The 70,418-nt window shown below is 54.8% G+C and overlaps 1 protein-coding gene and 1 long non-coding RNA gene across 2 annotated transcripts; one reads left to right on the top strand and one right to left on the bottom strand.

Moving 5' to 3' along the window:
- Positions 1-51,110: 51,110 nt before the first annotated feature.
- Positions 51,111-52,784, bottom strand: LOC137228686 (uncharacterized). The gene is made up of 3 exons (XR_010945336.1): positions 52,666-52,784; positions 51,662-51,775; positions 51,111-51,388 (listed from the first exon to the last, which is right to left on the bottom strand). It is a non-coding gene; the product is annotated as an uncharacterized lncRNA (long non-coding RNA).
- Positions 52,785-59,870: 7,086 nt separating this feature from the next.
- SHH (sonic hedgehog signaling molecule) lies at positions 59,871-69,380 on the top strand. Its single transcript, XM_067747578.1, has 3 exons — positions 59,871-60,478; positions 65,648-65,909; positions 68,566-69,380. Exons 1-3 carry the CDS (start codon positions 60,170-60,172, stop codon positions 69,378-69,380), a joined length of 1,386 nt encoding a protein of 461 aa, XP_067603679.1. The 5' UTR covers positions 59,871-60,169.
- The last annotated feature ends 1,038 nt before the right edge of the window (positions 69,381-70,418 follow it).

Here is a 70,418-nt window from a genome sequence, read left to right as displayed (position 1 = left end):
CCAGCCACACAGGTGCCCTCCCTCCAACAGCACCCCACCACTGTGTGACCCACCAATCCATCATGAGCAGCAAGGTGGTTTTGGGGGCCTCTGGTCCGTGGCCCGGCTGCCTGCCTGAGTGATGGCACGCTCGTGGCCCCCTCCATTCAGAGCCACGGAGGCTCCTTCACGGCCCCTGCCCCCCGCCAGCCCCAGGGGTGCCCTGGGATTCTAGCTGCTTTGGTGACGCCTACCCCACTCCCCCATCCCACGTCCTGCCGCCTGCTTGCTTTTCCTCCACAGCAGGCATCACCACGAATAGGCCACGCGTTCTCATTTACATGGGAAAGGATTTTTATCTACTCTGTTCACTTCCTGCACCTCCGTTACCTCCCGCCATGCCTGGAACACAGATGCCCATAAATATTTCAGGCATGAATGAATGAGCCAATGGACCAATCAAAGACCCTTCACAGCCCCTTCCGCCTCACTGCTTGGAGCACGAGGGTTTTGGAGCGACCCCGGGGGCCCGGCTGAAGCAGTCACCTTCCTTCCTCACCTGCTACCTGCCGGCTCACCCCGGCCCAGCCAGACTCTGGTCTGCTCTGAAGAGGGTGCAACCAGTTATGGGTCTCCCAGCTGGTCCTGTCCCAGCCACTGCCGGTCGGTCACGAGCATCAGTCTGGCCACATCAGCCTTCAGGTTCCCCCCAGCCTGCCCGGTGCCCACTTCCCAGAGCGCTCAGTGCTTCCTCCAGGGCCTGTGAGCAGGCGCCCTCAGCACAGCGCCCCCCGCAGGAGCCCTGGACTGAGCCTTGGGGCTGCTGGGGCTTCGCCCAGCCCTGCCACTAACGAGCTGCCTAGAAAGTTCCATCCTCTGGGCTCCCCTCTGGGTGGCCAGCAGGGCGATGCTGAGGGAGCAGGCGAGGTCACCGCCACTCCAGTTGGCTGACCTGTCCTACCAGCACCTCATTGCCACAGAGCGGCCACCGAGGCGACTTAGGAGTGAAGCCCGCCCTTCCTGGGCTCGCTCAGGGGGCAGCAGGAGAGGCAGCTGGGAAGATACCTGGGAAGGAGAGACAGCCATTCTTCTGGAGGGAGCAGAGCCCTTGCTGTCGCCCTGCTCCCCACGTCCCGGCCGCCGCCGTCCTCTAGGAGGCCAGCTGCTCTGCCTCCGCCCCACAAGGCCCCGTCTGTGTGTGTCTGGGAGCCAGGACCTGCCGCATTCTTCTCTACCGCGTGACATTCCAGCTGTCCCTCTGCGTGTCATGTCGCATGGGGGTGAGACTTTACGCACTGCCTTGCCGTTTATCCACTGCAGCCAGGAGAGGTCAGACAGGCCAGATCTAAGACCCACTGGGGCTTCCAGAAACTGGGGGGAGAGCCACCGGGGGGGGGGGCCTCGCTGTCCTCCACACTCTCCGACGCGTCCAGGGGGAGCCGGAGGGCGGCCCTACAGGGTCAGCAGAGCCGGAGCTCGGCCGCCAGCCCAGGCCCCACCGTGAGCCGTGGTTTGAAGGCCTGCTTGTTGCCATGCCGTCTATTTCAGACGCCTACAGGTTTTGAATGGGACAGATGGCAAAGCCGGGAACTGAGAATAGCTGGCATTCGGGGTTCCATTGTCCCGGGAGAAAGTGGGCTCCCATGCCTGGACTCCCAAGTGGTCCTCTCCTGAAGGTCACCGACAACGTGACCGCGCCGGGCGGCCATGGGGTGAGCAATTCTCGGCAAAATGAAAATCCTTTTGTTGTCCGGCCTGGAAGGTCACATGTTGCCCTTTGAGACCGCCTCAACAGCAGGAAGTCCTCCCCCGTAAAGGTGACAGCCTCGGGGGCAGAAGTCAGCCTCGGGCATCCACCAGCAACGCCACGCGGCGCAAAGGCCCGTTATCCCATCACAAGCAAATGCCACCGTGGCCCGGGAACGGTGGCAATAAAGAGGTGCTTGTTTGAAAGGCCACCGACTTGGCTGGGCCTGGGAGGAGAGGTGGCCGCAGGCGGGTGCCAGGCGAGGGGCTTCAGGGGAGCCTACAAGGCCACCTGGCACCTGCACGGGGCACAACCTAGCCAGCTCTCCTATCGCGGCAGCTGTGTCCTAGACAGTCACCACAAACACTGAATTGTGGGAACTGGACCATGGCTCCCAAGGAAACGCAGGGCTGGGCTCCTGAGAGCCTCAGGCTACACGTTTTCGTCAACGGATCAGCACGTGCCCTTGTTCCGTGTGCTTCTGTTTCAGACACCACGCTGAGTACATACTGTCGGTTCATGCACAGTGAGCCCCAGCCAACAGCCCCGTAACTCGCGCCTGCGTGAACTTGACTCAGCAAGGTGCCCTCCCCGTGGTCAGTGCTGCGTCCTGCGCCCGGGAGCTCTGACCCGCACTTCACTAGGTCTAGCAGCCGTTGCAAACAAGGAAACACCAGCAAAACATGCAGAGACGTGGAGAAAGGGCACTGGACAGACCACGAGAAGGACACGTGTTTGCAGAACGGGCAGAAACAAGGGAAGCACCAACCAACGTCACCCCAGCCGTGACGTGCGTGTCAGGCACCCTCACAGGACGGTGGAAGCTCAGGAATGCTGACTTGCGGTGACGCAGAAATGTTGCGAGTAGGCGAGCCACAAACACCGGACGTGGATGGCAAGCGTCGATCATATAAAAGACCTTTGCTCAACCTGAACCTCGGTCCTCAGGGCCAGTCACCCCAACTCGCCACCGCTCAGCAAGAAGGCAAAGCTTACGAGCAGCCTCTCCTGCCCTAACATGTCTTGGGACGGTCCTGTCCGCCGACAGCCACCGCCTGAGAGCAGGCTGCCCTGCTGCCCATCCCCGGCTCTGCTCGGGGCTGCAGCGCTGGCATCCCGGTGGCGACCGGACAAGAGCAAGCCCAGGAAGACAGCTCCCTGGAATCTCAAACAGGGGGGCCTCACTGGCGAAACAGTATTGTTTTTCTTGTAAATGTTTCAAGGTGCATATCCTTGGTGGTGTCATCCTCTTTCTGTGACCTATTGACGTCTCAGCGTGACCTCTGCGGTCCACCTCCTGCCGACTGCCAGGACCCTGTCACCTGATTCCACAAGAAAGTCTCAACTCTGGCCTCATCCCTTTTCTTCTATCCTTATATTCCTTTTCTCCCTAATTCTCATTATATATATATTCATTGTAGCCTCCTACTTTTGGGGGACGAAGTGGAGGAGAGAGAGGCCAAAAGTTAGAGCAGCCGGTGGCTTCTCAGACACACTGGCTCCCCCTCTAGCTCTCAGAAGGTGGAGGCCTGGTCAGTGCCCTACACTGGGGCAGGGAGTTGGGGAAGCTCTTCCACAGGCTGCCTAAAGAAGGAAAACGCTGGAAGCCAAGTGCGTTACCTGCTACTTTATCTTCACGGTCCATTAACACCTTTGCAGGCAACAGCGAAGACGAGACAAGGGCAAGACCCCAAGAGGCAAGGGACTCGGCAGTGGTGCTGGGTGTCGGGAAGCAGGCTGGGTTCAGCAGGGAAGACAGAAATTGGCCAAAGACATGTTTTACCAGCTGCACACGGTTCTTAGGACAGACCAAGGTGCCCAGCATTTCAGCAGAGTTTTGTGCACCATGGGCGGTCAACATCACCTGGAGAGTCCACTTAGAGAGGCGTCGGAAGTCACAAAACCCTAGACCCGCCCCATATGGGCAATATCTGTGCTGTTTGCCAATGAGTTTGAGGTTGATTCTCTCTGCCAACCCCAAGTATGGTTGAACTTCCTTCCTTTCTGGAGGGAAATGTGGTAGTCGTCCCAACAGAAACTCAACTCAACTGCCACCCGCCGAGAATCACGACAGTCCCTGGGTGGCAGGAACCTGCTCTTCCTCTCAGGTCTGGTAGAAGCAAAAACTCTACAAGCGCTGTTAAGGAGAAAAGGAGAAAAGCAGCTATCATCACTGACCCTCCGTGTTTTCTGGCATTTTGACAAAATGTCGGTGCCCAAACTGAGATCCTCTCAGGAACTGAGATTCTCAACTGTTCCCGGCATGGAGGGCAGAGGGCGCTGCTAAACACATCTGTTTTGGGGGCCTCTCGGGAGAAAGCTGCAGGCCTGGGGGGAGGATAAACAACCCCTAACGTTCCCCTTGGCGGCACAGGTGGCCTCTTTGCCTGTAGATGCCTCCTCAGGGAAGGGTCTGGATCAGCTCTTTTGAAGGAACCTTCTAGAAGAACCCTGCGATGTGTCTGGCCACGGGACGCCACTCAGGCCTTGTGGGCCCTGGGCAACTCTGTCTCAAGAAGTTGGTATCAGAACACACCAAAAAGCCCTATCTGGAGAGCCACCCTTTTCCAGGGGCGCTCGGGGGACCATCGGCTCCTGTACCAGCCTCTGAGCTCCCTCAGATTCTTGTACTTGTGCTCTGTGTTTGCGTCTCCTCGAGGCCTCTCTCCCTCCCCCGTCAGCTTTGTCTTAAGGGTCCTTATGAGGTCAACTTCCCACCAGCCTGCCCGCTCCCTCCGCCCCTCCCGTGGTTGTTACAGAAAACAGGCGGAAGGTAAAAGGGAAACGTCCGTTTACAGAGAAGCAAATGTTGGTAAAGCAGCACTTCCACGTTAAACAGCTCCCGGAGCAAATACCACGAGGGTTTCTCCACCCAAACGCAGCTAGATGAGCAGACTCTCGGGTAGAGATGCCCTGAGGAGGGACCTCATGAGAAGGGGGGTCGAGGTGACTGAGGTCCCAGCTGGGATGCCCGTGTTTCCTGCTGCGCAGGTCCCTCTGTCTCAGGGGCTCCACACGGCCACGTTATTGCGGGGCAGCGCTGTAGGAAAGCTGGGAAAATGCTCCTCGGCCCCCAAAATCAGCCAGTAGTGAGCGGCCAGGCTGCAGAAATTTTTTAGGGCATAGATTTATTTCTCTTTTTTGTCCAAAGAGGGAGGGGAGGGCGCGGGTGTGCGCAGGCAGACAGGCGCTGTGCCCCTCAGGCCCGCAGGACGAAAACCAAGAGCAGAGAACGTTAGGCCAGGAAACGTCTGTCTACCCTCTGCTGGTTCAGCTGCCCGACGCTGGGCGATAGGTGCTGATACCGTGTGGCCAAGGGGGATGCTGCGGTCCCTCCGGTCCCCCGAGGGAGAGGCCAGCCCTGGGCCAGCCCCACCTTATGCCCCCAGGGTCCAGACGAGTGTTGGAATTCGTGAAGGCATCGGGTCCACTCAGACCCGCTCCTGGGAAAGGGGCTAACCAGGCTGAGTGGCACGGGATGTCTGGTGAAGGTGGCGGGCTCTTTCCTTCCACCCTCTTCCCCATCACCCTTGCTGGGCTCAGGGCAAGAGTGAGTCTTTGGGTGCTATCACCTGCCTCTGCCCTCACACGGGGAGCACAGGGCACGCACACACGGTGTGGCCAGGACTCGCTAGCATGCATTTAAGGCGGGCTCAGGGTCCCACCTGGACTTAGTCAGACCATTGATTCTGCACCTGGAGTCCTCTTCTGTTAAACGGAAAGGGCACTACCGACCTCTCCTAGGATGAAAAACGTGATGACAGTTTACAAAAAGCGGTCAGCACAGAGCGGCCTCAAGGACAGAGGCTGTGTCATGAGTAGGCTTCAAGCTCAGGGATTCAAGTTCAAGCCCCAGCCTGGCCTTTCATGGTCTGTGTCTGGTCATCCCTGGGTGGAAGGGTTTCCCTAGATACAGGACTTTCAGTGCTAAAACTGGGAACATTGGGTAAACTGGGACTAGTTTGTCACCCCAATTAACTTCCCAGCGTCCATTTCATCCCTGTAGAGTGGAGGTGATGCCACCTGGTTCAGAGCATCAAACCTCTTTCTTGTCCACCAAGAGCTTCCCTGATGAAGAGGCATGTTGCCCTTCTCCTGTGTGGTAAACGGGGCCTCCAGAGAATGAGGCCCGCTGGCTGCCAGTGCCTTCCGCTCTGAGGCCCTGGGGGCAAGCAGGGCCCCACCATCACTTTTATGTGAACTTCATTCCTCCATGATCTGCTAGGAAAAGTCACCCCGATGCTGGCACTGTGGGGGCCCCAAATAGAAGAGTGACAGGATATGAGTTTGTGGGTGGTAACAAATAAGAACCAATCACCAAAAATGCAACATCGCTGATACGACGTACATGGAAATACAGTTTCACATATTTTAAAAGTTGTCCTCCGAGAAAAGCAAAATGAGCGAGCTTTATGACAATCTCCGGCAAAAGGAGAGTTCTTACACTGCCAGCTTCACTCAGTTAAGTGAATAGCAGAGCTGACTTCAAAGCAAAACTCCGCACTCCTAAGGTTGGGACACAGACCTGACCGATGGGGCCCAACTGAGGTGAGGAAGACCCGAAGTGGGGTGCACGGCCACCGGTCTGCACCCCGAACACCGTCAGGGTGTGGGAGACACACCCAGGGCTGACATCTCCTGGGCATGGGTCACAAACTCCAGTGCATCTCCGGGACTCACAGGCAGACCCAGACACAGGGCCCTGCGGAGAAGGCAGACGCCCACCTTCCCCCAGGTGCTTGCATCTAACAGGTGAGACAGGTCCACCTGGGCGCTGTGCCTGTCACACCTGCCTCCCCTCCTGGCTTTCCCAGGCCAGCGCCTGGCTCAGCCCCACCACCTCTCAGCTGTAGCCCCCCTGACTCCCGCTACCACGGGGCCCCTCAGTCTTCTTCTACACGCTTCCTTCTCGCTGCTGCTGGATCCATCAGTCATCAGACTCTGCCCCATCCCCCCGCTAAACCCCTCAGTGGCCGGCAGAGTCCAGAAACCTTCGTGGTGACGGGGGGCCTCTCTGAGCTGAACCCGCCTGGGTGTGATGAGCCCAGCCTGGGCTCACGTGTGGTCACAGTCTAGACATGCTATTTACTAGCTACGGGACCTTAAGAGGGTCACTCAATCTGCCCAGAGTCTGGAGACCCTCAGCCCAATCTCCTATCCCGGCCCCCTCTGCCCTTCCAGCTCCTCGTGACAGCCCTGAACAGTGGGAACTGGTGGTTTTCATGCTGCACAAACATTCGACAACTGTATTATTATTAGACTTGCAGACAAAGGGCGACACACATTAGGCACAGTGAGCTCTATTCATCGTCAGCAGAGGGAGACCAGACCCCCATCACTCGGTGTATCAGCGATGCACACGGATTTCTGGGGACGAGGAGGGGCACAGGCTCATGACACCTGAGGAAGGCTGCACAGAGGTGGTGGCCCATGAGCTAGAACTTGGGGACACAGACGGACAGAAGAGAGTGGGCAGACAGTGCTGGCAGAGGGGGAAGGACAAGAACACGGCCCCAACCCATCACGGTCTCCAGCAGGTCAGCTGAGAGCCTAAAAGAGCCTCACTTCAAATACGTAATAATCAGAACATGCAGCCTCTGGACAGTGATTAGTTGGGTACGGGGCAGGCCAGTAGATAGTGCATGCTTTTAGGATATAAGCTTTAGGGCAGCAAACAAAAATTAGCAATTCCTTCTTCTCTCAAGTCGAAGTGGCGTGTAAAGAGTTGCTTCCAAAGACCCCAAAGAGCACAGCGCTGAGTGTCACGTTGTGAATTTCTAGTATTTTCCTTCTGAGAATGTGCTGTTGGTGCTGCAGAGACGGGCCAGGTTCTCTGAGGTCACTGGCAGGTGGAGCTGCCTCCAGGCAGGTGAGGCCCTGGGAGACCCAGGCAGTTGGCACAGGGGACTATGGCCACCCTCCAGGAGCAAAGACTTCTAGTCGACCTTCAGTTTGGGGGTGGGGGTGAGCAGAGGGGGCACCAAAGAGCGAGAGCACAAGGATATACGTACAGATCGAAGGAATAGAATTGACAGCCCAGAAATAAACCCTCACATCTGTGGTCAATTGATTTCGACAAGGGTAGCAAGACAATTTGATGGGGAAAGAAGAACAGAGTTTTCAACAAATGGTGCTGGGAAAACGGGATATCCACAAGCAAAAAAATGAATTTGGACCCCCTTCCTCACACCATGTGTAAAAATTAACTCAAAATGTAAGAACTAAAACTATAAACCTCTTGGAACACTTAAGTATAAACCTTCATGACCCCTGAACAGACAACAGTTTCTTAGATATGACACCAACAGCACCAGGAACCAAAGAAAGGACAGACTCATTGGGGTTCATCCGAATTAAAAACGTTGGTGTTCAAAGAACACTGAAGACAGTAGAAAGAGACTGAACTTGGGGACACAGAGGGACAGAAGAGAGTGAGCAGACAGTGCTGGCAGAGAAAGAGAGCCCACTTTCCTTCGGGTGGAAGTGGGAGAATGAAAGAAAATATTCACCAACCACATATCTAATAAGGGTCTAGTATCCAGAATTTATACAGAATTCCTGACTCCTTCCTTCCTTCCTCCAAGAATTCGATGTCTGGGATTGATATATATATACTAATATGTATAAAATAGATAACGAATAAGAACATGCTGTATAAAAAATAATTTAATTTAATTTTTTAAAAAAAAGAATGCGATGTCACTCCATGCACACTACTATGTATAAACTAGATCATCATCAAGGACCTACTGTACAGCACAGGGAACTGGAACGCTACTCAACATTCTGTGATAACTTATATGAGAAAAGAATCTAAAAGAAGAATGAATATATGTGTCTGTATAACTGAATCGCTGTGCTATACACCTGAAACTAACACAACATTGTAAGTCAACTATACTCCAATAAAATTAAAATAAAATAAAAGAGAATTCGATGTTACTCCTCCTCAGGGAGTCTTCGCTGCAAAACAAGATTCTTGGCACCTAAGCAGGGGGAGGAAGTTTAGCGGCCCCTCAATCTAGCCTCCTCCCCATGATCCAAAGCCCCTCACCAGTCATCCAGTTCCCACCCTAACCAGTGGCGCACCCACTCCACTTCCTCTTGGGGCCCTGCCCAGCAGGGAGCAGGGTCTGGTCGCTGACCTGAGCACCCACCTTCCTAGTTTCCACCTCTCCCACCCCGTGTGCCCTCGCCGGCCCCACTTTTTCTCTTTGGGTTCAGGGTACTTTTTCAGGGGTGTTCATAAGACAAGTCTCCCTCCTCACCTGCTTAGTCACCTCCCCCAACACCAAAGAGAAGGAAGAGTGGGGAAGAGAAAAAAAAGAAGGGGGAATAGGGGAGGGGAGGGGAGGGGACGGGAGGGGAGGGGAGGGGAGGGGACAGGAGGGGAGGGGACAGGAGGGGAGGGGAGGGGAGGGAAGTCACAAGGGAAACTCACAACCCAGAGTCCCCGAAGACGGACCCAGGGGGAGGCGGGGGGGGGGGGGGAATGAGCTCAGAGCTTCCGGAAGGGGAGGGCAGGGCCGTGCGGTCAGCAGTGACTCAGGCCTCTTTGTCCCCCGTCCACAGTGTGGGACAGAGAATGGGCTCCATGCAGAACAAAGAGATTCTGTGGAGCAGTACCAAACAGAGGGCAGAGCTGGGGAGGGAACACTCAGGAAAGAAAGAAAACCCACGAAGCGTGGGCCGGCACCACCCGGAAGTGCAGACTCATCTAAGGTCTCCCAAAAGGCAAGTGCGAGGCGCAGCAGACAGGGCGCAAATGAGGAGAACAGCCCTGCACCGGGGAGGGCGGGCGCTGAGCGGTGGGCCAGGTGGGAGAGCACCCGACGCCAGGCTCCCCCTAATCCTGTGGTCAAGACTCCAGCGGAGCCTGGGCTCCGCGTCCATCCCGGCTCCCCTTTCTCTCCCAGAGCCTCGGGCGCTGCCCCCAGAACTGCCGGGCATCTCGCTAGGTTGGCACCCCCGTCTCTGGGATCACTCAGGACTCGTAGAGGGGGGCAGCCTCTGACAGCTGCCCCCCCACAAGCTCAGGGAGGGCAGATGCCCATCCTGCCTCCCGGATGGTGGGTGGGCACTGGTGCCAGCCCTGCATCTACGCCACCGCAGGACACTGCAACGTCCAGCCAGGCTCCTGCACCATGACGTTTGCCCCCCCCAAGAGCCAGGGTCTGACCCAGCTTCTTAAGCCCAGGTAGTTAGTGCAGGACTGAATCCATCCCAAGAGAATTCTGCCTGCTGCCAGGACCGCACCCCGGGGCCCTCTGAGCGGCCCGCTGCCCTCCCACCCGTGGCCGCCACTCAGCCCGGCGGCCTCAACTCACTCCAGCCATGAGCGCTCGGCACCATGAAGTGTCACTGCGTCAGGACATCTCTGTGTGAGGGTCGATTCTCTAAGTGGAAGATTCTTTAAGGTCATTTAGAGCCCTCTCCAAACAAGCGGCATGTTTGCTACACCGTGTTGCTCTACCATAAGAAGAAGGGAGAGACTTTAAACCCAGTTTTCCTGGGACAATTTTGTTACTAATTAGGAAACTTGGGACCCAAGAGCGCTGAGCATCTTCAGCTGGAGCCCTGGAGCAGGTGAGGGCTGCGCTGGGGCTCCTCTGCCCTCCATGTGGCCCAAAGGTTGCCCGTCTTGAACATGATACCAGCGGGATGCCACTGCTGGCTCTTCCGAATGTTGTTTCGTTTGCTCAACGGAATGTTTTCAAGAATAATCTGTGTTGTTGTATGTAGTTCTAGTGTGTTCATTCTCGCTGCCAGAATGTTCTGTGGCAATAAGAAGGTGTACACTGTTGAAGGTGCCGAGCCAGGTGAGCAGGAAGGAAGGGAGCCTCTGGGGAGATAGCTGTGTTCTGCTTCTTGTGTTTACTGGGGGTCGTACTGTTATTTACAATTATTTGTTACCCTGTCCGTTAATGACTGTGCACCTCTGCGTGTCTTACATTTCACAATAAAAGGTTTTCATGAAAGGGGGAGGCACCGTGAATAATGCGTTTGGGACCATTATACGCAAAGTGAGGTCACGTGGGCCACTTTCCGCTCTCTCTGATGGGTGGCCAGCACCCATGACGCAACTGGAAATGGTATCCGTCCCTTCTCCAGGATTCTGGGAGGAAAACCTTGTGATAATGACAATGCTGATTTCTTAATGTAATTGGATCTGACTTCGTATGAATCTGTAATTCCATAAGGATGCTTTCTCGAAAGGGGAGGAGCAAGTTGTCTGCCAAGAAGAGGATTTGCAGATGCCAGCACACAGCGTGCAGGGGTGTGTGGGTTTGGGGGCCCCCATAGTGCCTTGCTGCCCCTGTAGACTTGAGCGGCACGTGGGATATTTTAAGAGAGGTCTGTCTCTTAAAATGCTCCCTGTCCTGCAGCTGAGGAGACAATGGCTCAGGTGGCCTGGAAGAGACCCACTGTCTTCCACATGTTCTGGTGGTGGGAGGTGCTCAGCCCACAGCCCAGGGGGGCCGCACTCCCGTCTAAGTGCTTGGTCGCGAAGACCTGGTGCAAAGCGTGGGTTGAGCTGAGAATTCTCCTAGTGACCCGATCGTACCCAGAGTCCACGGAAGACATTCCTTCCCACCTGGACTCCCTTCCCACACACTGTCTCCAAGGGGCGGAAGTCAACACACCTTCCAACGAGAGAGCAGACACACCCCCTGACATGCGTGCGATTGTCGCTCATTCCCTGGGTGTCACTGATACCATCGCCCCCAGCTGGATGTGACCCAGGCAGGATCACCGTCCAGATCGGGGAGCTCTGAGACGCTGTAGGCAAGTGGGGTCCTAGGAAGAACCGTGTGAAGTCACATTCTAAGGAGACCCGGCTCCTACAAAAGCCAAAGCTTAGCCCTTCAAACTGCTCTGATCTCAGACTAACTGAGCTTCTGGGGTCAGGAAGACAGCACGGGGCTCGTGGACACCAGCGTTTAACTGAGCACTTAAAACGCAATCCGCATGAGCAGGGCACTCTTCAGATATTCCCAATGTATAATCTTTGTCAACAGATAAACTTAAATGCATGTGAGTCTTCCCTACAAAATTATGGGGATGGTTTTGGGTGGCTTTAGAACCCACCTTGTTGTTTCGCAGTCATGCTACAGGCATACGATTACAGGACATGCAACTTTCAGGTAAAGTGTGCAGGTCAATTGTGGGAAGATCCAGGCTCTCTGCGAAGCAGCCCAGGCTTACTTAGAGGTTGACTGTTGTCTTTACAACCCAACGGATGTCTGTGGCGAGCTTGCAGAGGATGGAAAGCACCCACAGAATGGTGAGCAAATTGCTGTAGCCACAGAAACTCCCAGAGTGGTGAGTAGACGCCCTTGAGAAGCCCATAAGCAGACCTTGGTCCAGGAGGAAGCGCCCTTGGTCCAGGTAGCTGCAGCCACAAACTCACTCCCCAGGTTATATTACACCCTTTCTTCATCCTACTGTTATCAGAAGCTGAGAAATCTCGCTGAAACGAGTCGGTGTGGTGGATTGCTTTCAATAGCACAATTTCCAGGGTATCCACAGATGCGGCCGCCTCTCGCGATATTCCAGGAGAGAAGATCGGGCTGAGCAGCGGCGAGGGGCCCGTTTCCCGAGGAGGGAGACTCCGCGGCTCCCAGCTCCCCACCTCAGAGATGGGCTCCTGCACATCTTATGCACAGAGAGATGTCAACCTGCTCAGAAAATCTGAGACTGTTACAAACCTTAAGACGCAGCTAATATTCAAATGACCGGACCAAACATTTTTTTAAAGAGTCTAGACATACAGACTTATATAACTTATATAAACTAAGATGGAATTTATCCAACATGAATACAAAATCCTAAACTCAAGGTAAGCACGTGGTGTAAGCTGGGGAAGACATAACTTAGTACGTGTCAAAAAGACCCAGTGGATGTTAGAGCCAATGTGACAGGTCTGAAAAATACAATAAAATAGAAATAACACACGTTTGGACTGCTCGGTAGGATTTAATATTCACACTCTAGGTGGAACCAAATTCAGCCCATTGAGTCCAGACCTGGACACTTTGGAGACCAACCCTGAAGCAAGCTAGACTATGTCCCGAGGAGAGTGCATGGAACAGACCAGAGAAGGTGGGCTTTGTGGGCCACTCCCGAATCTACCATTTGTTAGCTGTGTTACTTTGGACTGCTGTGTCACCTTTCTGAACCTCTGTTTGCTCATACGAGAAATAAGAATAATTAGACACTTTCTCTAACTGAGATAATCATGTCAATCATAATGCCCATCTCAGAGTAAGCACTCAGCAAATTCGTTAAATGATTGTTACTATCATCATTGTGCTGAAAAAGATATTCCGGCAAAATGAACATGATAGCTCCCTTCAGATACGTATCGTATGAGAGATGGGATAGGACCACTGAGCTATAGGCAGAGCTGAGGCTGGTGGTGGGAGATGAAGGGAAGGGGGCCGGGCATAAGGATGGGCACCGCTAAAGAAGAGACACCCCCGCCTCCAGTTTGATTCTGATGCAGAATTTCTGGATCCCATATTGAGAAACACTGCTTTAAAAGTGTGAAACTTCTGTTCAAAGCATACGACTGTGGAGCAAAACATTCAAGGTGTTACAGAGCAAATACCTGCACTGAAGGGAATTCAGCTCCAACCTCTCCCGACTCCAAGATCCCTGCGGATCTATCTCACGCTTTCTGCAGCTAAATGACATAATAGGATCCCACGCCTTCCCGATACCCAAATATCCTCTAGGAAGCCTCTTGCCCTCTGGGGGAGCTAGCTAGCTCACCTGAGCCCAGGACCAGTCCACAACTAAGGCTGGGGACATGAGGAGGGGAAGGGAGCCCCCTCCCAAACCCCACACACCCCAGAAGCCCCTCTCCCACCAGGGGGCCAGCGTTCAGTATCCCCAACACGCAACGTGAGTCAGCAGAACAGAACATCCCCTCTCCAAGGACTCCCAACGGTGATGCCGAGAACACACCTGCAAACTGCTTCTCCAGTCAGGAGGTGTGTGCTATAGGCCCAAATAACTGAACTCATGTCAGGTGCCAGGTGCCCTCTCATAGAATGTCCTTCCTCCCCTTCAGTCTGCAGAGCCCTTCTTTCAGCCTCATGATACTCCATTTTTTCCTCTGATTATAAAAGTAACACATGCTCATTGTACAAACTATGGAAGATACAGAAAGGTAGCTTTTCATCTCCCTTAATTCCACCAACTAGAGCCAAACAATGGCTATTTTAAGTACTTAATATATACAAAACATTTATTTTACAATATTGGACTTGCAGGATTTCTTACAAGTAGCATCCTTTCTGTCACTTTTTATTATATGATGCAAATTTTCCAACTCATTAGGTATTCTCCAGATTTATGTCCATTCAGGTTTATGTCCACGGTATTGCACTACACAGGTAAGGCTTGCTGTATTGGACAACTCCCCATTTTAGCTATTTATGTTGTCTCCAATCTTTTGGTATAATTTACAACATTGAAATAAAAATTATCGTATGCAGCTTTTAAACATTTTTTTTAGGATAAATTCCTAGGAGGGGTTTATTGCTGGGTCCAATGGTTTAAGCATTAAGAATCTTGAAAAAAAGTCGTAAAAGTACCTCCAGAAAATCGTACCCATTTACTCCTACGTGGATATGAGAGTTTTTGTATCACTCAGCCTTCTGCCAGTCCTGGGCTGGTTGTTATCTCGATATTTTATCTCTGCCAACTTGATCATTAAAAGCTACTAATTTAATTGCACTATGAATTGTTTGATTCCTAGTGGGGCTGAACACTTTTCTTGCTCTCATCGGCCGTTTGTCTTGCTTTGCTGAATTGTCTGTTGATGCCATTTGCTTATTTTTCTCCTTGGATGTTCAACTTTTCCTTACAGATCCTTAGAAGCATTTTTATAGTTAAGAATTTTACCTCTTTGTCTGTCATATGTGAATTTTTCCCAGAATATTTTGTTTGCATTTTAACTTGAAATACGATTTTTAATTTGCAAATATTTAAAATTTAATATCGGCAAAACATAGCAGTCTTTGCCTTTATAGGGTCCTGTCCTCTCTAAAATCAGATAAATGCTGCTCTGTTTTTTTCCCCTGATCCTCTTTTTCTCACATGGAATTATTTAATCCATGTGAGAAATTATTTGATGCCTGATGGGAAGTAGAACCCGAACTCTTCTCCAAATACCGACATAGTGTCCCAGCACCCTTCAGTGCATAACCCATGCTTTTCCCACTAATGTGAAATGTACCTTTTATTACATACTAGATTATTTTAAAATATTACATCTGTTTCTGTTTTCTTTTTTTTTTTCTTGTTGACCTACTATTTTCCCATTGAGTTAATATTTCTTCACAATACCTTTAATCTAGGACAGCAAATATACCATGAATGTTCTTTTCTAATAATGTTTGTCTATTTCCACTTATTTGTTATTTCTTTAATTTAGAATCACTTGGTCAAGTTCCAAAAATATCCTTACATGATTTTGGTTGCGATTACATTATATTTTTTTATTGAAGTATGGTTGATTTATAGTATTGTGTTGTCTCAGGTGTACAGCAAAAAGTGATTCCGTTTTATACATACATATTTTTCAGATTCTTTTCCATTATAGGTTATTATAAGACACTGAATATAGTTCCCTGTGCTGTACAGTAAATCTCTGTTGTTTATCTGTTCTACGCGTAGTAGTTTGTTGATTCCATACTCCTAATCTGTCCCTCCCCCCTTCCTTTCCTCTCTGGGAACCATAAGTCTGTTCTCTATGTCTGTGGGTCTATTTCTGTTGGAGTTACATTATATTTTAATTAGTTAATTACGGGAAAGCTATATCTTTATAATAATGGGTCTTTACATTTGGGAACGTGGCGTATCTCTCCATTTTGTCAAATGAAAAAATGTTGGCTTTTCGTTACAGGAGTTCTGCACGTTTCTTAAATTTATTCCCAGTCGCCTTCTATACTATAATGAATATAATCTTTTCTCCTTTAAAATTTTCCAACTAGTTGTTGCAAACAGGTAGAACACCTATTGGTTAGTGTTTCTGCACTGTAACTAGCCAATTTAGTACAAACTATCTAACTAGTTCCAAGAGCATTTTCAGTTTATTCTCTTGAGTTTTTTTAGGTGGACAATCAAATCATCTACAAATTGTAACAATTTTTTTCTTTATATTTTGGAGATGTATATTGTTTCTCATGTTTTTCTCATCTTATCGTAGTGTCTAAAGCTTGTAGATCAGTGTTAAAGTGGGAAATGAGCTCCCTTGCCTCGTTCTTAAGTTTAATAGAGATATATTAATTGTTTTACTCTGATATCTGATGTTAGGTTTTAGTTTAAAAGACAGAATACTTACCAAGTTAAGGAAGAATCATTCTATTCCTAATCTGCTAAAACTTTTTTAAAATCATGAATAGAGTCTCTTAGAAATTTATCAAGATAAACTTCTCTTTCTATCCTTAAGCCTATTGATGCCAAAAATTATACAAACAGTATCCTGTATGAAGCCATCCCCTCATTCCTGAAATCAAGGTGTATTATTCTTTCAACATTCTGCTGGATTTGATTAGGTAGTATTTTCTTTACAATTTAGTGCATCTGTATGCATAAGTGAGACTGGTCTGTAATTTTTCACGCTATTTTGGTCAAGATTTATATAAGAATTATGATAACTTAGTAAAATTAATTGGGGAGGTTTTTATTTTGCATGTGGGTGAACAGACATGAAACAACATGAAAACTATCTATTCCAAAGCAATAGTGAGATACCACTTCACACTTATTAGAATGGCCAAAGTCCAGAACATGGACAACACAAGTGCGGGCAAGGAGTGGATCAAAGGAAATTCTCATTCATTGCTGATGGAAATGCAGGATGGTACAACCACTTTATTTGTTTGTTTGTTTGTTTGTTTCTTTTGCTGTGTCTTTAGTATTTATTTATTTTATTTTTATTTTTGGCTGCATTGGGTCTTAGTTGCAGCACACAGGATTTTCACTGAGGCATGCGGGATCTTTCGTTGTGGCACGTGGGTTCTTCATTGTGGTCCGCAGGCTTCTCTCTAGTTGTGGCATGCGGGTTTTCTCTCTCTAGTTGTGGCGCAAGGGCTCCAGGGCACATGGGCTCTGTAGTTGTGGTGCGCAGGTTCCAGAGGGCGTGGGCTCTATAGTCTGCAGGCTCTAGTTGAGGTGCAGGAGCTCAGTAGTTGTGGCACGAGGGCTTAGCTGTCCTGCGGCACATGGGATCTTAGTTCCCTGCCCAGGGATCGAACCCGAGTCCCCTGCATTGTAAGGAGGATTCTTTATACTGGACTACCAGGGAAGTCCCAATACAACCATATTAGAAGACGATTTGGAAGTTACTTACAAAACTAAACATACCCTTAGCATACAATCCAGCAATCATGTTCCTTGTTATTTACCCAAAAGAGTTGAAAACATACGTCCACACAGAAACTTGCATGTGAATGTTTATAGCATCTTTATTCTCAATTGCCGAAACCTGGACACAACCAAGAGGTCCTTCAGTAAGTGAGTGGATGAATAAACCGTGGTGCATCTAGGCAATGGACTGTTCCTCAGCATTAAAAAAAAATGAGCTATCAAGCCATAAAAAGACATGGAGGAACCTTAAATGTGTACAACTAAGTGACAGAAGCCGATCTGGAAAGGCTACACGCTGTATGATTCCACCTATATGACATTCTGGAAAAGGGAAAACTATGGAGACAGCAAAGAGATCAGTGGTTACCAGGGGTTGGGGGGGTGGAATAAATAGATGAGGCACAGAGGATTTTTAGGGCAGTGAAACTACTCCATACAATGCCATAATGTAGACATGTCCAGACCCACGGAGTGTGCGACACCAAGAGTGAACCGCGACATAAACTATAGACTTTGGGTGATAATGATGTGTCAAGGTAGATTCATCCTTGGTCAAAAAAGAAAACAGAAAAAGAAGTATCATTCTGATTCTGCTGGGGAATGTTGATAATGGGGAAGGTTACACATGAGTGGGGCAGCGGGTATGTTGGAAAGCCCTGCATCTTCCCTTCAATTTTGCTGTGAGCTAAAACTGCTCTAAAAAATAAAGTCTATTAAAAAAGTATCCCTTCCCTGAAAGTTTAAAAGAATGTGCCCTTAAAACTCCTGTGTCCTGGACTTATGTTTCTGGTTTTGAAGTAATTCTTTGGCAACGTGAACAATTTATTCCAAGGACATCAATCCATCCATGCTTTAAACATCTATTGAGCCTGTTCTGCCAATCTGTACTTTCCCAGAAAATAATCCAATGTAAGAACATCTACAAATTTACAAGCAGAGTGTTACCTTACCACCATATTCCTTCTTCTGTTTACTCCTAATAAATTCAGCTCCATGCTCAAACCTCCTTTTCCATTTCTAATATTATCGATTTGTATTTTCTCTTTTTTATTTGCCTTTTTAGATATCTTTATCATTTCTTCCCAAACAACCGGTTTATGGAGTTACGATCCCTTTGGCTAGTCCTCTATTTGCTAACGCGCTAATTCTTGCGTGCCGTTTGTGTTCCCTGCTTTTCTCTCTTTGTATTTGTGCTTATGGTCTTTGCCCCTTTCTTAACTTCTTGAGTATCTAGCACATTTATTTACATTTTTTTCCTGTATGGAATGAACTGAGCACTGTACAGTTTCATGACCACCGCCCTGGCTACCCCCATAGGCTTAATAAGCAGGGCCCCATCCATAGTAAGTGCCATTTTTATTGCCTCTTTACGGCGACTTATTTTATTAAGTGACTCTTAACTTTCAGAAGGTTTAGGGCTGGGGCTAGAACTTTTGGTCAAGTTAGAGGCAGCATTTCATCCCGATCTTAATGGATGAGGAAGGAGGGGAGGGCCGAGAGCACAGCACGAATGAAAAGACAGACATGAGCACGGTCAGGACAGACACACAGCCCAGGGAGCCTTAGTCTCGGCCCCCAAGGATGGAGGGCCCCATGGGGGGGTCTTGCCTCCCAGGCCAGTCCTTACCAGCATTCATGGAGAACTCTGATTAAAACCAGGTGGGTCTCCCTCCCTCTCTCTCTCTCTCTCTCATTCCCTCTCTCCCTCTCCCTGTCTCCCTCACTATATAGATCTATTGCTTCTGAAAAAAAGAAAAGAAAAAGTTTCTTTAAAAATGAAAAAAGCACGGTTTTAAAAATCTCAAAGCAAAGCTCTCGAATCATGGAGATTCCACATAAGAATCTCATCGCCCTCCACACACACACGTACTTGAGGGTCTCAGAATCGTTTTCTCCCCCCAGACAGAGACAGAGAGCACAGACTCGGTGATGGAGGGCCAGAGCTCATGGACGGCCAGGGCCTCCACGCTGCCAGCAGCTGTCCCCACGTGCCTGCCACCACTCACGGCTGCCATGGCGGCACCGTGCACAAAAGTCATACTAGGAAGTAAAGCCCCTTTGAAACAAAGTAAGTCTCGAAGTCTTTCTTTGGACTGCTTCTCACTCCAAATGAGCTTCCGCTGTTGACTGTGGCTTTGTGTGGCCCGGCTCTGACGTGGCAAACTCCTAGCTCGAAGGAGAGGAAGAGGGGCATTAAAGGCATCGCCCACGAAGCAAGCACTTCCCGCATAGCTGAAGGGGAAGACGCCCCCGCACCCATGACCGTGACCCACACCAGCTCTGCGGCTGGGCTCCGAGGCTGACACTTGGGTGCCCCATGACATTATGCACCCCACGTAACACCAGCCACCGATGTCCTACCCTGGGCGGTTTAATCATTTCTTGCAAACAATGCAAATGGAAAACAAAGTTATTTTGACCAGCTCAGCGGCTGAAAGGCCTTGGCTGCTTCGTGGCAGACAATAGAAGAAAGACTGCAAACAGAGGGGAAAGAAAACATGATTAAATCACAGAGGTGACATTAAATCAATAGAAGCGGTGTGAGATCGATACTCCTTCGCTCCAGGGAACAGCAGTGGGCTCGTGCATATTTTCAGATTTTTCCAAGATTGCTTCCTATTTGAACTGTACAAAGGGAGACTTTGGCGGGCTGGGGATGTGGGAGAAGATGGGGGAACTGCTCTCTTCCTAAATGTCTGATTAGGTTCTTCAAGTATGGTTCTACGTTTCTCACTTGATCCAGCAGTTCAGCCCATCAGTTCCAGCCCTGTGCACATATGAGACGCCAATACCAATAATAGCACGGGCAGCTGGGCAATTACCAGATAAAAGTTACTCTGGGTGAACCAATCGGAAAATGAAGGCGCTGCTATTCACCACTGTGATGACCAGGCTGACGGAAATCCAGGTCATGCAAACAGTTCCCTTTCGACACACGAGCTCCGCATCACTTAGCATCATGGGTGGACCAGGGCTCACAGAACAGACTCCAAAGCTGCAGAACGGCAGACTCAATGAATCCACGTTTTAGCCAAGGAAGTATCAGCAAAGAGGAAATGTCAGACTGAGAAGAGGGTCCCTGGGTTCCAGCACTGATTCTGCGGCTAACTCGCTGAGGACCTTAAGCCTCTAAGCTCTCTGGGCCTTCCTTCTTTTCATCTCCAAGATGAGCTGCAGAAAAAGATCTTAACATCTTTTTTAACCTCAAAATTCTCGTTCTCTAAAAACTGAACTAAAATTCCCGTGAGTCATTTGTGGCTGCTGATAACCAAACCAGGAGGAGGAAAAGCTACCGGGACATTTTTCAAGCACCCTGGACAAATCATACCTAAGCCATATTAAACTCACCTGAACGAAATGTTTTATCGGTAAGAAAAACACACACAGCAGAAGCTACACACTGCCATCGATCTGAGCACGGAACGGCGGCAGGATATGGCCGTGGGTTTGCATTTGTTATTAATAGGAAGGCTGAATTTTCAGGACAAAAATAACATTATCCTCGGAACTAAGGAAATGTGAAGCTGTAAATAAAACATAGGCAGTTGCCCGCTGAGAGGAGAGTGCACCTGGTACTCTGCTCTTCAAAAGGTTTCGCTCCTCGGGACTCGGGGACTGTTCTGGTCAAAAATACTCCTGGATTCCAGTCTGGGGGTGGGGAGTTATAATTCAGCAATAGGAAACCTGGGCTGATTGTCCAGAAATTCTGAAAACAGGTTCATGAAAACGGAATGCTTGTCTGTGAGGAGTGGAGGGAAAGAGCACAGGTCCCACCCGTGAGCCGCCCCTGGTAGCCCAGGAGAGGCAGCGGCCAGCAGCCAGCGCTGAGGGCAACGCAGTCTGGCCCCCCGCCTGGGTCATCTGTGCCATGAGGAAGGTCCGGATTCCACATCCAACCGTACAGGAGGTGGAGGTGGGAGGAAAGACAGGAGAGCCAGGTGCCCAGGCCCACAGCCAGAGTCCCATCATCCGAGACTTGAGGCAAGAGCTGCAGCCTCTGAGCCCATCTCCTCCCAGGTAACAGGTGTGCTTACCTGCCTCCCAGGTAACAGGTGTGCTTACCTGCTTCCCTGGTTACTGGAGGCCAGAGACCCCAGAAGGTTGCTGGGAGGTCGACTCACCTCAGACAGATTTGCTTCAGGTCATTCTTGCACCCACTCTTGTCTTTTTTTTTTTTTTTTTTTAACGTTTTTGCATTTTAAGCATTCTAGACCACGCTTGTCCACGGGCACACGTGGCTCATTTTTGCACTTTTAATAATTCTCCAAAATGCAGCGTTTTGTGAATGACACAATGCTTAGCCTCCACCTGAGTGATTCTTTTAACTTATTGGCTTTAAGGATGTTTCTTCAAATAATAGCTCCAATTTCATTTTTCTTTTCAGAATTTGTTATGGGTTGAATTGTGTCCCCCTCAAATTCATACGTTGGAGTCCTAATCTCCAGGACCTCAGAAGGTGATTGCATTTGGAGATGGGGGCCTTTAAAGAGGTGATGAAGGTAAATGAGGGCATAGATGGGCCCTGATCCAGTGTGACCAGTGTCCTTGTAAGAAGAGATCAGGACACAGACAGGCACAGAGGGACGGCCGCGTGAGGACACAGGGAGAAGACATGATCTACACGGCAAGGAGAGAGGCCTCAGAGGAAGCAGCCCTGCCGACACCTTGATCTTGGACTTCCAGCCTCCAGGGACCTAACACAGAGTGAGTGAATAAACCCAAACATCCCGGGAAGAGGAAGAGCCATGAGTGACAGGACCGACAGGTGAGGTGATTGTAGGTCACCCAGCGCGTTGGAGCTAGACCTCCATGCCAGGCGGCCTCGACTGCCCGGGAAGCAAGCCCCCCAGATGCTCACTGTGCAGCCCAGCTGGGGGTGTGCTTGGCCACCCAGAAGCTCCAGGGAGAGGACCCCAGGAGGAAACAGCATTCCAGGCCGAGGGACACGTTTGCCGTGTTCAGTGGCAAACGGGAGGCGCGTTTGGGCAGAGGGCGCGCCTGGATCAGCCGTGGGGAAGGGAAGACGGTGTGAGGAAGGGGGTCAGAGGTACCACTGGAAAGCTGGGCTCTGGGCACCTCTTCGCACGAAGTGATGCTGCCTGTGCGTGAAGATTGACTAGGTTCCCCTTCACCCGCGTCTGAGAAGACACGGCTGACGAATGCACATTTCTTATTAATTTTTAAAAAAAATTTATGGATCCTCAGAGTTCTTTCAAGGGAAAGGAGAGTGACTGAGGCCATGCCCAGTCGGGGGAGGCTGGCATTCAGGAAGATAACCTCTGCCTCCAGATGACCTCTGGCCCATGAGCGGAGGTGAGACGGGACGGGACTGGCTGGACGACAAGACACTTGAAAGCCCACCTGCCTCCAGGACTGGCCCCCCTCCAGGTCGTAGGAGGACAGCCTGCAGCAGCTGGATGCCTGCATCCCCACCCTGCATCCTGCCCGGCCTGCCCTGTGAGCTCGCCAAACCCCAGCAAAATCACAGCCCTTGGGCTGTGCCTTCCCGCGAACTTTCCCTGCAAAGTCAGTTCATTAATTCGAAGCCAAGGGACCGAGACCGACAGTGGCCCCAGCCGTGCGTGACCAACTCCACAGAATATTTATAAACCAAGTCAGACCTGTGCTTTGAAGAGGGCTGAGGCCCTGGGGACCTCAGGGCCTCAGCCTGGTCCATTTCATGAGCTCAGGGGCCCCACGGTAGGTGAGACCCAGCCTGGGACCCATGAGGCTGCCCCGCCCAGCAAAATCTGGGCCTCTGAGAGCCTCAGAGGAAAACGGGACGCACTCCACCCCCAGGGGTAATGCCCCTCTTTGGAAAAACTGAATGCAAAGTGAATTCGTGCTACTGATACCCCGGGGACCACTTACTTTGATAACAGCAGGCAGTGGGGGAATTGTAGAAAGAGCTCCATTCTGAGTCAGAGGGGGCTTGAATGGCTAGTTCATACTTGCTGTTCCTGAGGGCAGGAAACACATCTTTCTTATCTTTGTGTCAACAAGAGCTCCAGAGTGTGTATCCTCCCATGAAGTACGTGCTCATTAAACATTGCTGGATGAATGAGTGAATGAATGAATGAACAAATCCCCGTGATGGGGACGACCGAGCAGATGCTCACCCCTAGAGAGCACGTAGGCAAACGTGTCCTGTGAAGGGCAGATAGCAAGTACTTGTCACCAGGTATCTGTCGGGGGACTGATTCCAGGACCCCCGTGGATACCAAAATCCAAGGATGCTGCAGTCCCTTATATAAAATGGCATGGTATTTGCGTATAACCTACACACATCCTCCCATACACTTTAAATCACCTCTAGATTATTTTTAATACCTGTACCATGTAAATGTTGTGTAAACACTTGCCAGCCTGCGGGAAATTCAAGTTTCGCTTTTTAGAACTTTCTGAAATCTTTTTCCAATAAAATTTGCGTTATGGACTGAAATTTGAATTTCATATAATTTTCATGTGTCATGGAATATTTTTCACCTTTTGATTTTTAGTTTTTCAACCATTTAAACATGGAAAAACGACTCAGCTCAACAGTCCCATGAAAACAAGTTGCCAGCCAGGTTTGCGGACCTCTGATCCGGGACATGGTTGAACGAGATACCGCACGATCCAAGGAATCCTGCAGATGGAGGGAGGCCAGGTCACACTTTTCAGCCACAGAGCTCATCTCAGGAACACAGATCCTAAACCCAGGTGGAAGTTGCCCCTGAAGCCAAAGCCACGGCCAGGGCTGCCCCTCCATCTGCTACCACCCCCTGCCATTAACACGAGCCGAAAATAACTTTCATTTAAAGTTACATGCCTGACATTTTTGACCTTGTTTGTTATACAGCATAACCTTGTCTGTCCTGATTGATACAGCCTCTCTACTTTCAAGGTTTCCGCTTTGGAAACTATGTGTTTGTGGCACAGTAAGAAAAGTGAGGGTCGTCTCACTCCCACTGCTTCTCACGACCCCCCCAAACAATACGGTAGCTATGTTTTTAGTTTTAGTTCTCCTCTCGCTCACACTGATAAATTTAGATGATACACTTTATTTCTTCCACCAACTTTAAAGGTATTTCTTGATTTTCTACTCTACAAATCAGGGGGAAGCAAATAAAACTCCCCCCTCCCTCCCCTCCACTGTCTCTGCCACTTTTACCAATTACAATTGTATTTTTACAGTCAGGAATACTAACATTGGCGTTCGCTCTTGAAGCCATAATTAAGTCTTCTGCGCTTTATTCCTAGCCTGATTACCAAAGAGAAGTAAAAGTTTTTAAACAGTTAAGTTCATTTATATGATGATGACTGTGTAAAGATTGTTCCCTGCAGAAAAGGGTTTTATTCTCTGTGTATCCAATGTCAGGGTCCTCTGCTGACCCAGGGAGACCGTTCCTAGCATCGAGGTTACATGCCAGAGTGAAAGCGGCCATATTCTGAGTTTCTGTGGGAGGTCTCCCGATGGATCATAAAGGGCCCTGTTCTTAGAAGCCTGCTGCCGGGGCTCTGCCCTGGATGGGAGGGACATGCACAGAGCACAGTATTAGGAGTCTTCCCAGGACAGACTGGGAAATAACTCACACATAGGGAACATCAGACACAGATGCTTTATGTCATCTTTCGGGTGACATAAAACATAGAGAGCACAGCCTGGCAGACCGTCTGGACTGGCGTGAGTTTCCGGATGTGACAACGCTCACGTGCGGGGCGTGTAGGACACCTTCGGCGGTGGGTGAGCTCCCCTGGCCGCCCGACTCCCTCCCTCCCCATGAGCTGGACGGCTCCATGCTCGGCTTGGCCCTCCTCAAGCTCCTGCTCGGCTTCTCCGGCTCTTCTGCCTGAAGATGAGGGGACATGACAGTCCCAGAGGTGGCCCCCTCCCGCCCGGGGAAGCCAGCTGTGGGCAAGTCCTCACCGAGGCCGAGGGGCAACTCCAGGGTCACTGTTGCCCCAGCAACCGCTGCTGTGAGGGCTCCTGGCCTCCCCGGACACGGGTGCCCCAGCCCTCACTCACGCCTCACTCCTGGGCCCACCTCCCAGGTGGGAACTTCCCCCACAACCTGACCCAGGCTCCGCTCTCCACGGCACTCACGCCAGCACGGGGAGTACCAGGCCCGCCCCCCAAGGGGCGGTTTTCTTTCCATGTTTATGGCAAGGCGCTGACATTTTCCGACGGGGGGGACGTGGATGTGGATGACCTCGGGAGCTGCGTCTGGGCGAACAGACGTGAGAGTGGACGCGGTCGTGGGTCGCGGGGCCCCCAGGAGCGGCCCCAGCCATGCGGGAGGGCAGAGAGCCGCGAACAGTGCCGAGGAGGCCGGGCGGTGGAGGGAGGGACGCGGCCTGCTCAGGGTCCTTGCCGGGATCGAGCCAGGCACCCATGTCCAAGCGCCGGAAACAAGGTCTGAGAGGGACGCCCACCATTCGGCCTCCTCTGAGCCCCGGGAGACAGGCGGGAGAGCCTGCTTCCCACCCAGAGGGAGGGCTGGGAGCCCGGCGGCAGCCACAAGAAGCCCCAGTAGCCGGCTTTCTTCCGGAAGACCAGACCAGATCCCATCACCAGAGTTCCCAGCCGAAGGAGAGAGCCAACAGCCTCCCGGTGTGTCCCCGTCCGCAGAAGACACTCTGGGAAAACCCCGGGAACAGGGCACGAGCAGGTCAGATCAGAGGAGAGAGCCGAGGTGCCCGCTACCCCCTCTCTCTCCTTTTAACAGTAGGGTCTCCCCGCCTCTGGCCTCAGTGAGTCCGCATCCCCGCCTCCACTGGAGCTCGGTCTGACCATGCGGGGACCCTCACCAGCGTGACGCGCAGGGAAGGGACATTGCAGCCCTGCCACCACCTTCACGGCGATCACCTTGTCTCCTCGTCGCCTCCTGCCCCCTTCTCTGTGGCCAGGAGGCGATTGCAGACGAGCCCTGGACCAGACAGGGAAGCCACACGTCGGTCCTGGGGCCCCACGTGTCCTCACGGAGCAGAGCCTCTGGGTGGCCACGCGTGAGAGAAATAGCTTCCGTGCTTCTGTAAGCACCACATCTGGGGGTCCCTGCACCTTAGGCTGCACCCTTACAAATGGCTAAACCTGGTTATTCGGGGGTCAGGGAGCGGCGCTCACGTGGGCTTGGAAGGGAGGGAGGAGGTGAGGGCGGCCGGGCCGAGGCCCAGTGCTGAGAAGGACAGGCTGTTGCGTCGGTGTCGGGGCAAAGAGGCGACAGAGGGGGAAGGAAGATGCATTGAGGGGCCTACGGCTGCACGACCAAAAGGACCCCCCTTCCCCAAGGGGACCCCAAAGGGACACCTGGGGGGAGAGCAAGAAAGCACACGTCTAAACCCGTCGGCTTGCAGGGTCACTCTCCCATCCAGTCAGTGAGAAGTTTGCCTTTTCTGCTGGGAAAAGCACAGCCACGGGCGTGAGGGGGACAGGGGCTGGGACTGGGGTTGCAGAGGGTGGCCACTGCCCACGCAACCAAGTTGGGAAAAGTCCAGGAGCTGACAGCACCAGAATCGCTCCTGTTTGAAGGAAGAAGTCCTGGGCGAGTGCCTGGGGTCAAAGGGCGCAGTCAGAGCCGCTATGCCGAGACCCCAGGTGGAGGGGCGAGGCCAGGAGGCCTCAGGCGGAGTCCCCGTGAGCCCTATGTGTCTACGAACCTCCAACCTCCTAAGGTCACCCCAGTGCATGGCCGTGCTGGGACGGCGGGTGCAGGACCTGGGCCGTGTCTGGCGATGGCAGGCGACCTGAGGCCCCAGGAGCACAGGTGAAGGGGGACACAGAAGGCCACCCACCAAAACGTGCAGACATGTGGAAAGGGCTTCTGATGGTCACGGTCTGTGGCCAAGTTTAGGCAGCTTGCCAAGGCCGGGTGGGCCACACCATCGTCCCACCGAGAAGCCATCACCCTGGTGCACCTGTCTCTCCGATGAGCCCGGCCCCCGTGGTTTCAGGTAAAGATAAGGATCTGAGAAGCGACTTTGCTATATTTCTGGTTGTGTACTCTAAAAGGCTTTTTTTTTTTTAATTCTATTTTTTGGCTGTGTTGGGTCTTCATTGCTGCACATGGGCTTTTCTCTCTAGTTGCGGAGAGCGGGGGCTACTCTTCATTGAGGAGCGCAGGATCTAGGCATGCGGGCTTTAGTAGTCGCGGCTCGCGGACTTAGTTGCACCGCGGCACGTGGGATCTTCCCGGACCAGGGCGCGAACCCGCGTCCCCTGCATCAGCAGGCAGACTCGCAACCACTGCGCCACCAGGGAAGTCCCTAAAAGACTTTTAAAGGGTGTTTTCTCTCCTCAAAAAGCCCCAGGGTAAAAGAAAAGCACGTCAAAAACCCAAAGAAGAAGGAGCTCAAAAACAGCCGTCACGTCAGAAGAAGAAGGCGCAGGTCAGGCTGAGGAGGCGGCGCGTGTGCGTAGGACAAGCCTGGAGCCGCAGCCCAGAGTCAGCGAGCCCGGAAGAGCCGGCGAGCCCGGGAGAGCCGGCCTCGGTGGTGGTCACACAAGGGCTTCCAGGAGGTTCCAGAACCCGTGTGACGGGGAGCAGGCAGCCACGAGAGCACCTGCTCGGTGTCAGCGACCATCCCCCACACGCGCCTGCCAGTCTCACGGAAATGTCACGGAACCCCGAGAGGCAGGGGCTGGCGTCCTACCTCCCAGACGAGGACCCTGATGCACAGCGATCCTAGGTGTCCGGGAGGCATCCGGGGGCGTGGCCTGAGGCCGAGCTCATTTCCCTGCGGGTTTTCTTGCGTCTGCTAAGTCACGGGCTTGTGCAGAGCCGCGGGGAGGATGGAAGGCCGTCGAATGAGGCGTCCCTACTGTCTGAGCCCTTGGGGGGACAGCCACCGGTCAGGGGTCAGGGTCAGCCCTGCGGAGCAGCAGCCCTCAGCCTTGGGCCAGCTTGGCGCCACCCGGCCCTTAGCCGGGAAGCCGCGCGTGCTGTGCCTTCCAGAAGGGCGGGGTGGCGACCTTTGCATTTTATCATCACGCTGAACTCCAGAGCCATCGGCCAGTGGAAGTTTGCATTTAACTTTTTTTATTACAGACAGAGGTCTAAGGTCCAGGAGTCTGTAACCCTGCAAATCATCATCAGAACGGTGGTGGGACAGGGACAAGGAGGGCCATCAGCGGGCACGTATCGAGTGAGAGGTGTGTGCGCGGCCGAGGCTGGCACAGCAGAGCAAATGTTTGCTCGCCCTCAGAATTGCCTTCTCATGTATAAAGCATGAGTAATCAAATCGATCCCGCTGGAACTGCGAGCTGTGGACGGCGGGCGCAGCACTTCTCCTCGGCCTCAGGACAGGGGACTAGATAAGAAAGTTCCACAATCTTCTCGCTGAGTGAACAGCCCCCAGGGTTTCCACGTCCCTGGGACGGTCGTGGTGGGTGCTTTTCCTGTAGATTCTGAATGAAGGTGAGATGTACACTTGCAAATACGTGCACATGGTGTTTCCTCATGAGCCAGTATCTTAACTATTCAACGTTCCATGAACACCTGTGGGCCAGTCGATAACTGTCTTTCCTGTAAGAACACCTGAACTTGGAAATGTAAGGTGAACGCCTGTGTGCAGCACCTATGTTGGGGTGAGGTCAGAAGAACGGAGGGAGGGGGCCCTGGACTGGGGAGGGGAGAGGAGCCCCTCAGTGAGCCTGAGAAGGTGGTTATTGGTGATGCCACCTGCAGGGCTGGACAGGCCTGGGACCCGTCTTCACCATGTGCACTGGGGACACGTGAGCAGACAGCAGAGTGACATTGAACAACTCACTATGTGTGGGCCTGCGGGGGGCCGCTCTGCAGTGAGATGCACTTACAAAATTGGAGCAATCACTCAGAGCTCGGAGTCCCCGTAAATCCCCGGCAGGGCCACGTGTGGCCGTCATGGCGACATGGCCAGGCCGACCGACGTGGCAGCTTGCCTCTCTGCCTCGCCCTCCTGGCCGGAAGACCCAGAGCTCTGCTGTCCACATCTGGAGTGGCCCCTGGGTCTCCTGTCCCCCGCCCTGCCTGGCCTCCTCCAGGGGGTCCGTGCCAGGGCATACCTGCTCAGAGGGCATGACCACGATCCTAGCTTCTCTACAAGGAAAGCCTGGCAGTGACTGCCCCAAGGGTCCCTTCCACGGTCAGAGAAGACCCAGCTCTTGCTGTTTCTCCAGGCTTTTTGGGGAGCGGCGCCAGGTGCCCCCTGAGACCCGGGCCAGGAGAGGCCCCAGCCCCCATCGGAACCATGGCAGGGGGGCACTTGCTGGGAGCCAGGGCCTCGCTGCCCCCTCGATGGGCACTTGAGAAACGTTTTCAGGGACGGAAGTCTGCCTTGGCAATCCCGCGAGGGGGCTGCCGGCCAAATGCTCTCCCAGCAGCGGGGACTGTTTTGCAGGAAAGAGGAAAAATGATTGCACATATGAGCTGACGTCAGCTTTGCCTTTGGAGCTTGAGAGTTGGTAGCAGATGAGGTCATTCCACACTCTCTGTCTCCTCCTGGCTTCTTCCCTGCCCTGGGAGACGAGGAACCCTAAATCTCAGGGCCTCGGGTCCCAGGGCTCCCCGTGCACGGCTGGCTCCCAGGCTCTGGGGTCTCCGACGTAGAGGTGCTTCAGTGCCCCTGGAAGCACACTGACCAGTTAGACCTCACTCGGTGAGGCTGCCTGGAAGTCAAGCCTTCGAATCCTCTGTGTGTTTCCTGGAGCCGCACCCTCCCCGTCCTGAGTGCCTGCGAGGAGGTGCCTGTGAGTCCAGGGTCTCCTTCGCCTTGGGCTCCGTCCTTTGTCGCTGATGTCCCGTGACCATTCGGGGACCCGGGGACCAGCCCCTGCAATCACTCCCAGTTCACCCAGGAGGAAGCTGGCCAGCGAGAGAAAAGCGACCCACACAGAATCAGCAGCAAAGACTTCAAACCTCAAATCGGTGGTCCCAGGGGAGAACAAAGGGAGACCAGGTGTCAGGGAGGGAGAGGCCAGGAGCATGAGGCTGGGGCTGCTCAGACGCACAGAAAGAGGCGCTGGGCGGCAGAGCCCACAGAGGAGCCTGGAGACAAGACCGCTGAGTGTCAGGGACCCAAACTCAAATCCCCAGCTGTGTGGCCTTGGGTAAATCACTTAACCTCTCTGTGCCTTGTTGTTCTCATCTATAAAATAAAGGTAACAACAACTACTTCAGAGCTGCTGTAAGGATCGAAGAATTGTAACTAATACCTGTTGAGGGCACATTAACACGTGAGGCCCTCAGCTCAGAGGTTTTTGGGGATCACTTTAACCCCTACAAGAACCCTGACACTGGTATTGGGGAAATGTAAGAAGAGGGCTGAAGTAACTGGCCCAAGGCCAAGATGGCTGTAGGACCAACCCCCTTCCACCATCCCCGATGGCCCGGCACCATCCTGAAAGGGAGCGCTGACCCCTGCTGAACCTGGGGCAGCAGCTGGGGGGCCGTTCACGGCAGATGCCCACTGCCGTCGCTCGTCCTGCCCATCGGCCTGCCACTCCGCACACTCACACGCGTGTACACACGCGTTCTCACACTTGCGCACGCGCACACACACGTCCACTTACAGGTGTGCGCACGGGCATGCACACGCACACGCTCACGTGCGCACAGGCACGCACACACACACGCTCGTGGGCACACATGCACCGGCCCTGGTACTGCTTTCTGCGACGTCTCAGCCCCTCGTGCACCCCTTACCTGCCTCCTTATCAGTCCGTCCTGCCGACTTTCTCTCTCACGTGGGTTGATGCCAGCAACGAGCGTTCTGGCGCAGACCCAGCTTAGGGGCGGCTCGTGACGGTAGGAAACGTGCAGGGGAGAGAGCTCGGCTAGGGGTCCTTGTGCACACACCCCCAGGGAGCCGTGCGCCTGCAGACGCTGGCACAGAGGGGCCGGGTGGGGCCCAGGAGTCCGAATTCCAGGCCTCAGAGCGCACTTGAGGAGAGGGCGTGGGATATCCGGGGGCTGATCCCGACCTCGAGCCTGTGAACTGAAGAGCGCGCGGGCAGCAGAGCAGCGTGTGTAAGCTCTCAAGACCAGCGTGCTTTCCCTGCCGACGCGAGGGATCTCTGTCAAAATCCCCGGCAGAGCCGAGTGCAGACACTGTAGCCATAAGGGACCAGGTGTGGCGCTCCTTAGCACGGGGGCCGGGCCGACAGGTGGGTCAGGTGGCCTCATCGTGCAGGTGGCCCGGTGGGAGACGCCGCCAGGGTTCGGCGAGTGACGGCGCCCTCCCACGAAAAGAGCCTGGTCTTCGTGCCCAGGGGGCCCAGGTTGGAACCCCAAGGAACTCACAGTGGGAGACGGTGGGCAGTCGTGGGGCAGGTACCCTGGGCGCAATTTCCTCAGTCGTAAAATAAATAGAAGAATGGCGACCAAACAGGGGTGCAGCGAGGAGAACACAGCACGTAGAGAGTCAGGCAGAAGGGTCCTTCCCTTTCCCTGGACCGGCTACTTTGGATGCCCTAGGTTTGCTCCAGGATTTGGGCAGGTGTCTAGACGTGGGGGAGGGGAAGCCCCCCAGCCCAGCCTGGCCTTGGCACTGAGTGTGTCTTTGCGTCGGAAGGGGAGGCTTCGTCTAAGGTGAGGCTCCGGGAGCTCGCTCTGGGTACAGGCATGCCTCCACCCCGGACAGAAAGGGGCCTCCGAATTCAACTAGAGACGGGTGCCGGTGCGGAGGCCCCAGACTGAACCTGGACCTTTCTGTCAAATGTTCAGTCAGCCCACGTCAGCCCAAGCGCGTGTTCTCGGGCGGCAGAGGCACAGGGGAGTAAAGAGAGGCCGGGACCCAGGCGAGCAGCGGCCGGGATGGAGCCCGAGCCCGTGCACAGGCAGAATCAAGCTGCCCAGCGGGGACACGCCTGGGGTCCAGGGCGGCCAGAGGGGCTGTCCCCTGGACGGACCGTCCACGCGGGCGGAGTGCAGGGGCACTGGGCCCCGCCACCCAGAAGCTTTGGTGTGGCGGCTGGGTGCCTCTGCCGGCCTGTGAATCTCAGAAACGCAATCAGGCTGCGGAGACTTAGTTACCCCACTTCCCTCAGAGGTTCTCAGACTTAAAAAGTGGAGAAACTGGAATCAGACCCAGCTCTGCGTCCTTCCGGGCACCGGCGCCGCCCTGACGCCCTCCTGGCTCCAGTTCAGGAGTGGGTGCGGGGACGCAGCCCAGGACCTGGGTGAGGGACACCCACAAACTCACGGTTAATCATTGACGGGGAGCCTGGGCTTAGGACGGGCGCGCCGAGGCCGCCCAGCGTGTTCAAGGAAGTAACAGGCGGAGGCCGCAGCCCAGCGTGTTCAAGGAAGTAACAGGCGGAGGCCGCAGGGGGTGTAGCGGGAGCTCAAGAATATTTTTCATTCCTCCCCACATAGAGCAGCCGGGTGAGGGGCCAGCGTGCATTCCTCATCCTGGCCGCGCCGAGCTAGGGATGGACGGCGGCCAGGGACCAGAGTGGACAGCATGAAGGGGGAGGGACGTGGGGTGACCGCCCAGGGCCTGCCAAGTCTCCTGGGGAAACCCTCCAGCCCACGCCCTCAAGAGTCACCCCGTGTCACCCCCAAAGTATGTCCAATGCCACTCAGGGGCGAACCCCACGCCATGAGCGCTGAGCCGCTTCTGACCTCTGATGTCCCCCGGGTTTTCTGAGTTGAGGAGAAAGTGCCCAGACGGGGCAGGTGATGGGCGGGCAGAGTGGCCGCGGGGAGGGAGAGGCCAGGAGCACGAGGCTGGGGCTACTCAGATACTCAGAAAGAGGTGCTGGGCGGCAGAGCCCACAGAGGAGCCTGGAGAGAAGACCGCTGGCGCATTACTCTTCCCACAGACCCCACAGGGCTGCCCTTGCACCGGACCTGACTCCTGCCTCCCCTTCTCCACGGCCCTGTGCCCTCCTGGTTCCCACTGCTGGGGAAATCAACAGCCGGGGCGGCTGCTGGCTGAGTGACGCCCTCTCGCACCACCCACCGTGGCAGGCACGACACCCTCGAATCACAGACACTGCTGAGCGCCGACTGAGGACGGGAGTCTTGGGATGAAGCTGAGACGAAGTCAGCCTGGCCCTGCTCTGCCCTTGAGAACAGGACACGGCACAGACCTCTGACCCACGCGTGTGGAAGACCACGCCTGCCTGCAGGGGCGAAAGAAGAGCTTACACGTGGTCCCCTGAACTGCCAGGACCCTGAGGTCCGAGCCAGCAGTGACCTGGAAGGGGGGACGTGCAGGCCCAGCCCCCCCGGGGGTCGCAGTGAACACTCTGCCTGGATAAGCTCGAATGTTTTCACCTCCAAGGAAATCTCACACTGTCACCGTTCTCTCTGCTCGAGTGAGATTCCAAACAATGGCTCCAGAGCAGAGGGGGGCCTGGCCCTCCGTCTTCCCCACCCCCACAAGTCTGGGCGTTTGCTTGACTCCTTCGGCCCAGAAGGTGCCCGGCCAGGGCTCCAAACTCGCGCTCCTGCTTTCTCCTCTTCCAACTTCTGGCCTCTGCCTGGCTCGGTGTTGACCGTCCTTCCGGGGAAACTCCTTCCCGGCCCCCAGAGGCCCTCCTCCTCTGACGGTATCGCCGCTTAGCATCCCTGCCCCCTCTGTTTCTGGAGAAGACTGGAAGCTTCGTGCTGCCCATACAAAGGGCCTACACCCCTGAGCACCCACTCTGCTTGCCTCCTCTGGGCAGACACGCGGTAGATACTCACTGATGGAGAAGATGGAGAAGACGGAAATGGCTGCGAAGGGTGACCCGCCAACTTCCGGACCTGCCGCGTCATCTGGTGGAGAAGGGCCGTCCTTCCGAGCAGCTCGTACCCATAAAGGGAAGGGAGAAGGGAAAGGCCCACAGACCATAATTCCTCCCATTTTATGGCAGATAATTTAATATCAAAATGGAAAGTGGATGGAGGTAGAAATGACGGTAATAAATTGTTCCAGCTGCTTTTGTCATCACACCGAGACGGGGCATAACCGTGATGGGACAGGAGGAATCTGTGGATGGGGGATTAGAACTCAGTCTTGCACTTTCAGGGTGAAGTTCTTCAGGGAATAAAAACAAATGCTGTTTCTCACAAGGGAAAGGACCGCAGAGGTAAAGATGCCCGTGAGGGTATATGCCTGCCAGGCTAATGCCTCCACAGTTCCGCAGGCAGCTTTTTCTCTGGGGCTGTTTTGTCACCCACCCTGAGGCCGCCAGTGAACCACGGGCAGTGCAAAGCCTTCGAGACAGAAGAGTGAAAACCAGTACAGTTTCACTCCTTGTCCAAACAAACGGAACGCCGTTTTGAGGACACACTGGCCTCTGCAGTAGTCACAGCGCAGCCAGGCTGCAGGGAAACACCTGCCCACCTGGCCTGGGATGCAAGGCCTCCATCGCATCCCTGCTGGCAAAGCAGGGGGAGACGGCACATCACGAGCCTTGCAGGGCGGGATGGGGCCTGGTCCCCAGAGCCAGGAATTGTCCAAAATGAAGCAAGGCCAAGCAGGCCAAAATCTGAAGTTATTCCACCCAGAAGCCAGCATGTGCAGATCTAACTTAAAGACTGAAAGTGAGATCAGTTAACGCAGTACGTGGTCAAGAGGGGCAGAAAATTTCACTGTGAGAGTAGCCCAGGGGAAGACCAAGAATGATTCTTGGGCCGAGTAATGGTGTGACTCAGTCCCATTCCTGACGTCCCCGACTCCTTGCATCAAATAGGGACAGCACCAGGTGGAGACAGAGGGATGACAAATAGGGGACCTTGGCCTTAAGACAGGACACATGGCCAGGGCTCCTAAAGGGGTGGGTCCCTGCCCTACCCCCACCATGGTCCCTGCCCTGCCCCCACCATGGTCCCTGCCCTGCCCCCACTATGAGCCCCTGCCCCGCCCACCATGGTCCCTGCCCCGCCCACCACTGTCCCTGCCCCGCCCCCGTCGTGCATCCCCAACATCGTCGCCCAGAAGCTGGAGCACATTTTCCAGATGTCCTCAGAAGTGACCAGGGCTTGTCCTCCAAGAGCGAATTTCAGTTTTCACAACAACCAGAGATGATCGAAGGCAAATTCAGCCAGTGAGACGGCTGTCCATACGGTCAGATGTCCTGAGGGGACAGCCCTGGGGGGAAAAGCATACACTGGGGTGTATGTAGGCACGTGTGTTAAATGAGAAAAGCGTGTGTTTTTCCTTGCTAGGGGTTTGCATTGTGCGTTCGTGCGTGCATGTGTGTGTGTGTGTGTACACGTGTGGGTGTGTCAAACCTTGTTCTGAGGCCCCGTTGAGTTAATAGACTCACAAGCAAGCGCCTGGGGTCTCACCGTTTAAAGGCACCGTGTAGCCCGTCTTCTCCAAGAGGAAATAAACTTGCAAACAGATATGTTTTATAAATCTGGATTATTTATCTCAGCTCTACTTAAACTACAACCTACCCGAACTTGCCTGAAAGGCACATGCGTGTAAAATACGCTTAAAGAGTCTGTGACCTCAGGAATAAAGACGCAGACGTAGAGAATGGACTTGAGGACACGGGGACGGGGAAGGGTAAGCTGGGATGAATGAGAGAGAGGCATGGACATATATACACTACCAAACGTAAGGTAGCTAGCTAGTGGGAAGCAGCCGCATAGCACAGGGAGATCAGCTCGGTGCTTTGTGACCGCCTAGAGGGGTGGGAAGGAGACCCAAGAGGGAGGGGATATGGTGATATATGTATACATATAGCTGATTCACTTTGTTATACAGCAGAAACTAACACACCATTGTAAAGCAATTATGCTCCAATAAAGATGTTCAAAAAAAAAAAGAGTCTGTGACCTCAAAGGGGAAATCTGGTCACAAATTCCAATAAACGCCCAGTTCTACAAGCCCAGCGGGGCAACTGGCACCAGATTTACAAGGACGGAGGGTGGGTGGTGGCCCTGCTCCAGGAGATGACGTCCCCGGAAGCCTTCTCCATCAGACGGCTGACCCTCCACGCCAGAGCAGCTGGGCCAGGGAGCGCGCCACTAACTGAGAGCAGAGTCTCGACTGTGCGTATGAGAGCGTTGCAGGGATTGGAAGTCAGCCTGTCTCTTTGAATAGCTGCTCATGAACTTTATCTGAGCTCAGGGAAAAGCAGCCTTCAGGTAAACAGGCACATTTGCCAAGTGGAAATCCCAGCCCTTGTATATTTAGTAAATGAGTGAAGATAAGATTACCTCTTTGACAGCAGGACGGATACAGTCATGGAAACACTCCTGCTGTGCTCACAGCAGGTACCTGCAGAGCAGGCCCCGCGCTACAGCTCGCACCTGATGGGCTCCGCCCTTCCGAGACTTCCCGGCCGAAAGTCAGGAATGTTCCCCAGAATCAGTGGTTTTGAGACTGCCGGAGCCCCACAGGGTGTTGAAATTAATGACCCGGTTTAGCATATTTGCAGAGCTTCGTCCAGGTTGCTGTCATCTGGATACAGTAAGCAAAGAACTGCTGACTTCAGAGAGGTCTGAGTCACACTGTTGGTTTCCCGTGCCTTTGCTGTAATTTTAAAATAAACCATCCACACTGTGTCTTAGACTGGGCTCCCGGTGCTCCAGTGAAACAAATTCATGCGTCTGACCTGAAATCCTTATGCACAGACTTAATCAGACAGCTGCTCTGCTTCCCAGTGACATGAGATTCAAGGCCAAGTCTTTCACCTCCCTGCTGCCTGACCTCCCCAGCAAAGAGAGGTGTCTCGAGCCCTTTTCTGTGAAGACATGGCAGTTTTTTTAAGACTATCAAGAAGCATTTATCTTTCTAGTGCAATCACAAGAATTAAAATGTTTTATTCATTGAAATTTGACTTTCTAAGTGTTTAGGTCTACAGTCACAACCATAAGCGTCCATGTCCACAAAAAATAAGTCATTAAAGCAAACATAATTACTTTTGAAGGGATTTCCCTGGTGGCACAGTGGTTAAGAATCCGCCAGCCAGTGCAGGGGACACAGGTTCGAGCCCTGGTCTGGGAAGGTCCCACATGCTGTGGAGCAACTAAGCCCGCGTGCCACAACTACTGAGCCTGCGCTCTAGAGCCTGTGAGCCACAACTACTGAGCCCATGTGCCACAACTACTGAAACCCGTGTGCCTAGAACCCGTGCTCTGCAACAAGAGAAGCCACTGCGATGAGAAGCCCGCTCACCGCAACGAGAGTAGCCCCCGCTCACTGCAACTAGAGAAAGCCTGCGCTCAGCAACGAGACCCAATGCAGCCAAAAAAATAATAAATTAAAAAAAATTTTTTTGAAGTTTTAAACTTAATACTTCTGTTTTGTGTGTTCACCTACTTTTGCCATCAAAGTGGGGGCACCCCTAAGGGGGGATGCCAAAGGTTTAAGAAAATGTCACGGGACATCAGTTTAACATTGAAGGAATCATATTCATTAATTTATATTGTTTTCTAATTCAGTTCATTGAACTTTAAACCTTTATTACAGCTAACACTTCAGCAAGCAACCAAAGTTCCTCTAGTTTCCTCAGTTCAATTCATAGAACCACAGTGCTGTTACAGAAGCATCGTTGAGGCTTCCTGGACTACAATTTGCTGTCTCACCTGCTAGCAATTGGAAGCCCTTGTCGCTGACCTTGAAATAAAATCCACTCCATCACGGACAACACAAGATGGATAGGGGAATTCTGGTTGTATTTGTGTGTGTGCCAAGACGACACATATCAGAAACAAAAAGCTGGTCACGGAACAATCAGAATGACAGGGAGATCAGCTTCAGTTCCGTCTAGTTCCCTTTTCTGACCAAATCTCATGATTATTTCCTCACTTACACCCATCCCCCATGCATGACCTGGTCCATGTTCAGACCCATGCGATAGCAGAGGCACATCTTCCCTCTTTACCATTAAGAAAAGCTGGCTCAGAGAAGTGACTTTCCCCAGTTCCAGCTCAAGAAGAGCTGGAACAGACCCCTTTCCAAAGCAGAGGAATGGGAGGGGTGTCCCCAGTGCCCTGGTGACAGCCCTGTCACTAGGGCTGGAGAAGTTCTGGCCTCTGCCACTCTTGATGGAAAGCAAAATCGAGGAGAGCCGTTATATTGATGATCAGCTAACCAATATTCCTGCAAAAACCTGGCTCTGTAACTGGGTTTTTCTTGGTTAAAAGGGCCACTGTCACGTACATGCAGTGACTCAAAGCCCTTGGCCAGGCGAGGCCCAGGTAGCCAGCGTGAAGAGGGAAACGCGTTCTCCAGTGTAATGGGTCCATGCAGCCGGGGTCATGGCCATTCTGGCTAAGAGCCTATCCCAGTACAGATTAATAACTTCCATTGCTTTCCATTGATGTCTTAATCCAGGAAGATTTGAGAACATCACTTAAAATTCTTCAAGCACTTTACAAGTGTTTATTAAATACCTTTTGTCTGCCTAGAACGGTGCTAGGAGCTGGGGTTGGGGGGATAAAGGGGTGGGATACAGAAGACATAGGCAGAGGTGTTAAAGCTTATGACCCTCCAAGGTCAAGTTCCTAAGAGACCTTGCCCGTTCCAGGAAGGCTGTATACCCGGCGGGACTGTAGAGTCTCTTCCCTGGACAGGAAGGGTACAGCCCGCACAGGACGTGGACGACACCCTCCTACCACGCCTGGGCTATAGGAAGCCCAGAGGCCAGCCTCCAGCTACCAGTGGCCAGAGCCCTTGCCAGCCCTCCCGACAGGAGCCCAGCCTCTGATTGGACAACCAAGTCCACGGACTTCAGATTTCAGAGGAGGAAACGGAGGCCCTTAGAGAGTAGGGTAGTTCCTGCACGCACCTCTCTTCCGCCAATGAGGTCAGCTACAACCACAGATGCTGGAGTTGGGGACCTCAGTGGCATCTCGGCTAGTGCACCCCTGACGTTTTCAGGACCAGAAACCAGGACCCAGAGATGGAAGGGCCCCATTGACACATCCTGAGCACAGGACCAAGCTGGGCTCTTCATTTCCCCATGTGTAGGGTCTGTGTTCTCACAGGTCTGTGTGCCCCCAGAATTATAGGAAATCGTATATAGGAGTAATTTCCTACATATGATTTCTACACATATAATTTCATATGCTATTTACCATATATAAGAATTATAAGGAGGGACTTCCCTGGTGGTCCAGTGGCTAAGACTCCAAGCTCCCAACGCAGGGGACCCGGGTTCGATCCCTGGTGAGGGAACTAGATCCTACATGCCGCAACGAAAGATCCCGCGTGCGGCAACAGAGACCTGGTGCAGCCAAAATAAATATTTGAAAAAAAATAGAGTTTTTTTTTTTTTAAAAAAAAAAAAAAGCATTATAAGGATTATAGGAAAGAACTCAGACACCTTCCTGGGGTCACAGCCTCAGACATTCACTGTCTTCAGAGGAGAATATACCTGAGGGTAAGCTCTTGCAAGGGTAACCCTGAGCGTGACCACAGGCCTGGGCCACAGTAGGGAGCTGGCCCCTCCCAGCCCCTGAGCAAGTCCTCCCCCCTGATCCCCCTGCTCTGTCTCCTGATCAGGCTCTGGTGGAGCCTCTCCTGGGCACACACGACCACACAGAGTCCACCAGTGGTCACAATAGTCAAAAGAAGGAAACTCCAGGGGCTTCCCTGGTGGCGCAGTGGTTGAGAGTCTGCCTGCCGATGCAGGGGACACGGGTTCGTGTCCCAGTCCGGGAAGATCCCACATGCCGCGGAGCGGCTGGGCCCGTGAGCCATGGCTGCTGGGCCTGCGCGTCTGGAGCCTGTGCTCCGCAACGGGAGAGGCCACAGCAGTGAGAGGCCCGCGTACCGCAAAAAAAAAAAAAAGAGAAGGAAACTCTCAACCAAGCAGGCATAGAGAGAACACACCTCAACATAAGAAAAGCCACATATGACAAGCCCACAGCTAACATGATACTCAACAGTAAAAAGCTTCCAGCTAAGCTTTCCCTCTAAGATCAGGAACAAGACAGGATGAGGGGGAGAAAGGGTGGGGGGAAGGGATAGTTAGGGAGTTTGGGACCGACATGTACACACGGCTATATTTAAAATGGGTAACCAACAAGGACCTACTGTAAAGCACAGGGAACTCTGCTGAATGTATGTGGCAGCCTGGATGGGAGGGGAGTCTGGGGGAGAATGGATACATGTATATGCATGGCTGAGTTGCTTTGCTGTGCACCTGAAACTATCACAACATTGTTAATTGGCTATACTCCAATATAAAATTAAAAGTTTAAAAAAAAAAAAAAGGAACATGACAGGATGCCCACTCTCTCCACTTTTATTCAACATAGCACTGGAAGTTTTAGCCACAGCAATTGGGCAAGAAAAAGAAAGACCGCCAAATCAAAAAGGAAGAAGTAAAATTTTCTCTGTAGATGACATGGCATTATACACAGAAAATCCTAAAGACTCCACCAAAAAAAGTTGCAGGATACGAAATCAATGTATAAAAATCAATTGTATTTCTATACACTAACAATGTATTATCAGAAAGAGAAATTAAGAAAATAATCCTATTTACTATTTTATCAAAAAGAATAAAATATCTAGAAATAAATTTAACCAAGGAGGTGAAAAACCTATACACTGAAAACTGTAGGACGTTGATGAAAGAAATTGAAGATAACACAAATAAATGGAAAGATAGCCCATGCTCATGGACTGGAGGAATTAATATTGTTAAATTGTCTGTACTACCCAAAGCCATCTACAGATTCAATGTAATCCCTTATCAAAAGTCCAATGGCATTTTTCACAGAAGTAGAAAAAATAATTCTAAAATTTGTAGGAAACCATAGAAGATCCCAAATAGCCAAAGCAATACTGAGAAAGAAGAACAAAGTTGTTGGCATCACACTTCCTGATTTCAAACTGTACTACAAAGCTATAGTAATCAAAACAGCATAAAAACAGACACATCAACCAATAGAACATAATATAGAGCCCAGAAATAAATCCCTGCATATATGGTCAAGTAATATTTGACAAGAGAACCAAGAATAGTCAATAGTCAAAGGACAGTCTCTTCAATAAATGATGTTGGGAAAACTGGATACGCACATGCAAAAGAATGAAACTGAACCACTATCTTACACCACTCACAAAAATCAACTCAAAATGGATTAAAGACTTAAATGTAAGACCTGAAACAATAAAACTCCTAGAAGAAAACACAATGGGTAAACTCCTTGTCATTGGTCTTGGTGATGATTTTTTTGGATTTGACACCAAAAGCAAAGGCAACAAAAGCAAAAATAAACAAGTGGGACTACATCAAACTAAAAATCTTTTACACTGCAAAGGAAACCATCAACAAAATGAAAAGGCAACCTACTGAAGAAGAAAAAAATTGCAAATAATATATCTCTGATAGGGATTTAATATCCAAAATATATGAAGAACCCATACAACTCAATATCAAATAAATAATACGATTAAAAAATGGACAGAGAACCTGAATAGACACTTTTCTGAAAAAGACGTATAGGTGTCCAACGAGTACATGAAAAGATGCTCAACATCACTAATCATCAGGGAAATGCAAGTCAAACCCACAGTGAGATATGAACTCATGCCTGTTAGGATGGCCGTTATCAAAAAGACAAGAGATAGCAAGTGTTGGAGAGGGTGTGGAGAAAAGGGAGCCCTGGTACGCTGTTGGTGGGAAGGTAAATTGGTGCGGCCACTATAGAAAACACTATGGAGGTTCCTTGAAAAATTAAAATAGAACTGCCATTTGATCGAGCAATTCTATTTCTGGGTATTTATCTGAAGAAAAATCACTGTCTCGAAGAGATATGTGCATCCCCGTGTTCACTGGAACACTATGTATAGTAGCAAAGACATGGAAACAACCCGTGTCACTGACAGATGAATGGATAAAGAAATGTGGCATATATATATATATATATATACACATACATATATATATAATACTATATTACTTTATCATTATTATCATTATACTATTCAGCCATTAAAAAAAGGAAATCCTGCCACTTGCAGCAACATGGATGGACCTTGAGAGCATTATGCTAAGTTAAATAAGTCAGACAGAGAAAGAGAAATACTGTACAATCTCATTTATATGTGTAGTCTCTACACACACACACACACACACACACACACACACACACACACACACACTCCAAACTCATAGATGCAGAGAAGAGATTGATGGTTACCAGAGGTTAGGGGTGGGTGCAGGTGATCCAAAGGTACAAACCTCCACTGACAAAATAAGTGAGCCCTGGGGTGTAAGGTAGAACCTGGTGACCACAGTTAACAATACTATGTTGTATATTTGCGGGGCAAAGGCAGATGAAGGGGTGAACAAACGAGGTCTATTCACACAACGATACATTATTCTCCCGTAAAAAGGAATGAGCTCTGACACAGACACAACACGGATGAGCCTTAAAAACATCACGTACATGAAAGAGCCCGTCACAGAACGCCACGTGTTCCATGCTCCTTCCCCACGGATGTCCACAACAGCGAACTCAGTAGAAGAGAGGAGATTAGCCGCGCGCTGAGCTGGGGAGGGGTGGCGGCGGGGACGACAGGGAATGAGGAAAGTTATAGCTAAAGGTTACTTTTTAAGGTCGTGAAAATGTTCTCAACTTGACTGTGGTGACGGCTGCACACATCCGCGGGTATTCTAGAAACCATTAAATCATACACTTTAAATGGGCGAAGTGTACGGTCTGTGAATTTTATCTCAACAAAGCTGTTTAGAAACAAGCCTCGTAGAGTGGCATGGACATGTATACACTCCCAAATGTAAAATAGAGAGCTGGTGGGAAGCAGCCGCATAGCACAGAGAGATCAGCTCGGTGCTCTGCGATGACCTAGAGGGGTGGGATAGGGAGGGTGGGAGGGAGACGCAAGAGGGAAGAGATATGGGGATATATGTATATGTATAGCTGATTCACTTTGTTATAAAGCAGAAACTAACATACCATTGTAAAGCAATTATACTCCAATAAAGATGTTAAAAAAAATTAAATAAATAAAATAAAAACAAGCCTCGTGAAGTCAGAAAATCTCCAATCGATTCCTGCCGTGGGCTTGAGGACAACCCCCAGCTACCAGCCCGAGGGAGCGCTCTGTCCCCACCCCCAGCTGCCGGGTCCCTGCGGCCTCACGTGCAGTCATCCCCTCCAGTCACCAAGGACCATCCAGCAAATGGTACTTTTCTGAAAACCAAGCGCTCCTTAAAGACCCAGGTGCAGAAGAGCCTGCGGCATTCAGGACGCCAGCTACCAGGTGCCTCTGTCACCCCAGACTTCCCAACAGCGCCACAGGCCCATGAGTCCCCAGAGCTGCGGGGACAGGGTAGGGGCACCACCGACTTTCTGGACAGCAGCCCTCCGGGACCGTCGGGTCCTTCAGGGGAAAGGAGGTGTCCCGGAGCCCTTGACATCCCCGGGCAGCAAAGCTCCTGCCTGGCTCAGGTCGCCGCTGTCCCAGGAGCAGCTCTCCAGGATGGGAGGTCTATCCCCCAGCTGTCACCACCCGAGCCCTGGGGGTGGCCAAGCTCCCACGAGCTCCGCTGAGAAATTCTGACCGAGGGAGAGAGGCTCGGGCTCCCACAGCAGTCGTCAGCGGGACCGAGGTGGCTATGCCTACAAGAGGGTCAAGGACGTCAAAGGCCTTAAGACCTTGGAAGCCCTGAGTCTCACCTGGTAAAGAGCAGCGAGGCCTGAGCCCGTCCTACTTCTTGTTGCCCCATACATAGGAGGAGTTTGCCCCTCAGGTCCACCCTCCCAGCGCAGGTCCTGGTGGGCGGGATGGGGGGGACCTCCCGTCTAAAGCTCATCTGCCCACCTCAGGTTGAGAGGGTGCTCACCACTCAGCGGAGACACAAGTGCCCACCTTTCAGGGCGCCGGCCTTCCGGGGAACGCAGGGCTAATTTTCATGCCCAGGTCAAAACTGCTCTCTGCTCTTCATGGTGGACAGAAATGTTTCTGAAAAAGCGCCACACCCTCTCTCTGCTTTACCAGAGCTCACACTGGACTAAATCCACCTCCTCCACGAGCTAGAATCGTCAGTTTCCGCGGCGGCTGAACCCCACCCAGAGCTTCCGGCCGCCGGCTCCCCGAGCCCCTGAGCCTGGTCCAGGGCAGCCAGGGCCTGGTTTTCCCCCGTGTCACTGACACCTGGCCCCTGGGGATGCCAACCTGTAAGAATCTCTCCCCCGTCTTTTGATGTTTTATTTCTAAAGCTGCTGGATGCTTGCAGCCAGATGACCAAGCGGGTGAGGGATTTGTCAAGAGCGCGTAGACTCCGGATGAGGTCAGGAAGCCCATTTTCTGTGTGGGGATGGGTGTGGGCCTAGGGCAACTGTTTGGGGAACCAGAGTCCTGTTCACCATTCTTCTGGTTACTGGGCGTGTTCTAAACAAATGAAACCGCAGTGTAAGGAACTGGGTTCCTCACAGGTGTGTATTTGTGTAGATATCCCATAGTTAGTGTATTTGCAGAAGGTCTGTTGGGTTGTTTCCCAGCATCGCTGGCCACGGATTATGAGCGCTACAAGGAGATCTTCTAATTCGTCGGAGGAAGAGTGAAGCTTCTGTCTTCCTGACAGTGGCCGTATGTGAGGGTTCAAGCTGAGGGGTGGAACCCGTGAGGTCTCCCAGAGGCTCAGGCGTTGCAAGGCTAGGGACATACCCCACGCCTGGCATCACGGAACAGCACCTCCCAGACCAGGTGTACCATCTTCAAGGGCAGGAGGGCAGCAGAAGGGATGAGGTGCTGGATGTGACCTGCTTCCTCTCCCCCTCCCTCAGGCTCAGTTTGCTTCTCTGTGAAATGGGACTGCCAGTGCCTCCCCCATAAACTGCTGGTAGGCTCCATTAGAGGAAAGGAGGAGCTCTGAGAAGCCTGTGCCCTCCGGAGCACCGGGTGTCCGAACCTCTGCACACACAGCACTTATCATCTGGGGTGCTGCTCTGGCCGCGACTCAGAGCAAAGCCGGCAGCCACGCTGGCTCAGCGCAGAGCCTCCCAGGCCTGGCGGCCTGGGCCAAGCCTCCTCTCCTCCCCTCCTTCGGTGCCTGGAACCCAAGAGGCACTTAAGAAGTCGTTGAATCCAGCACATGTTAGACTGCCCTCCCCTCTGCTCCCTGCTCCGTGGGAGCCCCACACCCAATTCCCGTGCACCTGGACCCACAGGAGGCTCAGGCCACAGCCCCCAAGCGGGATCCAGGAGCAGCGGAGATCCTGGCCCCCCGGCTCAGAGGCCCCGGGGTCGCCAGCCTGGCCCCCGCCTCCAGTCCCCGGCTCCCTCGGGCCCTCCCGTCTGACTTGGTTCCAGATCTAGGGCCCATGGAATTCGCAGCTTTGTGGGATGAACACGGCCCCGCTCTGAGGACCCCCTCGACTTATCTTCAGTAGAGGCGCATTCACAGCAGCACGCGGGGAGCCGGCAGAGAAGCCTGGGCTACAGAACCATGGACAGCTACCCCGGAACCGGCGCCAGAGGCCACGCGAGGGCTTCCCATCCCCAGACACGGCCGGCCTCCCTCTCTGCGGGCCATCCCCTCCCCCTCGGGGGTAACAGGAGACCAGGGCTCTGTGCCAGCCGGGCGGCGAGGGCTGGGCCGGGCTGGGGGCGGGGCTAGGCTGAGCCCGAATCGCGCCCCGGCAACTCTCCCGGGCGGCGTTTCTGTCTGTCGTGCTGTGAGTCAGTCCGTCCACATGATGAGCGTCCAGGAGGGGAGCGCTGCTGCCGACCCCTCCTGAGGCCCCCGTACAGCCTCCACCTGCTGGATGCCCCACCAGGTCGTCGGGGGAGGGCGGAGGGCCGGGGGACTGGCTCTCGCACCTCCAGCACCGCTGGGAAAGAGGCCGCCTCGGCACTGCCAGGGCGACTGCGTCAGGGGGCGGGGGCATCAGAAGGCGGCACGCCAGACGGGGATCCAGCGCGGCTCCCTTCTCACCTGGAGGAGGGGTGGCACTCGGCAGCCGCGGTGAGCGCCTTCCAGTCACCTGGTACAGTGTGTGCTTCACGAGCCCAAGACCCCCAGGTGACGCCCTCCCTGGTGCGTCCACGCAGCCTCAGTAGTGAATAAACGAGGGAGACGCTGTCGCCCGTCCACGTCGCCGTCCCCTCCTCCAGCTATAAAGTCCCTCTTCTGCCCCGCACTCACCCAGTGGGGCTGTCGATCAAAGGGTTCCCTGGGATGAGCGTCCCACCCAGGCTGGCGATCAGAGAGCCTGCACCCTGCACACCCAAGGGGGGGGCGGGCGGTGAGCGAGGAAAGCTGGAGGCCGGCCCTTCTGGGGGTGGGGGGTTGCTAGGCGCTTCCCCCAAATGCACAGCGGCCTGGCAAGGAGCTCAGCGGGGTCGTGGCACCGCCACGGATCGAGCAAAGCTGGGCCACAGGACCTGCTGCAAACACACCAGGTACTGAGTCGCATTTTTCGAAGGGCCGAAACATACCTGGAAAGGGAATAAAGAGAACGCCTCGGGCGACTCTAAAGAAAAATGTCAGATCCTTACTCTTGCGAAGTGATGTTGCAACAGGCCCAGGGGTGGCCAGACCCGCCGTGGACCCTGGGAGCTGGGTTTCAGCAGCCGCAGTGATAGATAGGAGAGCCGGCCCTGGCGCTGACCCGTGGAAGGGCTTCTCTTGTCGTGAAGAAGCTGAAAGGCAGATGGGGAAGCGCTACCCAGCCACTCCAAGAAGCAACAAAGAAACACGGCTCTACCCAGGACTCGGGGTCAGGAAACAAACCCTCCCTGGGAGAAACTGGAGATCCCAGCCAGGCCACAGGTGGACGTGGTCTCCAACTGTACACCAGCTGCGTGATGCGTGGTCCCCCAGCGGAGAAATTGATGCTATTAACCCCTGGGGCACAGAAGCAAGAGTGAAACTCCACGTCTTCCTCTCCCGGGGTTTCAACCCTTGTCCTTGGCGCTATGACGGAACCAATCGCCTTTAGAGATTTCTGCCATCACATCTCTCCCCCGATTGAACACTGTGAGGCCGGGGGTTGGTTCTCGCGTTTGTACCAAAGGACGTCCCAGCATGTCTTAGCCCATCATAGGAGTCAAGTGCATGTCTGTGGAATGAATAAGCAGATGTGTGGATACATGGTAGAAGGTCAACCAGTGAACAAGCCTTCCTCAGTGTCACCAGCACCACAATTTAAGGGCATGTGTGGTCTCGAACTCCAGGGCTGGCTCACAGACTGGACTCTGAATCTGTGGGACAAGATGAACGTGAAAGCAGAGTTCTGAGCGGAGGGTGAGAGGTGTGTGCTCCAGTCCTGGCTTTGGAACTCTTCAGCCTTTGACGGGAGCAAGGCGCTTCAATCAGATAAGCCTCAGTTGCCTCTAGACTTCAATGATGCTCTCTGGAGATGACATCACATGAGGTTTTTTTTTTCTTTTCCTTTTTTTTGATGAGTCAGAAACTCAAAGGTTTCCTGGGATGTCTGTGGATTGAGCATGGCTCAGAGACAAGGATAATTTTCTAGACCACATTCCGTGCCTGCTTTTGTGGCGGCTGTCTGAGCACTCTGTGTTTTGATTTCTCATCTTTGCTCTCTGAAGGATGATTTATCTGGCTTTCAGAATAGAAGGCTGAAAGGCCTAACTGTGTGTGTGGCTTCGGGGGTTGTTTAGATTTATAAATATTTTAATAGGATTTTTATTTCTTCATAACAAATATCTTAGAAACCTTTGTACCAGGAGCAAATTCGTGGGGGGTTTTTCCGACAAAGCCTAGCTTAAGAGAGAGAGAAAAAAGAAAATGGTCACAATTTTCAAAGTCCCTAAGGAGTATGTGGCAGTCACACCTGGTTTAAACACACTCCGCTCTGATGGCATCAATTATCCATTATTCCTTACGAGTTCCGCCCCGACCCACGACCTAAGAGGACAGTTGGAAACAGATAGGCCTCATTTTAATTTGACTTCTTAAGGAATGTATTCTTGAGTAAATAAGACATATTAGGTATTTAAACCTCCAGCTGGAGAAATTATAAAGCCAAGTTAGACAACAGAAAATCCCGTAGGTGAGTGATCTAACAGCCCAAACTCATTAGTCAGGCCTACCTAGACCAGGGAAGGGAGAGGGGCCCCGTTCTGGAAGCGTGTGGCGAAAGGGGAGGTGGGGCACATGGGGGGAACCGTGACCCTGAAGTCACGGCTCACAGCCACACCTGCTGGCACTGGCTTCCTTCCTTCCAGCATGACTCAGCCATGTGGCTACGGGTCCAGGTACCTCTTTGCAGAAGATTCTTGGTGTACCTCTGACCTAAAGCCAGCTCTTTTCACTCAATCCTTCCTCTTATGCTGATTCTAAGACCTTATAAATCCTTCCCGAGAAAAACCACGTCACTAATCCCAGGTTGTGTCTACCTGGCGCTAAATCTTTCTCTGAAAACTAAGAAAAGAAAGATGATCTATTCCTGAGACTCAGATGTTTGACATTCTGAAGACACGGGCTCCTACGCACATGTCTTTTCTGCACGGTGGGGCTAGAGGATAAAACGTGGAAACATGCACTGCATATTAACCTAACCGTTAAGCACAGGAATAAATCCTGTCTGGCCTTGAACATGTATTATGGCCCTTAGAGCTACCCAGATGATGTTATGATGCTGTGAGCCAAACGATGACAGCAGAATTGAACTATTGCCCAAAAGCAATTACTGATGAGAATTGATTATTTCCACAAAGAAAGGTGACCGATGGATTCGTTGTCCTATCACAGCAGATTTGGGCAAAACTGCATCATTGTTAAAGGGACTGAGCTACCTGACACTAAAAGGGAACAGGGACCGTTAAGACACGAGGATTCCTCCAGATATGGGTCTGTAACCTGGAAATTCACAGAATGTTGAGGCCACCACTGGGCTTTCCAGGCTTGTCCTTGAAAGATCCCATACTTGCCCGTCCCCTCCGTCAGATGAAATTACGCCATGCCTGTCGTAACACTCTTGAGATGTGAGTCAGTGGCATTTCACAGCACATCATGCTCCTGCCGTGCCTTTTATTTTCACAGGGAATTGTAAAAAGACAGACCTCACTGAAACGCACAGTAAACTGCTGGGAAATGATATGTGACTGAAGAGTTGAAAGTGGTCGCCGCTCCTTATTGGGTCCGCCTAATTACACGTTTCACTGCCTCCCGTATAGAACTGTTGCCTAAGGTGTCTGTGACCTTTACACCTCCTTCCTTGATAGCAGAAGCCAAATGCCACGCGATCACGTTGGCACGAAATCTTACAAGTGCCTCCAAGTGCATCAGGACCTGCGTCCTGCAGAGGGACGGCTCTCCCAGCCTTCGGGCGGCGACACTTGAAGAGTCCAAGGTGCACATTCTTGACCAATCTGACACAAAAGAGCCCCCGGCCGCCCCACTGCCTCCCACCCCCTCCGCCCTCCCCCAAACAAAGCACCACAAAATTAGGGCATAAATACATCAGGGTAAGAAAGAACACACGTACACAACATCCGACGCCGTCCACCGATGGGAGGAAACAAGAGAATCAGGACAATCGGGCACATACTTGGCCTGCTCCCATGGCCCGGGGGGTTCAGCGGTTACCATGGCGGATGGGGCCGCAGGGAGGACCCCAGAGGGCAGGCTTTGTCTAGGTGCCGCTCAAACAGAGAGCTGGGATTCAGTCTGCTGGTTTGTGTACTTTGGGGTGAGCCATCCTCACACTGAAAAGGCCGAGAGGAGCGGCGTTGGGTTTGACTTGATCTCATGCCTTTGGGTTTCTCTTGGCATCCCCCCCTCCCTCCCCACCCCATCACCTCCCCCGGGCCATCTCCGCCTTCCCCTCCGTGGAAACAAACAGCGTTGAGCGCTCTCAAGGGAAGACGCCAATCAGGGGTTTCCCTTCTCCGGGGATAAACTGCTGGTAGGAGCATCCCAGATCCCATGGGCAGGAGTCAATGCAGAAGCCAAAAGAAGGCTCTTTACGTGGAAAAGGAAATTAGAGTGCGGTGCAAGGCCCGGGCCCCAGGCGCTCTGGCCGCGCAAGCTTTAAGGTTAGAAGAGTAGAGTCCAGAGCAGCTGAGCACAAACTCACTCCACACCTGAGCTGAACACAGGGAAATGGAAGTGACGGGGCCAAGCCAGCGGCTGAGGGAGGGACTCTGGGCAACGGCACCCGCTCCCTAGACCTCAGCTGCCTCACCTATCAGAGGGAGGCAACGCCCTGGGGTCCGCCCCCGCCTCAGAGTGTCACTGCGGGGGTCACAGCCCCTTTGAAAACACACCCTTAGCCGGGACAGCCCTCTGAGACACCCCCACCGGCCCTCACAGAGTCGCAGCCCCAACCAGGGATAGAACCCGGGCCCCCTGCAGTGGAGGCGTGGAGTCCTAGCCACTGGACCGCCAGGGAAGTCGCCCGGAGGTGTTTTTTAAGAGCAATGGAGGTGCACGGGGCGAGGAAAATGAGCTTCCACGGGAAGCAAGACTATTTAAGTTGACTCAGTTTGATCCAATGTCCTTCTCGTCAAACTAAAGAAGTGACCCAGGACCGAAAACAGTTGAATCACTTGACACCCAACTGCGCGAAACAAGGATCTCGCAGCTACGTCCGTCGGTCTAACCGCGAAACCGCTTGTGTTCAGCTCGGAGCCCACATCGGGCAGGCACCAGCTGGGCAGCGCCACTTACTGAGCGAACCCTGCAACCCAAGCCTTCGCCCCATTTCACAGAGGGGGAAATACGCTCAGAGGCACAAATAGTGGACGTCAAAGAGCGTCCAGCCCCAGCTCGGTCCTACCGGCTGCAGAGACGTGGCCTGGACTCGGGCCACACCCCCCGGCCCTCTGGCTGCTCCTGTCAGAGCCCTGGGCTCAAAGGACAATGTGTTGGAATAGGAGAAGGACCTCCACCCCTCGGCCCCTCTGAGGCCAACTCCGAGATCACAGCCAACGAAGACCGAGGTCCCCAGAGCCCTGTCCAGCAGGAAGGAAGTACCTGGAGCCTGAACTTGAGACCTGAGATCTCTGTTGCTATTGCTAGCTTGCTTTGTTTTGTTGAGTTTCTTTTCCATCAGAGTGCATTTCACAGCACGTCACCAGTTGAACTGGCTAATTAACAAGAAACATCTGTCAATTGACAAATATTTATTGAGCATCTTCTGAGCCGAAGCTGCGGGACTTACAGAGATGAATAAGACTCACACCCTGAAGGCTCTTCTGGAAATTAGCAAACGTGTTGAGGATACAAATAGCGACCCCAATGACGGAAGGCAAGAAACAACACTCAAAGTTAAATATGCATGTGAGCAGTGACACAGAGGCCATCAGCTTGACTCCAAGGGCGTGACACACTGGCGTCCGGGGTCCACAGGTTGAGATGTGGGGAGACCGACGGACTCCATGGAGGGCGAGAGGCCACAGCTGGCCCCGAAGGTGGATGCCGAGCTAGAGGGTGAAAGTGATGGAGAAGTTCACTGGCTGGGCCACGGACTGACCATGGGTCCTGCGGGGACGGCGTGGGTGACCCACACGCAGCAGACAGAAACGCAGGAGAGTAATAAGTCTGGAATCTGCCCCGTCTAAGTTAATCAAAAGAGACATGTATGATTAAAGACCCCAGAACCGTGGGCTGCAGCTCTGGTGGGGGCGGGGTGGGGGGGAATGCCCAGATCAGATGCCAGCTCTTGGTAGGGAGTCCTGTGGCCTCTGTCGCCTCACCTGTGACAGGAGCACAATACCCCCCACCCTCAGATCGTAATCACCTCCTTCCAGCCCAGGAGGAAACAAGGTCCCAGGTCTTGTTCGTCCTGACCAAGAGTTTACCTGCAGGGGCTGGAGAGAACGTGGCCTCTTACTGAAGAGCTAATGTTTAATCCATGTGTGGTGGGTTCAGCTGGGGCCAAAAAACTTGTTCAAGACCAAGCTGGTACCTGCAAGCGTGGCCTTAGTGGGAACTAGGGTCTTTGCAGGTGGAATTAGTGAAGATGGGGCCACACTGGTGTCAGGTGGGCCCCAACCCAGTGACTGGTGTCTTTCTAAGAGGAGGAGAGACCACAGGTACACAGGGAGGGGACGGCCAGGTAGGGGACCATGGAGGCAGAGGCTGGAGTGATACATCAGCAAACCGTAAGATGCCAAGGACTGCGGCAACACCAGAGGCTAAGAGAACGGCGAGGGAGACACCCTCCCCGGCGCCGTCAGGGAGACATGGCCCTGCCCATCCCTGGAGCTCAGGCCTCTGGCCTCCAGCCTGTGAAACAGTGCATGTCTGTTGTCTTAAGCCCCAGCCTGTGGCGTTTCGTTCCAGCAGCCCCGGGGAATTAGTCCACATCAGGACAACCAGGACAGAGCACAGAATGGTGCTAAAGTAAACACACTCAATGACCAAGAGGCAAAAGGCAGTCGGTGAGACTTCCAGATGCTCCATCCCGCCCGAGATGCTGGGGCCCTGCCCTGGCGGCTCTGAGGCCACAGGAGGCCCAGGCTGACTTAGCTGTGGGGAATCGTGTTGTCTGCCTGGATCTATGTAACACAATAATCTGTGAAAAATAAAACTGAAACCAGCAAAAGCTGCAAAAAGAGGAAGGAAAGACGCAGCATCCTGCCACAGTGATGGGTCGTGTGTCGGACCACCTCGGCCCCCCACCCTGCAGACGGACAGCCCGACAAGCTGGATACCACTCCCTCCCCGACGGGGCTGATCAAAGGCCCTGGAGACCCACACGCTGTCACGTGGTGAACAGGATGCTGAGTAACAATAACAGAGGAGCCGAAGGTGAGGCGGGCTTGGGAAGTCCTGTGTCTGAAAATCTCTGTCGTTCTGAAGCAGCAGTGGTCCCCTCCTGGCGAAGGTCCCAAATCCTGAAACAGAGACATCTCACAGAGAGGCCCGCCCAGGAGGGCTGCTCTCGGTCAAAGGGTTCTCTCATGCTGCACTGTGTTCTTTTCCACAGTCATCTGAGAGATCAATAATTCAAGGAAAGACGCAGACATAGAGAATTGACTTGAGGACACGGGGAGGGGGAAGGGCAAGCTGGGACAAAGTGAGAGAGTGGCATGGACATATACACACGACCAAATGTAAAATAGAGAGCTAGGGGGAAACAGCCGCACGGCACAGGGAGATCAGCTCGGTGCTTTGTGACCACCTAGAGGGGTGGGACTGGGAGGGTGGGAGGGAGGGAGATGCAAGAGGGAAGAGATATGGGAACATATCTATATGTATAACTGATTCACTTTGTTATACAGCAGAAACTAACACACCATTGTAAAGCAATTATACTCCAATAAAGATGTAGATAGCTAGTGGGAAGCAGCCGCACAGCACAGGGAGATCAACTCGGTGCTTTGTGACCACCTAGAGGGGTGGGACTGGGAGGGTGGGAGGGAGACGCAAGAGGGAGGGGATATGGGGACATATGTATATGTATAACTGATTCACTTTGTTATACAGCAGAAACTAACACACCATTGTAAAGCAATTATACTCCAATAAAAATGTTAAAAAATAAACAAATAATTCAAGGATTCATAGAAATGATGTCCCTGGGCATATGCCTAACCTGAAACCCATGCTTCTGCCCACAGCTCAGGGGCAGCCCCACGGCCAGCCTGGAAACACAGCGTTGCTGGGTGTCTCTCCTGGGACTCAGGGGTGCAGAACCCGGAGCTTGAAGACAGAGGTCAGTCTGGTCCATGCTGCCCGCTCACTGCTAAGGGGCCTTGGGCACAGTCACCTGCTGCTCATCTGTGCTGGCGTCAGCCCGGCAGAGACCTCGAGCCTGCCTCTAGGGCAGGGCCACCCTCTGTCACATCTTCTGCAAGTGCCCGGACAGGAGATCTCACCTCTCTGTACCTCGTTTTCCTCACCTGTGCAATGGGTTGTGGGCGTTGATTAACTGAATTTTATCTAAGCACAATGAAAACGTATAATAAACACTGAATAAGCAAATCCGATTACCCAAAGTCACAGGTGAGATTTCCCTTCTCACCGAGTGACACTCTGGCTGAGATGCTTGGCAAACACAAGAGGACACCCCCATCAGCCAGGCCCCCGTGCTGTACTCCTCCACCAGGTGAAGGGCCACGGGACCCCCGGGGACGGCGCCTCCTTCACCCACAGCGTCCTTCTCCTCCCAGCCCAGCCCCTAGAGGGCCGAGCCCTGTGGTGTGGCATCTGTCTCCCCGGGAAACTCCCCCCGCAGCCAGAGCCATCGGCCACCCTCCCAGGGGTTCTTGTTAGCACCCCCCAAATGTTGGGTCCGGGGTCTGTCGAACTGCTGAGGTCCCAGCGGCTTTCGCTAACGTTGTCAAGCCCAAATGTATGTTCGCACCTCAGTTTCCCCTTCTGCGCCCTATCCCGCCTCCTGATACGCCTGACCCCGCTTCCCAGCCCCTCCTCTGCCCCTGCCTTGTTCCCTCCACCCGATGCCTCTGTGTTTCCTGCTCTTGGTTGTGCATTTAAGAGGGATGTGGCATCGCCCTCTTTCACGACAGCAAAGAAGGGGGGTGGGGGAGGGGATGCACCTTCTGGAAGCTGCCTGGCCAAGTGGGACCCACAGGGCCTCCCCAACTCCACACGTGGCTGGTGCCCGACATAGCCAAAAGGCCCCGGGAAGCCACCCCAAACCAGAGGTGCATCCTCGGGGAGGGGCCGAGGCGTCCGAGGGACAAACCTAAGGGGCCAGGAGGGGTGCTCACAGCGGGGGAGTAGGGCCAGTTCCGGCTCTCTGTTTCCCGCCGTAGAGAGACTGCTGGACGAGGCAAACGTGGAACCACAGTATTGATGGCCACCATGCAACAGGGCTCAGGAGCGGTCGGGTGACTGGCCAGGAGGGAGAGGGCGGAGGAGGGCAGACCTGGAGCCACAAGGGTGCCCCGGCGGCTGGGACCCGGGAGTCTTGATGCCGGGGATGCTCCCTGGACAGCGGAGGGCAAACACCGAAGCCGCCGCCTGGGGAGCCTCTGTGCTCTCTCTGCTCCTGTAGAGAAATGGCTTCTGTTTCTGCGTGTCAGCACTGCATCCCTTTTTTATTTAAAAGAAAACGTCTGCACAGAAGTTGCCCAGATGATGTAAGCGCTCTGCTTCCTGCCAAGAAGGGTCGCAGCTACCCTCCTTCAGAGAGGCGGGGACAGCCAGCCAGGGGCTCTACCAGCCCGGCGGACACAGGACGCAGGCAGATGCAGCCCGGAGTCCTCACTCCCTGGACAGGTGCATCTCGTCCGCAGTGCCCACCCCCCCAGAGGCAGGGCTGAGTCCGAGCCGGGCCGCTCCGAACCCAGCTCTGGCGCCTGCAGACACACACAGCCCCCCGGCCATGCAGCAGCTTGGGCCCACCAGGCCCTTCCCAAGTAAGGGAGGGAATCATAAGTCCTCAGGATAGAAGGGGCCTCGATGCCACCTGTGCTCCTGCTTCAAAGAGTGCCTGAGGCCTGGAAGACGCCCAGGTCCTACCCCTAGGCCTGCTGCAGCGTGCAGCAGCCTGCCCATCCCCTGGCGGGGCGGGGCCCTCTCTCCGCTCTGCTCTGCTGAGAATGGCTGCCCTGCAAGCGCCAGCCCGCGAGGACGGCATCGCCCCACTGGCCCCTCGTGCCAGCACAGCCAGAGCCGCAGGCCTCCGCACCAGTTCCTCCTGTCACTGCCACCGCCACTGCTGCAGCTCTATGGGGCCATGCATGCAGGCGGCAGCAGCTGCGGTGCACCCAGGTGAGGGCTCTGTTGTGAACGGCAGGGCCTTCCCTGGACCCCTCCGGGAAGCCGGAGACTCATCCCCCAGGCCCAGGTCAGCAAGGAACATGGGGTTAGGAGAGCAGCGCTTAAGGACCCCATCCCTCCAAAATTCAGAGAGGCCCTGGCTGGCAATCTCTAGGAGAACCGTAACAACGGAGATTCAATTTGCCAAAACTGGAACAAAACCAGAAAGAAATTGAAACTGGATGATTGGATGGAAAGAGAATGAGTACAAGTATTATCAGGAAGAGAAGTCAAAGTGAGGGATACAGGGAGGAGGGGATGTAAGATTAGAGGCCAAACCCAGAGACTGGAGTCCGGGTGAGCCCTGGGTGAGTGTGGTAGGCAGCGGCTTCGATGGGGAGGCCAGAGTGCCAGCTGTAGGGCCCAGCGGGTACCACACTGGGAAAAGGGAAATGGGGGATTGCAAAAACTAATGGGGGGATCAGGGGAGGATGACCAAGTTGTCTAGCCCCGCTTTCAGGGCCCTCCCAACCTGGTCTGCCCATATTTTTCCCAAACCTGCAGACCCAGAACCTGAAGGCAGAGTGAGGAGGCCATCTAGCGGTGGGGGCTGGTGGGAAGGCAGGGGCCGGGCCTGGGAGGCACCTCCTGGGGGTGGGGGCAGAAGACAGGCAGCCACCTGTCCTCAACAGGGATGCTGATGAAGGATGGAGGTGGGGAGGGATGGAGGGATGGAGGGATGGAGGTGGGGAGGGATGGGGGATGGAGGTGGGGAGGGATGGGGGATGGAGGTGGGGAGGGATGGAGGGATGGAGGTGGGGAGAGATGGAGGGATGGAGGTGGGGAGGGATGGGGGATGGAGGTGGGGAGGGATGGAGGGATGGAGGTGGGGGGGATGGAGGTGGGGAGGGATGGGGGATGGAGGTGCAGAGGGATGGGGGATGGAGGTGCGGAGGGATGGGGGATGGATGTGGGGAGGGATTGGGGGATGGAGGTGGGCAGGGATGGGGGATGGAGGTGGGGAGGGATGGGGGATGGAGGTGGGGAGGGATGGAGGTGGGGAGGGATGGAGGTGGGGAGGGATGGAGGGATGGAGGTGGGGAGGGATGGGGGATGGAGGTGGGCAGGGATTGGGGGATGGAGGTGCGGAGGGATGGGGGATGGAGGTGCGGAGGGATGGGGGATGGATGTGGGGAGGGATGGGAGGATGGAGGTGGGCAGGGATTGGGGGATGGAGGTGGGCAGGGATTGGGGGATGGAGGTGGGCAGGGATGGGAGAATGGAGGTGGGCAGGGATGGGGAATGGAGGTGAGGAGGGATGGGGGATGGAGGTGGGGAGGGATGGGAGGATGGAGGTGGGCAGGGATTGGGGGATGGAGGTGGGCAGGGATGGGAGAATGGAGGTGGGCAGGGATGGGGGATGGAGGTGGGCAGGGATTGGGGGATGGAGGTGGGCAGGGATGGGAGAATGGAGGTGGGCAGGGATGGGGGATGGAGGTGAGGAGGGATGGGGGATGGAGGTGGGGAGGGATGGGAGGATGGAGGTGGGCAGGGATTGGGGGATGGAGGTGGGCAGGGATGGGAGAATGGAGGTGGGCAGGGATGGGGGATGGAGGTGGGGAGGGATGGGAGAATGGAGGTGGGGAGGGATGGAGGGATGGAGGTGGGCAGGGATGGGCAATGGAGGTGGGAAGGGGTATGGAGGGAGGAGGGCAGACAACCATGGGAAAGAAGGGCGGAGCCCAGACAAATTAGAAATGGCTCCTGAGGTTACCTGGGATGTCGGGCCAGGTCAGGAAGAGGCTGGGGTTTGGAACCTCTGACCCGCATGGGGAGGGGCCCAGATGGTCTGGAGGGGCAAAGGCAAAGAGAGGGAGCCATCTGGCGTCTGGAGGTGGAAGAGGACAGTGTCTGCTGTCTGGGAAGTGGGGAGGGGGCGGGATGAAAGGAAGGGGAAGTGGGGGGAGGGTGAGACCTCAGGCTCAGGGTGGCTCGGCTGACGCCCTTGCTTCCAGGGCAGTAAACACACGAGCTACAGTTGATCCTTGTCCTGATTCCCCATCGCACCCCAGCCCCACCCGCCTCGGGGAGCAGCCCTCGGAATTCAGAGTGGTGGGTTTATGGTCCATCGTTATTTCATTCTTGAGGGTTGGCCAGCTCCCAGGCAGGCGGCCCTGGCAGGCTCTCGGGGTGTCCAGGGCTGGCCGAGATGGACAGGAGGTGGCTTCGCCCGAGCCTGGGCCCCCTGGGCTGAGGAGGCCTGACGGCCGGGACCTCCCACCTCCTGTCCTGCCTGCTCCCCACCTGGAGGGAGCCGAGCCCCCAAGTCTCGGAGCCACGCAGAGCTCTCTGCAGCTCAGGCTCCGGCTCTGGGGGGTCCCGGCACCTGCGAGATCTCGGGCGGGCATCCCTGCTCATGCGGTGGCCACACGGGCTCCCCGGTCTCCCGCCAGGGGGTTGAGACCCGGTGCTGCGGCCCCTTCGCCTTTGCCTGAGCCGGAAAAGAGGGGAGGAGGGAATCAGGAGGCTGGAGTGTCCCCAGCGCGCCCGCTGGCTTCTCAAGCCCCCATGCCCAGCAGTGTCACAACGCTGGCTGCGTGGCGACCACTTCAGGCAGGCCCACCCTCCTGGGTCCAGGACAGTGTGACCTTGCTGCATCGGTTCCACTGGGAGGCCTCGAGGAAGTTGGGCTGATGCTTCACAAATCAGAGAATGGAAAAGGCGGGGTGGGGATGCGCTCCTGGCCAGCAGAGGCTTGGAGATGCTCAGTGTCTGCAAAGGCCCAACTACAGCCTCTTTCGATGTCCCCTTCCACGCTCCCCACACCCAGAGGAAAAGTCTGTCTGCACTGGAGCTTACCCAGACTGCGGCAAGTGTCCCATTGTTCTGAGGACCAACCCGGCCTCTCTCGCGCTGGGGTCAAGGGAGAGCGCCTAACTGCACAGAGTGACAGCCGGGTCTCGCTCCGTCCACTCCACACGAAGAACCCTCACTCCCGCGTCCCACTGCAGAGCAGTTGCTGTGTCAGAGTGAGACAGGGAGGGCCCAGAAGGAGGAGGGCATATTCTGCAAAAAGGGGGAATCTCCGATTTTCTTTTCCTGGTCTCAATAAGACTTTTTAAGTTAGTTTGTTTCTCAAAGTGCAGGAACTGGGGGCTCCAGCATCGCCGGCTCTGAGCACTGGGCCCTCTTCTGCACGCCCCTCTTTGACCAGAACGCTGTGCCCCCAGGGCCCTGCCCCACTCGGGCTGCAGCCCCCAGGACCCTGAGGATGGGCCTGCCAAGCTCCAGGGGAAGCCAGCTCGGCGTGATGTGGAAGGAACCTGAATTTCACATCCAGCTCATCCCCTGGCCTGCACTTTGCTCCGATCGATTGAATCATGGGGTTGGTGCGTGTGCACAGCCTTGCCCACTCGCCGCTGCCCCCAGGCACAATGGGCCTCCGCCCACCACGCAGGCACCAGCACCAGCTCCCTCCTCTGAGCTGGGGTGCAGCCCCCAGACCCGCTTGGGCCCAGCCAGCCGGATCGTCCCCTCAGCACCAGCCCCTGAGCACGCCTCCATTCCACTTCCAGAGAGTTAAAAATAATGCATTAATTGAAACACAATAAAGGAGCAGCATTTTCAAGTTTTTCTAAGGTGCTTAAAGCACTTCAAATAGCACTACGTCAGGTACAGTCCCGGCCCGGCGTGGCAACTGGAATATTCGGGAGGGGGCACAGGCCCCTCTTTCTTTCAACTGCAGGGAGCCCTGGCCTGCATGATAAAGTCTCTGGGAAAATATTTAGATAAGACCTGGGCAGCTTTGCCCCTCAAACATTTGAGAGACTATTTGTTTGGTGATGGAAGCTTGGCCGGGGGTGGGGGGGGTGGCGGTGGGTCTAGATTGTCCTTTAAAAACTTAAGTTGGTTTTAACTGAAGCATCTACCATTCTGGAGAAAGTGAAGGGGGAACGGGAGGTGTGCCCCGGGCAGGGGGTAGCTGACGTTATCCGGAGCAACGTGCCTCCTCTCTCCCGCTCACCTTTGTCTCGGTAAAGATGTTTTTCTCTTTTAACTAGAAGCCTTCAGGTAAAAATAAAGCAGCCACAGGAAAAAAAATTAGTCTTTTTTAGGGTTAAACATCAGAAGAGAAGCCTGTGCTGCTTCGGCCAATCAGATGCGCCCCTGCCAGCTATAATATAGTACTGAAGGCAGCCTCTCGCACAAGCTCTCAGGCTTGCGACCATTTAAAATCAGACTCTTTTTGTCTTTTGATTGCTGTCTTGAGCCCCAACTCCGATGTGTTCCGTTATCAGCGGCCAGCAGCCTGCCGTTCCAGCCCCCGTCTGGGTGGGGATCGGTGGCGAGTCCCCCGCAGCGGCGGCGGGCAAGGTTATATAGGAAGAGAAAGAGCGAGAGGCAGAGAGCGAGGGCGCCAGCAGCCAGCCGGAGCGAGCGAGGGAGGGAGAGCGCACGGGCACACACACTCGCACACCCGCACCCTCGTGCACTCAGACCTGCTCGGGCCAGCCTTGAGGTCCCCGGGCTCCATGGACGAGATGCTACTGCTGGCGAGATGTCTGCTGGTGGTGCTGGTCTCCTCACTGCTGATGTGCTCGGGGCTTGCGTGCGGACCCGGCCGGGGATTTGGGAAGAGGCGGAACCCAAAAAAACTGACCCCTTTAGCCTACAAGCAGTTCATCCCCAACGTGGCTGAGAAGACCCTAGGGGCCAGTGGAAGATATGAAGGGAAGATCACCAGAAACTCGGAGCGATTTAAGGAACTCACCCCCAATTACAACCCTGACATCATATTTAAGGATGAAGAAAACACTGGAGCGGACCGGCTGATGACTCAGGTAGAAACCCAGCACGGGGCGTGGAATGTGTTGCTTCCAAGGGGTTATGTGTAACCATGCCGTTCAGTCTGTTTGCTCTTCAGGCAGGTAGAAAGCCGATTTTGTCCTCTCCTTCCCCACCCACCTGCCGGCCTACCACCCCTTCCTCTTCCTGGAGGGGAATGGAGGCGAAGGGTCCAGCCGGAGAAGTTTAGGCTGGGGGGTGGGCATAAGGACGCTAGGAGATGTGGTCCTTGCATGGCCCTGATTTGATCTGTCCTGCTGGGATGGCCTTCCCATCCTGCCTCAGCTCTGGCTTGTAACTTGGGGAGACCTTCACTTTGGGGGCATCTGTCCTTTCCAAGTTGGGAGTGGGAATGGAGGGAGGGGGCAAGCATCCCCCCCATAAACACAGAGTGGCGTCCAGATCACTGTACAAGTGTAGCCTCGGCGCTTACACGTTTCCCTTCTCCTCTGTGTTTTTCTTTCCCACCACTGCTACCCCCCCCCGCCGCCCCCCACCAAAGACCCTCAACTGGAAAAGCCAGGAGGCCGGGCTGACAAAAGGTCGGGGCTCCAGAGGCGGCTGGGCTAGTCCCTGACCGTATCACATAGCTCCACTGCGATTCCATCGCTGGCACTTGTGCCCATCAGAGTGTGAATGTATCGATATTTCTTTAAGGATGCCCTCTTATTCTCCCGAGCCCGCGGTACTTGAGGGGAGGGACTTAGAACTTACTGGCATTGCATCACGCTAGTTTTCAACCTGCTTGCATAGGAAATTAGGAGCGACTAGATATTAGCGGGAGGGGGGGCTGGAAAGAAGAACCAAAGCAAAGCACGCAATCCTCTCTCCCTCTCCGCCTCCGTTTGAGACTTCTGGCTGCCAATCTGCCCGTCAATGGCAGACTTTCTGCAACTCCAGGCACGTATAACTGAAGCTAGAAATGGCTTTCCTGGCAAATATAGGTCAACATCTTTTTTATTGCCCTATTAAAATATTCAAGTCCTACCTTTAGGGCCAGGAGCGCACCGCAGCTGACGGAGCGGCGCTGGCGGGGCGCAAGTGCAGGGGAGGCTGGGGGTGGGAGGGACCGAGGAGACACCTCCCGGCCGCTCCGCTCCCCAGCCCGATGCCCGGCCTTGCTGCGGAGCCGAGGAAGGCCAGGGGCATGCGGGGTAGCGGGCTCCAGCTGACGGACGGAGGCGGAGAGGGAGGGGAGGAGAGGGTCCTCGTCCCCGGCTCGCTCGCATCTGCTCCCGACCACCTTAAATCTGGACCGCGAGTGTGGACGCGCGCGCCTGTGCCCGAGAGCAGCGCGAGCCGCAATTAACTCTGCGCAGGCCGCGGGGTGCCCTGCGCGTGCGGCCGGCTGCGGGCGCTTCTCCAGCTCGTCTGGGGCTCCGACCCCCTGGTCACCCTCGGTCCCGGCGGGAGGGCAGGGGCCTTCCCGGGATCCCTCGGCACCGGGGAGAGGGGCGCGAGGCCAGAGAAAGCGGCGGGGGCGGGGACGCCGCAGGTCCCCGAGCCGGAGGGCTCAGCGGCCGCCGCGGTCCGCGCCGGGCCGACGCGGGAGGGAGCGGGTCCCGGCCCGCGCCCTGCCCGGGGCCCCGGGCCCCGGGCCTCGCCGCCCCGCCTACAAGTGCGAGCGCGCGGAGCCGCGCACCCGGGCAGACGCATCTCGGCTCCACTTACTCCCGGGTTATCGATCTCGCGGCTCGGGTTTCAGTGCGCGCGGGGCTGGGCTGCGGCCGCCCGCCGACCCCTCCACGCGCCCGAGCGCGGGCTCGGCCAGGGCTCCCGGCGGCGCTCCGACGGCCCGGCAGCCAAGGCGGCGCGGGCGGGCCCGGCGGGCCCGGGCGGGAGGGAGAAGCTGGTTCCAGGGCGGAGGCGCCTCGCGGGCCTGGGCGCCCGGCCCGAGCCCCCCGCCGGGTCCCTCGCCCCGCCGCCCCCGGCCGCCCCGCCGGGACCTACAGCCGCGCGGCCCGGCCCCCGGCCGCTCTGGCCGCAGCGTGCGCTGGCAGCATTTGAACTTCTGACCTTCTGTCAACTTCCCTCAGACGAAAGAAACGAAAACAAATACTTTTTTCCCTGGGCAGTGGCTATTCCCGTTCCCAGCACAAAAGGAGGGGGGAGGGGCAGCCGACGTCGCAGTGGGGTGGGGAGAGCCAAGCCAGGCGTGTACCACGGGCCCCAAAAACGTGCCCTAAAAACCTGGAGGCTGGGGAGGGGGGGTGGCCTGAAAGGCGCCCCCTGCTTTACCCCTTCCCCGTCTTTCCTGCGTCCCCGGTCCTAAGAGTTAAAGTGGGGAAGGCGGGGGACCTGGGAGGTGAGGGCAGGGCCGGGGGAAGGGGAAGTGGCAACGCCTCCCGGGCTCCTGGGGCACCTGCTCCCCCCCCGACCCCCCACTTAAGATAACCACCTAGACTCTGCTCTCGGGTGCGTGTCCCTCCTCCCCCGTCTCTGCGTGTCTCTGTCTCCCTAATGTGACTGTCGCCCAAGTCCCTCAACCATGGCAAGATCGTCCCCAGTGGAACTTTCAGAGCAGTTCAGGAACGCATGAGCCCCTGGTTAATATTAACTCCGAGAGGGGGAAGCGCAGACAGACACGCTCTCCCCGCAGGCCGCGGTGCCGAGGGGCTCCGAGGGGGCAGGAGGCCGCGAGGGGCCGGCCTGCGGGCTGCGCGGGGGACCGGCCCGAGGCGCCACGTTGGGCAGATTTCCGGGTGCGTGGCGGCCCCGGGGAGCGGCGCTCAGGTGTGGGTTTGAAGGGAGGGGCCTGGTTTTCCGGAGGGGGGAGGAGGAGCGGCGAGAGGTGTGTGCGGGGACCCGAGGGGACCCTTCTGAAGTCGGGACACCCCCTCCCCCGCGCTGGGGAAGCCCGTGGGCGTCGGCGGTGACAGTCCCTGCTCGGCTCCCGGGCGCGGAGCGGCTGCGCAGACTGGGGAGGTGGCGCGGGAGCTCGGGCGTGGGGAACAACTTGGCCTCCGCCGACACAAAGCCGGGCCCGTCGGCCCCTCTGGGCTTCACGGTGGCTGCACAGAGGCGGGGTTGATTCGCGGCACACGACCCAGTGAATTGATAACCGGCCCGGGCTTCCCGGGTCTGCCCGCGACGATCCCGCCCGGCCGGGGCGCAGAGACTCTTGCAGCCGCGGGCCGAGGCCGCGTTGCGCCTGGCGGAGCCCGGGCCTGCCTCGGCCCTGGGTTCCTCGCCTGGGGTCTCCATCTCTTGTCCGAGTGGCGCAGCTCAGAACACTGGGGGATGGTACACGTGCTTCCCTTCCTGCCCTCCCCCTCGCCAGCGGCCCCGGGGGAAGCCACTGAAAGCTTCATCTGCCCCCCGAAAGCAGGGAGCTGGGCTGCGATGGGGGCTCGGGAAGCGAGTGTCTGCGTGTGCGCGTCGGTGGTGTGCGCCTGCGCAGCCGGTTCCACATCCCGGCTCTAAACTGACCCTGGTTTACTGATTGATTTTCATGTAAAACGCATTCAATCCTCAAGATGACCTCACTCAAACTCTGTCCTTCTGACTTTTTTTTTTTTTAAGAAAACTGTTGGCGGGCCTAGAAACCTGCAAGCGCTGACCTGTTACCAGGACCGCCCCCTAGCCTTCTGCCCTCCCTCCCTCCACCACGCGCGCGCGCGCGCACACACACACACACACACACACACTTGCTGTATGTCTAACTCTACAACCATATACTGGTTTTTACTGCTGCCAACTACACAGGTCTTTTCCTGTCGCGCAATCGGTCGCATCCCCTGAAAACGCGGCAGCGGCCTTGCCCAGCCCTCCGCCTCCCCCGCGCTCTGTTAGAAAGAGTTCCCCCAGGCTATAATAGGGTCCTTGCTGGGGCCGGCTGGTCATCTCGGTAACCGGGGTCCCCGCCCGGATATCAGCCCTACCCTCTGCAGAAGTCAACTTGGAATTGTCCCCTATCCCTCCTGAGTCTGCCTCTCTGGGGGACGCCCCCATCATGACTTTGTCACCACCTCCCCTTTTTCAACCCCGCACCAGCCGCAGTATGAGCGCCCAGCGAGTCACTGGGCACACAAACACGCAGGTGATTCGACTCTTTCCTGCATCCTTGTCTGAATGGGACCCGAGAATTATATGGGAACTCCCACAGCTTTACCCTGGCTTGAGTCCCGCCTATTCACCGCTTCTTTACTCCTACTGGCAGCTTCCTTGTGGGAGGTGGGGGGAACCCCAAGGGCGGTTTCCAGGAGAAGCCTCCCTAAGGCAAGAGCTCAGAGGCCCCAGGCCTTTCTGGCTCCCCTCCCCCTCCCCTCCCCTCCCCTCCCCCCCTCCACCTCTTAAGTTGGCTCTTCAAACTTGCAGGACACCATTCTGCGCCGGCCAAGAAAACAAGAGGGGGGGAGGGGACAGGTTAAGGAAAACAAGGGACACAATCAGACCACAGAAAAGCCGGGAGAAAAGAGTTCCACGGGGAAAAGGAATGTGGCTGTCCAGATAAAGAATGTTTGTCATCCGGCCCTGGTCTTATTGAAAATTATAACTCACCTGGTTGCCTTTCACTTCTGGTTCCCCCACCCCTTCAGCTGCTATCAGGGTCCCACCACCCTCTCTACCTTTGGCTTAATTCTCACCTCAGATAGGCGCAGGGCAGAGATAAGGCAAGGCTTTTAACTCTGTACGAAGTATACCGTGTATTTTTCTTTCTACGGCTAAGTTGCACCCGGGGCCTCTCTCCCGCCTCCTGAGAGGGAGTTTGTCCCGGGAGTTGGGTGGAGCCTTGCACAGGTGCGGAGCGATGGGGCCACAGAAGCGGGCAGGGGCGTGGAGGGCATCGTGGAGGAGGACGCGGGCCATAGCCTAGGGTGCTCCTGGAGGCTGCTGCAGCCACTGTCCAAAACCACGCAGTTTACTTATTTCGAAGACAGACATTTCATCTGCCTCTCAGGTCGTGACGGGGGCTCTGCTATTTCAGGTGTGGAGAAAGGCGCTCAAGTCGCCTCCGAGAGGACGTGCCTCCTCCTACGATGCCACCCCCTCCTCCCTAGCCGAGCTCCCCCTCTCCGGAACAGGCCGGCCGGTTCCAGGCCTGGCCTTGTCTCCCTACTTCTGCGCACAGCCCGCATCCTGGGGGGCTGGGCAGAGCAGCCCAGGGGTAGGGTTGGGGCAGGCCCGGACGCTCACGGGCGCTGGGTGCCCCCTTCTCTCCACAGCGGTGCAAGGACAAGTTGAACGCCTTAGCCATCTCCGTGATGAACCAGTGGCCAGGAGTGAAGCTGCGGGTGACAGAGGGCTGGGACGAGGACGGCCACCACTCAGAGGAGTCGCTGCACTACGAGGGCCGTGCAGTGGACATCACCACCTCGGACCGCGACCGCAGCAAGTACGGCATGCTGGCACGCCTGGCCGTGGAGGCCGGCTTCGACTGGGTCTACTACGAGTCCAAAGCGCACATCCACTGCTCGGTGAAAGCAGGTGAGGGGGTGGGCCCACCCCACCCATGCCGACAGCACCCCCCAGCAGCTCCAGATCTGCGCCCCAAAGCCCGGCTCACGGGAAGGAGGAAAGTGGGGAGGAGGGGGGCAGACAGGGAGGGGACTGGGTGATGACTGGTGTTTCTGTGGCGGGAATAGACTCCGTGAGGCCTGTCCCGGTCCCCAGCCGGGAGCTGTCCCTACCTTTGAGGCCACAGAGGCCCACGTTCTCTGAGCCCAGATGCAGAGGGCATCTGGCTTCTTGAGCCTTCCCCCACCCCTGTTTCCGGAGTCCCCGCTGCAGGTGGCAGAGACAGGGAGGAAAGATGGTGGGGCGGGGGGGACTGTCCTGGTGAGAGACTGCAGCCCTGCCCAGTCGGCCAGCTCTGGCCCAGAGCCTCTGTCTCAATAGCGCTTAAGAATGAACTACTCACCACTGGCCACCGGCCCGCACCCGGCACAGGAGGTTCTGCCCGGGGTGGAAGCCTGTGGATTCTGAACTAACTTAACTCACTCGGCCTTTGGGAAGAGGCCTGATGGGAGGTAATAAAGCCGGTAGTTACCACTTCCAACATCTGGAGGCCGCAAGCCCAGAAGCATCCGTCCTTATTAGGAAACAGCTGGGCTGCCCTGAGCCACAGGCAGGGCCAGGAAAGCCAAGCCTGCAGCTGGAGCCCCCGCCCTGCTCCGTGAAGCTGACTTCCCTGGGCCTGCAACGCCACACGCTGTTGCTGGCGAGGAACAGCTCCGGAAGGAAGGCGCGCGCGCGCACAGGCCCCAGCTCCACTGAAGCAGGTCTCTCCAACTCTCGGCAGAAGCCGGCGCGTTTAGCAAGACAGTTCACAGTGAATTTCGGAGGAACTGCGCCTCCCCCCGCCCCCAGTTTCGCCTGTTTGTCACCTAAACTGTATTTTAATAGCGTATGTTAGTAGAAAAACACTTTCAAGGTGTCGAGGCACACTTTGGAGGTAAGGAAAAGAGTGGCCTCCTGTAACAACAGAAAGAAAAGGTGTGGAAGCCTGGGGAGAAGGTCTGGGCTTAGAGCCCGGGAAAGGGTCTCAGACGCCAGCAGGGCGGGGAGGCGCGCCCCGACTTCGCGGGGCTCCTAAATGGCGGCGCGCCGCGCCGCCGGCTCCGGGCCACCCCTGTCCGCGGGGTCCCCCTGGCGGGGGTCCCTCGAGGTCTCCTCGCAAAAGAGCAGCGGTCGTCCGGCCCGGGACCCCGCCGGGGGAGCCGGGCCCGGCGCGCAGAGCCGCTCATTGGCATTCCGCGCACACGGGCCGGGCGCGGGGCGGTGCGTGTCAAGCAGGGTCGTGCGACTCGACGCCTCGGGCTCGCCTGCGTCCCGGGCGCATTCCGGGCGGCTATGTCGGGCCTCCAAAGGCCGGCCCCGCACTTCATGCCGGAGAAAACGATGAGAAGATTAAAAGCCCTCAGTAATTCCAGCAGGAAGATTCTTTCTCGCGATCTCTATTTGCAAAAAGCAGGATCCCGGAGATTGGAATGCAAAGAAGACGGGGACGTCCCCGCCCCTCCTCCACGGCCCCCTGCGCGCCGCCCGACTCCGATTATTGTCCTCGGGACAGTGAGCCTCAGAGAGCGACAGAGGCCGGAGAAAGCGGGTAGTCAAGGGGCCTTGAGAACCCGGCGCTTCCAGAGCTCGGAGCAGGCCCCGCCATTTAAAATTCAAATACACATCTCGAGTGCTTGGAAGAGAGGCCTGGCTGTGCAAATAGTGCTTGTGAGGCCCGGGCTTCTGGAGAGCCCGCGTGTGAATCGCCGGGGGTGCGGCGGGGGGGTTGCACCTGAGCAAATAGGGAGGGGGCGGCCCAGAGCTGGAGAGAGAGGGAGCCGGGAAGGGGTGGGGGGATGGAAGGAGCCCCTCTTCCAAGAGCGCCTCCCATTTGTTGCAGAAATTACAATGACAATGGCGAGCCCTTTATTGGATTTTAATTAGAAGATCCGCACAAGCCCCGATTTTCACACCTCGGCCAATTCCCTGGAATGTTTGTCCAGTTGCTACAACTACTACAGCTATTTTTCAGCCCCGCCCTCGCCCCCAACCGGCCGACACCAACCAGCCGACACCAAGGCTCCCCGCTGGGCGCTGGGGGCGGGCGGGTGGGGCGCGGGGAGCGGCCGAGGGTCCCCGCCGTGCAGCCCGGGTGCGGAGCGCACGAGGGGGCGCCGCGCCCCGCGCCGGAGGCGGGAGCAAAGGAGGGTGCGCCCCGGCGCCCGGGTGAGCTCAAGGAGGCTTCCTGAGGAATCCAAGTGGAGAACAAATACCCTCTGAATTCGTGGCGAGGTTGGGTGTGTGCTGAGCCGGCGGGGGAGGGGGAGGGGCGGGGGAGGGGGGAGGCGAAAGGGAAGGAGTGTAACCGGCCTCCCGCCGGAGACGCCAATCGACCTTTGTCACCGCCAGTCCAATCCTAAGAGAGTCGTTAAGGAATGCGTCTGCGTCTGAATTTGGTCACCGAGGCGGTGGGGATGGGGAGAGGGAGGCCCGCGCGGGACCGGCCCGGCACCTCTCCCCGGAGCCACGCGCTTCCTCGGTCTGGGCGCGCGGGACACCAAGCGTGCGCCCCCCTTCCCAGTCGCGTCTTCCTCTCGGGACTCACCGCCCTGTCTCCTCTTCTCTCCCTTCTCTCCCCCCGCAGAGAACTCGGTGGCGGCCAAATCGGGCGGCTGCTTCCCGGGCTCGGCCACGGTGCACCTGGAGCAGGGCGGCACCAAGCTGGTGAAGGACCTGCGCCCCGGAGACCGCGTGCTGGCTGCCGACGACGAGGGCCGGCTGCTCTACAGCGACTTCCTCACCTTCCTGGACCGCGACCACGGCGCCAAGAAGGTCTTCTACGCGATCGAGACCCGGGAGCCTCGCGAGCGTCTGCTGCTCACCGCCGCGCACCTGCTCTTTGTCGCGCCGCACAACGGCTCGGCCGGCCGGGAGCCCGAGGCGCTGTCGGGCGCCGGGCGGCCGCCTGGGGGCGCGCCGGAGCGCCGGGCGCTCTTCGCCAGCAGCGTGCGCCCTGGCCAGCACGTGTACGTGGTGGCCGAGCGCGGCGGGGATCGGCGGCTCCTGCCGGCCGCCGTGCACAGCGTGACGCTGCGCGAGGAGAGCACGGGCGCGTACGCGCCGCTGACGGCGCAGGGCACCATCCTCATCAACCGGGTGCTGGCGTCGTGCTACGCGGTCATAGAGGAGCACAACTGGGCGCACCGGGCCTTCGCGCCCTACCGCCTGGCGCACGCGCTCCTGGCCGCGCTGGCGCCCTCGCGCACGGACCGCGGCGGGGGCGGGGGCGGCGGCCGCGTGCCCCCGGCCGCGCCAGGTGCGCCGGCTGTGCCAGGTGCGACCGACGCGCCAGGCGCCTCGGGCATCCACTGGTACTCGCAGCTGCTCTACCAAATAGGCACCTGGCTGTTGGACAGCGAGGCCTTGCACCCGCTCGGCATGGCGGTCAAGTCCAGCTGAAGGCCAGGGGGCCGGGGAGGGCACCGGGAGGGGGCGGGGCGGGGCGGGCGGGGGGAGGGGCGAGATACCGCAAATGACACACGGAAAAAGCGCACGAAATGAGACTTTAATTATAATAATAATTAATAATAATAAAAAAGTAGGACAGTCCAAAGTAGACTATAAGGAATCAAAGACCCCGAGAAATTCTGTTGTTGTGTTTAGTTTATATATATATATTTTTGAATTTTTTGATTCCTGTTTAATTTTGGTTATTTTTTCACCTCTCCTGGCTATTTATTTGTTTGGTATGAATAGATGTTTTAAAATAATATGAACCGGACCTTCAAGAGCCTTAAATAGTTTGTTTCTTGGATAATTTATTATCATGTGAACTGTACTCACAGGGGGAAAGATTATTTTGTGAAGCCAAGCGACCCGCTCAGAGTCTATTTTTCTACATGTCCCTCGTCCTGACTTTCAGAAAGCAAAATTCTGTCCTCTCCATTCCTCGTTTGCAACGCTCCTGCTTTTCAGCAAGTGTAAACTAAAACATGCTTCATGGGGGTCCACAAATTATATTTTTATACACAGAATTGTAAATTAGATTTTTGAGAGATCAATACTTAACTGAATTACATTTCATTTTTGAAATAGTGTAAAATATGAAAATATATTATTTTAATTTAACTAGTTTCCAATGTAACAGCCATCTCCTGTTTTGTCTTCTGGGTTGAATATTTGCTTTGTCATCACCATTTTGGCCACATTCTTGGAAGTCAAGACTGTTACACACTCACACACACACACACACTTTTTTTTTCTTGGACAAACTGGAAGAACTCTGTTATTTTTAACTTCAAAGAATTTATTAGAAAATAATATTTTTTAAAAGCGCACATAGTGATGATCCCACAAGGATGGAGCCTGTAGTTTGTACAGAGAAAAACAAAGGATGTTTTTGCATTAATAAATTGAGAAATAACTGCTGTAAATTTACTAAAATGTATTTTTGAATATTTTGTAATAGTTTTATAGAAATAAAATGTGCCACGCACA

This window comes from Pseudorca crassidens, chromosome 8 (assembly GCF_039906515.1).
Source record: "Pseudorca crassidens isolate mPseCra1 chromosome 8, mPseCra1.hap1, whole genome shotgun sequence".
Classification (NCBI taxonomy): Eukaryota; Metazoa; Chordata; class Mammalia; order Artiodactyla; family Delphinidae; genus Pseudorca; species Pseudorca crassidens.
Note: the sequence above shows the minus strand (reverse complement) of the source record. Positions and strands in the feature narration are given on the sequence as shown.

Bases quoted from the DNA above. Each gene is read 5' to 3' on its own strand.
- SHH (XM_067747578.1), top strand. From the start codon at position 60,170: ATGGACGAGATGCTACTGCTGGCGAGATGTCTGCTGGTGGTGCTGGTC. The intron at 60,479-65,647 runs GTAGAAACCCAG...TTCTCTCCACAG, and splicing joins CGGACCGGCTGATGACTCAG to CGGTGCAAGGACAAGTTGAA. The intron at 65,910-68,565 runs GTGAGGGGGTGG...CTCCCCCCGCAG, and splicing joins CCACTGCTCGGTGAAAGCAG to AGAACTCGGTGGCGGCCAAA.